General features: G+C 34.9%; 2 protein-coding genes across 2 annotated transcripts; one reads left to right on the top strand and one right to left on the bottom strand.

Annotated features, from left to right (window-relative positions):
• Positions 1-24,704: 24,704 nt before the first annotated feature.
• On the top strand, positions 24,705-27,317 carry LOC143631601 (uncharacterized). The gene is made up of 6 exons (XM_077100313.1): positions 24,705-25,274; positions 25,370-25,428; positions 25,509-25,578; positions 25,811-25,936; positions 26,651-26,779; positions 26,877-27,317. The coding sequence occupies exons 1-6, from the start codon at positions 24,705-24,707 to the stop codon at positions 27,315-27,317; spliced, it is 1,395 nt and encodes a 464-aa protein (XP_076956428.1).
• An 843-nt stretch (positions 27,318-28,160) lies between these two features.
• Positions 28,161-30,102, bottom strand: LOC143631578 (putative membrane protein At4g09580). Its single transcript, XM_077100299.1, has 4 exons — positions 29,840-30,102; positions 28,906-29,176; positions 28,653-28,823; positions 28,161-28,461 (listed from the first exon to the last, which is right to left on the bottom strand). Exons 1-4 carry the CDS (start codon positions 30,076-30,078, stop codon positions 28,336-28,338), a joined length of 807 nt encoding a protein of 268 aa, XP_076956414.1. The 5' UTR covers positions 30,079-30,102; the 3' UTR covers positions 28,161-28,335.
• Between the last annotated feature and the right edge of the window lie 41,987 nt (positions 30,103-72,089).

Consider the following 72,089-nt stretch of genomic DNA (forward strand, 5'->3'; position numbering starts at 1 on the left):
ATTAAGAACATAAGAAAGAAAGTAAGAATGTAGGTGCAAGTTATATGATATAATGGTATCTTATGATACGAATCAGAATGTTTATGCATGATTAACTTGTGATTTGTTAAACTAGAACTTACTCAGTGTAACAAATTTTTATTATGCGCGCAGCCACACAGGTAATTAGAGAAGATTGGCAAGCAGCTTGGGTGCACGTGAGGCTGTCTAAAGAATAAATAGGCATCCAAGAGTATAGTAGAATTTGCTATGTTTAATGACAAGTTACTTAATGTTTTGTTTATTAATACATTGAATGATTAAAGTTTTAAATTCCGCTGCATTCAAAAGAGTTCTCCTATTAAGACATGAGTAAATCCAATAGCTGTGAGGCTTCTTGGAAAGGGGGTCTTACAAATTGTGGAATGGGATGAGTGATAAACCAAAGATGGCCCCCTTTTTATAGGCCTAGGTCAAGCTTTTGGAGCAATCATGCCTAGGTAACAACGGCCATGCTTGTCCTTTTGTCCCTTCATCGGTACATGTCATGCCATTCTTTCTTCAGAATCTTGTCTCCTTATGGTTAGGCTGAGGGGTGTGGGGGGCTCTAACAGGGGCACGAGTGGGGGCTCCAGCCAATAATATTGTGACGTGTGGCAAAGAGAGAAACTGGATAAGATGGGTGTTGGAGCCCCCACTGGAGCCCCTGGCCCTGGTGTGGAGGGGCGCGAGCAGGGGCTCCAGCGGATTTTTTTTTTATTTTTTTATAAATATATTCAAAAAACGTATTATTAAAAAAACTCATAAATTATTAAAAAAAACACACATTTTTTTTAAAATTCAAATTACAAAAAAAACATACTAAAAATTAAACAAACAATAATACTTAATAATAACACTAATCTAATACAAGATCATCGGGTCGCCTCGTCCACAAATGTTCAACCAACTCATGTCGAAGCTCCCCGTGTATCTCACGGCTCTTGATATTTGCTATGTTATGAAGTTTTTGTTGATCACTGATTGTGGACGGTTGTGGCGGAATGTCACCTTGGTAGTTTTGGCAGATAGCTTTGCCCTCGTCTTCTAACGTCATGTTGTGTAGGATCAGACACGTGTAGACGACGTCCGTTATCCTCTCCCGAGTCCAATAACGTATCGGGTTCGCCAGAACATAATATTGTTTTTTTATAGCTCCAAAAGCTCTTTCAATATCTTTTCTAGCAGACTCTTGCTTCTTCGTAAAATACTTCCGTTTGTCGGCGATTGGATCTGTAAAAGCTTGAACTAACAAAGCCCATTCGTTGTAAATACCATCGACCAGATAGTACCCGTACTTGAAGAGTTCTCCATTTGCAACAAAAGATTGAGGTGGTTCAACCCCGTCGATAAGGTCGTTGATCAAATTTGACTGATCGATAACATTAAGATCGTTATTTGACCCAGCAATACCAAAAAAAGCATGCCAAAACCAAAGATCCTGTGACACCGCCGCCTCAAGTATAAGGGTCGGCCCTTCATGATCACCACGGTGGAACTGACCTCGCCAGGCCGTTGGACACATAGCCCATCCAACATACGTACAATCGATGCTACCTAGCATCCCAGGAAAACCATGTTTTTCTGCGTGCACCTCATATATGCGTTGGATGTCATACATTGTAGGTTTACGCAGATATCTCCGAGCGTAAGTCGATATGACTCCTACGTACAATATACATTACAAAATGTAATAAATATTTAATAAAAAGTAAAATTAATGTTTTTTACCTTGGCAGAAAAAATGAAGGGATTCACGTGCAACCCTTTTCGACATCTGTAAATACTCATCCAAAGCGTCCGACGAGATGCCGTACGCTAATTGACGGATAGCAGCCGTGCATTTTTGAAGAGGGGTAAAACCGGGGAGACCCCTAGCATCCTCCCTTTGTTGAAAAAAGGGATACCGTGCCTCTAAATCACTTGCTATACGCATGAACAATTGCCTGCTCATTCGGAAACGAGTTCGAAAATCCGACTCCGCATATACCGGTTGAGGGCTAAAATAATGCCTAATCAAAGTATCGTTAGCACCCGATCGATCACGATCACGAGGTGGTGCTCTAACCCTCGGGAGTCGAGGTTGATGGGCTTGATTTTGCAAGAGATTGACCACGGTTGCGGTCAAAACTCCCCCTACATGAAGAAGCAAATCATCCTCTTCGGAGGAGTCGGAATCAGACGAGTACGACGACATTATTTTTTAAAAAAAATTGGGAATATGGGTTGATTTTGGGTTTTTTTTTGAAGTTGTGGTAATTGATTTATATGAAATTGGTTACACATAGGAAGAAAAAACTTTTTTTTTTATTAAATTATGAGCCCAACGGCTCAATTAAATGGTCCAACGGCTCTTTCACGTCTCACAAAGACCCTTTACGCCATATGCCTCCCGCTAGCAGGCTTGCGCCCGCCTTGTTTTTCGCGCTCGCGCCCCTCTCGCGCCCCTCTCGCGCCTCGGTGGTGTAGTGCTCGCGCCTGGGGGCGCGAGCGGAGGGGCTCTCGCGCCCCGCTGAAGCCCCACACCCCTCAGCCTTAGAAGCATGCCCTTGATAGCCTCGACACACCCATGATTGTACTATTTTTTACACATATCGTAACACTAACGACCTCTCAGGTATTGTCGGTTTTGTCTTCTATTGGGTTTTGTCTTAACCTAAGCATGCCCTTGATATGGTAAGCACGCAAGTGCTTGACTTTGGGGAAAGTTCATGTTGACCTTGAGGCTTAGCACGACTATGCTTGGGTAGGCACACTCGGGCTGGACATCAGCTTTTCTTCAATAAACCCAATTATTCATCACTTATAATTTTTTTTCATTCACTTTCATTTTTGAGGGTTAGAAACCTATATTTATAAAATATGAATAACTTAAGAAGCATTCTCACACAATAGTGATCAAAAGTGTATGTAAGTTATGATCAATATACATGTAAAACATGTATAAATGGTAGCACATTAATGGCATGTGATAACTTAGTGGAACTACTATAACCAGTGGCGGATTTAGAAGAATATTTCAGGAGTAACCCAAAAAATAAATTTAGATGTAGAGGCGTCGATTTTTGTTTTTTTCTTTTTTGGTGGGAGGGGGGTTAAGTTGTCGATTTATCCCTAAATGTTAAAAAAAAATTCGGACTGGTTCAGATCACACAATGAAAAGATAAAATCCAATTAACTTTCAACTAAAACGCTAGTCTATGAGTTTTCATAGCAATACTTTTGCATTCACATGTGTACGCCAAAAACATTTTATCAAATATCTTATCTTATGCTTACTTTTTCGTATATTCATCGTTACTTGGTTTACGTTAATAACAAACATTTCTGATAATTAAACCTTTTTTACCTTTTGAGTAATGATTATTGGTATTCTAAAAATATGATAAATACTTACTATTATGTTTCTTTTCATAAAATAGTTGAAAATTTTGTAAATAAATAAAAATGTCATCAAAATTAGAAAAACAAATGAACTAAATAAAAATCAATAAAACGATACATTACTAAAATAGTAAACTCTTTATTCTTATGCGGAGCCACTTTTATTACTTATAAATAAAAATAATAATTAAATATAATAAATATTATATAAGTTTTGTTATCAAGTTTACTATTTTACTATATGCATTTTAAACGTTTAGATTTCCAATAAAAGTATTCTCTCTATTAAAATAATCTATTAAAGTAAAGACTTTTCTCTTGAGTTCTTCTCCATTGATATGCATTTCCATGAAGCTCTTACTTGCTCCTGCAACCTTCAATTCCACGACCAAAAAAGAAATCCTGTAATACGAACTTTACAATTCACTTTCTCTTCGTCTCAGGAGTAACCCATACGTAAAACATAGAAGAAAAAAATAAATTCACACTAATTTTGCACCTTACCGACAAGGTTGAGAGGTAACCCGAGCTACCCCTCAACCCTTCATAGATCCGTCCCTGACTATAACTCGTTATAACCCAAACTTACCCATCAATACCTACTACAAAGTTTTAAGTTCAAAACAAATTAATGTAACTTTTATGAAGAGTACTAGATATGACACATTGTAATTGTATTCACATATAAACTCAATATGATTATATCACCAATATACCGGAATTAGTAACACGTGGATACACCAAAATACATGTTAATCCCGCGGCTTGCCACTTTACCATCGCAAGCCTCACCAATCAATCAATATGTAATGTAATTTGTATATTCTTTTTCATATTGTAATATTATTATAATATAAAGTTAATATGATTATATCACCAATAAACCGGAACGACTAACACGCAGATACAACTAAGACACATGTCAATCCCATGGCTTGCCACTTTACCATCTCCTCCTTCACCATCAACCTTGATCCCTACAAATACAAGTATGATGTATTCCTTCCTTTATAGGTCGGTCCCCTAACTCATCTTCTTACACTGTTAGAGTATATTTTTCTATGCGTGCAAGAATAGAGTGGTGTATACGCTGGCTTTATCAGCCTTTACAAGGATCAAGATATTATGTGATGCTACACAAGGTATGTGATTGCTTATATGAAAACACATTTGTTTGTGTATATAATTAGTATAAAAAGATATTTTGATTGATGTTGTGCAAGTTCGCAATTTAGGTGCTGTTTGTTTTTCCTCAGAAGGACTTCTCCACCTCTTTTGTCTGCACTGAGAAGAGGGCGCGCAGACGTTGGGCTCTGCAGTGTGTTTGTTTTTTCGAAGACGTTTCATTAAAAAACGTCTGCGCGCCCTCTTCTCCCAGAAGTGTTGGTATTATTACTTCTTTAACCTCTTCTCCCAGAAGTAATGAGCCAAGTTGCTACTGATGACGCCACCAGCAATTCTTCACTCTTCATTTTATTCTTTTCATTTGTTGTCACCATAATCTTTGTTTATGGCTGTGTTTTTCTATCGATTGCCGCCATCATCGCCGATTGTTACCGGGTTTGATTTACGAACCCTAGGCAGCGATCGTGTGGTGGTGGCAGCTCTCCGATGTTGGGAAATTACGGTTGTTAAATCTAGGGTTTATGACCTCTGATTGTTACCGGATTCGGTGTGGTGGCTGTACTCCGGTGTGGGGAAGTGATGGCTTTTAAATCCACGGTTTCTGACGCCGGTTGCCGCCTCTGTCGATGTCGATTGACATTTGATTTGGGTTTTTTGGATGGTTGTTTGAAATATGAAATCAGGTTTGTGGCTGTGATGATCTAATGTTGTTCGAGTTAACATCAGCTCAGGATATGTGCCTGGCGTGGCAAAAATGCAGGATGGCAGGTACCCTTGCAGCAATGGCACTTTGAACCTTTTGCACCAATGTTTCGATAGGTCTGAGCCTCTTTATAGTGATTATTAAATCATTGATGAATTTCAAGTTTTAGTTTCTTTTGATATTTATAGATGATGGTATTTGAAGATTTTTGAGTCATATATTTCACCCGAACCATCATCGTTTATACTACTTATTTTTCTTTAATTATTTAAATTTCAGCTTATTTTAGCAGTCTGCAGATGTTAAAAAACAAACAGTCTTCTTGTTGCAGACTGCAGAGTTTTGGTCCACCTCTTCTGCTACAGATGTTGGCAGATGTGGTTTCGCAGTCTTCTGACATTTTACCTCTGAAAAACAAACAGCACCTTAGTTTCTATCCTAATGAAAACTTACTATTTTAGAAAATCGATATATTCGTTGATTTGGTTCAACTTATTATAGTTTTTATTTATTAATGCAAAATTTAATTGATAATCAAAGGCAAAACAAGGATTAATATATCTGTATATGTATATATATATGTATGGAGAGAGGGGGGAGAGAAAATTATCAAATATAAATATACCATGAATTCTTTATTCTCTTTTGTCTTCTTGAGTATTGAATTTCTCATGCTTGAGTTAGGAAAGAAGTAAAGACATGTCATTGCTATTATAAATGATTTATCATTTATTCTACATGTACGCATTTGATTATATATATGTTTAAGTTCTCCAGAACCGCTATTGTAAGTTGTGAAAACTTTCATAATCACATAAAAGCATGTAAAAACAATTTTTATTTTTTCATATATATTATGTGTAAGTTACATTTACTAGATTTTTTTACACAAGTTAGTCATTGAAATATATGTAACGAGCATTTATATTTTGCTATAGATGCGTAACGTAAATTCATGCAACATATGTAAAATGTGAAAACGGTACCTTTTGTATATATATAAATTTTAAATACTTTTTGTATATATACTTTTGTATATAAATAAAACCACTCATGTTTATATATACTTTTTAAAAGTTCTCTTGGCTTTTTAAAAGTATATACTTTTTGTATATATATATCTTTTGTTTATATATATATATATATATGGAGAGGATCAAGAGAAAACTAATCTAACTTAAAAACTCCTAAAGAATTATTTTTAATTAAAAATAAAAAAATATTTTCAAATTTCTGTTTTTGCCATTATTCTTATATTTTCTTACTCTTTGCTCGAAAAAAAAACCGCTGCAATACACATACTTATTACTGTGCGATACCGTTGTATGACACATGTGTATTACTATGTATTTTTTAGTTTAATAGTGTTTAATTGCATATATATTCAATATGTGTGTATTGTATATGTGTAGTAGTGTTGTATTATATAAAAACATAATAATAAAATAAAAGTCGATGTGGTGCACATGTGCGTTAATGTTGTATTACACATATGTACTAATGTGTATTCGATGTGTGTATTAGTCTTATATTGCATATATACAATAGTGTGTATCAACGCAATAGTGTTGTATTTTATGCAATACAAACACTTTTGCATATATGCAATGCACACTATTACACATGCGCACTATACCGACGAGGTTACCTACAAGGCCTTTTTTTTAAACCAATAACAACATAAAAGAATAATGGAAAAAAAAGAACTTCAAAAAAAATTTTAAAAAAAAGTTAAAAGTAGTTTTTTAGGAGTTTTTAAGTTTTCTCTTTAAAAGGAGTTTTCACTAGATTATATATATATATATATATATATATATATATATATGGGAGATTTCAAATGAGAACCCCTTTGAGTTTTAAGAACTCGAAAGAACTCAGTGTAACGATTTTTTTTCGAATTTTTTTTACACATGCGTAATATATGTAGGTTACATAGACGTAAAAAAATTACAGAATTTTTTACGCACCGAGTCGACTTTTTACACATGTATAACGGACGTAAAAGTTAGTGTAATCAGTTACATCTTTATTCTCTCTCCTACTTTGACTTTTTTGCCAGATTTAATCTCAACCACATATTCCAATCCATTTAATTAAATGTGTAGACTAGAATGGAGTTCTTAAGTTCTTAAAACTCAATATGGTTCTCAAAAAATTCATCCCCTATATATATATATATATATATAGGGTAAGGTTAAACTGAAAACCCACTTGAGTTGTGAAATCCCACGAAAACCCTATGTAACATCGTTTTTTTTTGTTACATGTAATATATGTTGTAACATTTAATACAAAACATAAAAAAAAATGTTTTGCTATTTTTTAACAGTTTTTTACTAATTTTTATATATGTTTTTAGGAGAGAGAAAAAGTTATATTTATATTTACATTTTTTATTCACTTTAATTGTGAACCACGAAATTTAAATATTAATTAAAAACATGTGGTTAAGAATGGGTTTCTAGAGTTTTCACAACTCAAGTGGGTTTTCATTTTATACTTAGCCTATATATGTGTGTGACGTAAAACCCACTCATATGAAAACAATTTAATCATTTAATCCAATTACAAATTGCTAAATATTCTTTTCTTCAAACCATTTGCCCTTGTTTTTGAACGTTAATAACGTTTCATGTATTATTATAAAATTTAAGCGTATTTTACTAAATATACGTAATACGTACATGTATCTAAAATTTTAAAATTTTCATATTGTGCATATAACACGAACAATTACATATGTTTTCATATTAAATATGTGAATACGAATAATTCAGGCGATTGTTCATATATTAAGTACATGTGAGATAAGAAATTGTTCTGTTATGGTATAATTTATTTAGAAAATAATATTGTTTTAAAAATTATTAATGTTAAAAAAAGGGCGAGAAGTAACAAGATATAATCTCATTATTAAAACAAATATTTAATTTAGCCACAAGAGATATGTGGTTTAATTAAATGTTTTTCAGCATTATATCTGTGTGGTGATTTGTCTCGATATGAGCAAGTATAATCGGATTAAATTCTGGCCATTGATAGAAAATAGAGATGGTATACATCACAGAGACTCATAAAGTGTGACATATGTTGACTATATTTTGTTGGATTTTAATTTGAACTCTGTTAAAACTATGAGTAAAATAAATATTTTTGCTAAAATAATATGTAAGCATTTGTAAAAAGAAAATATTTTTTAGAATTTATAAAAATGATTTTAGAAACTAGCACCTAAACATTTATATAGTTCTTTTAATGTTAGTATTATGGAATACTAATACATATTTGAAATAACATTTAGCTTTTACAAAAACATATTTGAAATAAATGTTACCAATATTTAGTAGTATCAAACTAATATTTTAGATATAAAACCTCATGTAAAATATGAGTGTAATGTCATATATAGTTTGCCAATGTGTAAGGAGGTCCGTGTAATATCTGAGTTTAAGATGAAATATTGAAGGTTGATATTGATTTGCACAAGTGATTCGATCACCAAAATCGTTCATCACTCTGAAAAGTTATATGCAAGATTAAGTTGAATTTTTTTTTTTTGCCTACTCTATGTTTGTTTTCTTCAAGTTTCCTAAGCTTTGGGTTCTTATTAAATAAATTTGGATAATTGTCATGGATCTTTTAATTATTATGTTTCTGATTAATATGGGACTTATTATTGCTATTAGAATTGGATTATTGTGGTTTGGGACTATCTTGGGACCTGATTGCTCTTTTTTATTGTTGTGGTCGTGTACACAGATCTTTCTCCTTATATTTGTCTCACACAAGAACCTTTTTTGGAATCTGTGATTTATTAATTTCGGGTTATTTTATACTTGTATTCTTAATGTAAACCCGACCCGTTTTGTATCCCGAACCTTTCAATATTATCAAAATGATGAATTGTATGTTAAATATTTGTTTTATAGTTGTTGGATAAAAAAACACCCTTTTCGGTTCTTAAAATTCCCCGAAAACGCTCAAAACGAACTCCAGGGACTAAAACTACCAAAATGGAAACTTGAAGGACCCATTTGTAGTTTGTGCTTTCTTGGGTCTATAACCAACCCATTTTCATGAAACACCCTTTATGAAAGACCCATTCAACTTACCCTAAATATACACACCCATCTTCTTCATTTGTGTTTGCTCATTTCTTCATTTCTTTCTCAAATTCTTGAATTCTAAGGTTGTTCTTCATAAGCTAATCTTTCATTTTAACTAACTTCTCAATACTTAAAGCTTGATGTTACAACATATATATAATATACACTCCTTGTTTACCTTCGGTCTTTCATTTCTCCGGTCTCGGCCGGTTGAAATGTCGGGCTAGTAAGGCAGGGTTACATGGAGGACTTTATAGTCCTTGTTTATATATTTAACAAATCTAACCATATAACTTGTTATACTTGCTTAACTTCTACATATTTTAGTTTATTGTTCATATTTCTCAAGTTCCATGGTATTGGGTATGTGGTGACTAGCCTCGGTTTCATCCCGAGTTGAGAACCGAACCAAAAACCGAACTTTTGTTTAAAAGCATTATTGTTAACTTTTTGAATGTAAAACTTGAGTATTATTATTTATAAGTTATTTTACAAGTTCCATGGTAATTGGGTATGTGGTAACCATCCTCGGTCTTATTCCGAGTCAAGGACCGAACCAAAAACCGAACTTTTGTTTAAAAGCTTTATTGTTAACTTTTTGAATGTAAAATTTGAGTATTATTATTTATAAGTTATTTTACAAGTTTCATGGTAATTGGGTATGTGGTAACCATCCTCGGTCTTATTCCGAGTCAAGGACCGAACCAAAAAAAAACCGAACTAAACCGAGTTCACTCGCTTAAGACACACAAGTGTGTTTTTAGCCACCGAAACTCATATTTTTCTTCAAGATTATATTTTAAATCAGTTTTAGTTAATTTCTAAACATACTTGGCATGTCGGTAACCAACTTGATCTTATAACAAGTTCGAACCGATAAGGTCGTATACTCGCTTAACGAACGTTAAGGTTCTTCACAATAGAACTACATACTTAGTTAAGTCTATTTTGATTTTATTGAGTTATCTCATAACATTTATTATTTTGGGAAGTTAACTGTGAGCTTGGTCAATTATCAAGTCTCGAACCGACAAACCCGAACACTCGTTTAAACCTCGTCTTGGTATTCTTATAACCAAGGGTTTTGCAATATCGCATTTTAACCCACATTATTACTTAACATAGGTTGAGTAAAAAACAAAACTAATGAATAGAATACCGAGACCCGATTTCGAGTAAACTTATTTTACAAACTCGTTTCTTTAATTTCTCAAATATTTACATTTTAAATCCTAAACTTTATTTATTTACTTTATTTGTCATGTATTTTATTTTAAACCCTTCCAAGACTACCTACTAACACGAGACCCGTTTAATATAGGTATTGCTCGTTAAACCGATCTCTCCGATTATTCACGACACTATCTTTCAAGTTACTTGTTAATGTGAGTACTTTTTCATCCCCCGTTTTCCATCTTTCGTTTTGGGGGTGGCATTGCATACTTATTCAAATTCAAATGATTTATACTTGAGTCTTAAACCACAACACGTATTGTATATGTTTACTTAAATAAATGCTCGATTTGGTGTTATATGCTTTACATGATTATGTGCAAATTCTTGAATGCTAAGGCGGGTAGCCTCATCAAAGGATGATCATACGTTAATTCCGAGTATATATGGTATCCCCATATAGAAAGGTGTCGTCAATGTATTCTTATTGACGATTTCATTATTGTCGTCAATGTATTATTATTGACGGTTTTATTATCTAAATTGTTGCTATTATTTATTGTTTTCATATACTAGTTGTGGATTTCATACTATATACTTATTGTCCAAAACTATGAAAATTGCTCACCAACCTTCGTGTTGACAAACTCTATTTTATGCAATGTTACAGGTTTGATGTTAGCTTGATTGGATTACTTGAAGAAACTTATTATCTTGGCTTTAGGATATTAGAAAATAATAGAACAAGTTATTTGTTTATCTATCTATTTGGCATTTTGTATGAACAATTGTTGTGTTATTTATGATGATATGGATTTAAATGAGTTGTTTAAATATTGTAACTTTATAGTGTCATTGTGTAATGAGCAATCATGTCGCGCCTCGACGTTTCCGCCTTCATTGGTTGGGGTGTGACAGAATCGGTGGACTCGGAATTAAAAAGTCTCCGTATATGGTACAATTTTATTTGTTTTTATTTACTTATCATAAGTTGGAGCTTTATATTATCGTATTATATTGGTTTAGTTTTTTACTCTTCGATATATATATATATATATATATATATATATATATATATATATATATATATATATATATATATATATGGGAGATTTCAAATGAGAACCCCTTTGAGTTTTAAGAACTCGAAAAAACTCAGTATAACGATTTTTTTTTAATTTTTTTTACACATGTGTAATATATATAGGTTACATACACGTAAAAAAATTACAGAATTTTTTACGCACCGAGTCGACATTTTACACATGTGTAACGGACGTAAAAGTTAGTGTAATCAGTTACATATTTATTCTCTCTCCTACTTTGATTTTTTGCCAGATTTAATATCAACCACATATTCTAATTCATTTAATTAAATGTATGGTTTAGAATGGGAGTTCTTAAGTTCTTACAACTTAACATGGTTCTCAAAATATCCTTCCCCTATATAGGGTTAGTTTCATTTAAGAACTCAAAAAAAGTTAAGAACTTTTAGAAACTCTTAAAAACCAAATATTTTTTTAACTTTTTTTATATATTAACATTATTTGAGACTTGCTTTATCATATTTTTGATTACATATATAAATCACAAGTTACACATGTGTAAAATTTATGTAATAAAAATTTACATATGTGTAAAAAAACATAGATATGCGTAAAAAAAACTAATTTTCATAATTGTAATCGTAAATATAGATGTCAAAACTGATAAAACTACACTTAAATAACATCAACATAAAAATTTTTTTATAAAAAACGTTAGTTATTAAGAGTTCCTTTAAGTTCTTAAATAATTTAAAAGTTTTCAAATGATATTAATCCTATATATATATATAATCTCATCTCCACATATTTTCCTTTACTATTTATGGATAAAGACGCTAATACCCATTTCTTGCCTCCTCCTCACCCTTCTAACACTTTTAGTTTAGCAATTTTCAAATATGAAATGAGTGTATCACGTAGGCTTATAAAGCGTATGCATTGCAAAGTGAAAGTTGAGTTGATATTCAAGCATTAACACTAGGTTTTGCTTGTTTCTCACTCACTACTACGTTATCATGTCTTTAATCCTTTCACACACACATACATTATATGTATGTGGGATGTGTAGGAAAAAAACTCATTTGGGTTTAGAAAAAGCATGTAAACATAATGTAACAATTAAGTTTTTCTTTTGATTTTATTAACGCGTGTAATATATTTTATTATATTTAAATGATAAAAACAATTTATAGTTAACAAAAACTATATCATATGACACATTTTAACATGTGGGTGTGCTAGCTTCTTTGCAACAAATATAAGCAAACCTCTTTGGGATACCACAAGCTGGTAGCCTGGTAGTCATCTTGAGATGGCACCATCATTTTTGCAAGGTATTAAAAAGCACTTGGTTTGTACTATGCCAAAGTATAGTCTTTGCATATCGAAGCCCACGACACCTAAAAAAAGTTGTTTTACATATATTTGTGTTTTGCTTTGCTTAAAGAGATAACCATGAACCAGGAGGTTATTATCATTTTCACAAGCATAATTAATATGGGATATAATAACATGCAGTTAACGTGTAATTGGTAGAAGTATGACTATAAGTGTTAAATTGTAATAAGGTTCAAACTATTGTTAACGAGCTCAGTTGTCAATAGTTAAATGGGGAATTAAGTATATTTGGGATATTGATTGAAGAATGAACTTCGTTCTCGAATTGTGACCTTATGTCTTTGTTTCAACACTTGAAAGTATTGATGCAAATGGTTTTTCATAGGTAACATTATTTCATGTACAAAATGATACATTGTAAAGCTTATTTTATTTCTTTGATAATAATAATAATAGTAATAGTGATGATAAAAAAAAACAATAGAGAAAGTTGATGTCATATATATTTTAGTCAATCCCTCAAAAAATATACATTTTCGTCTGCCTTTAGTACCATGATGAAACTAGAATAGTTGGTTAACAAAACTTATAATTACATCTAAAGTGAAGATCGTGGGTTCGGAACATCCCTAAGCAGTTCTCTTTTTTTTCTTAAGCTTTTGTTAATTTTCATTATTTTGTTTTTTTTGCAACCAACAAAATGAAAAAAATTATTAAAAAAAAAAAACAAAACAACCAGGGGCTAAGCCACCAGGATACAGACATGCCACCCGATACAAGGAGTGATGGCATGATGTGACTTCCTCTAAATGCTTTGAGTATCTAAGATTTGGGAAATCTAAGTTATAACTTTATATTTTACTTTTACAACTACATTATTTTTTTCTTGATGTTTTTTTTCTAATTAATTTACCACTACGTTATTGTTTATTTTTAATTTTAATTTTACAACTATATTATTATTTTCTTAATACTTTTTTGCGAATTTCAAGTATATTACTATTTCATCAAATCATCAAGGATTGCATTAGTTGGCAGGATGATTTTGCATTTGGCTATAACTGGCCGCCTTATAAATAATTGATTGCATCAGTTGGCAGGTAAGAACATAATGAAATTTGTAGTACACAGAGTAAACTTGGTTTGTACATTTAAATAGTTTCTTACTTTATTCTTGATTTTGTTGTTGAATTTGAAGTATTTAGATTGCCCATCAAGAATGAGCATTCACATAAACCGTCAAAATTCATATGTGTTTTGTTCATGTTTCTTAGATTCATAATTCATTTAAGTTTAAGTTTGATTCTAAGTCAGATGCACATATTCATATTCTTTCTTATATGATTGTTTTATGTTATATTCTTAAACTAGTAACAAATGGTCATGGATAAATTAAATTTTTTTTATTCAGGGAGGTAATGTTGACATACACTACTTAGTGTGGAGTCAAGTTCACAGGTATTACGTTTTGATTTTTGTGTTTCATTGAGTTTTGTATTTGGTTATTGGTTGTTTTTTTTTAACCTTTATATATTGCACTTTAGTACTTTCATTCATCACGTAACGTATTGATTGTTGCATGTTATTATTTTTTCCTTCGATACTCATATTATTTTATTGCTTTCATTTTTTTTACACTTTAGTACTTTTATAAAACTAACCTAAAGTTCAATTACTTTTTAGGTCTTGTATGTCGGTGATCATAGATACAAGGATAAGCAAAAAAGTTCTGGGTACCATTTTCTGTATTCATCGTATCATTGTGATCTTTTAGAAGTATCTATTTAATCTTGAGATCTGATTGTAATACAACATGAAACAGGGTGGAGGACAATGCTTATTGTTCCCGAAATTGAAAAAGAAGCTAAAATTCTATCATCCTCATGGGAAACTTGAAAGGTAATATTCGGGTTTGTCATATCAAAGATTGGTTAGTAAGGATTCAATGTATAATTTTAACATCTTTCTATAGAAACTTGTATTTGTGCAAAAACTGAAACTGATAAGGAGTGAGCGAGATAAGATTGAAGATCAAATCCATCATTAGAAGTGGTCCTTTATATATGTATTTTTGTAGATGTGGCAAAATGGGCGGTTGAAGAAACACTAATCGACCCCGGCAGATTACGGATAATCTGGGGGTTAAATAGATGTTTTCCACGAGGGTTAGGTCCGGCAAGATGGTTATTCTTCTGATGACCTGCAAAACGGACACCGTGAGCTCGTCACTGAGAAGGGGGGGTACCTCCTTGTGACCACCCTCCGGCGTGAGAATCAGACTAGATTGCTCTTGAATATAAGTGTATATTAAGAAAAATAGCTAGAGAGAGGATGATGATACCGTTTCAAGGTGTTGGAGTATTTATAGCCGAAGGTAGGTGTCCAAGAAGGTACAGCCGGCTGTATAATATTCCTTTTCTACCAACTGTGGGCTACGCACGTGCCGTGCTGGTGGTTGGTGGGTAGGCAGCGGCTGATAGTGACATGGCCGGCTGTGTACTATTCCTTTTCCACCAACTGCAGGCTATGTACATGCCACGACAAGGGTTGGTGAGTAGGCAGCGGCTGATAGTGACATTAAGTACCAGAGCGTGCTGCTCGTCGTACTGTTGTCAGTGAGCTGTCGCAGCTTTGGTCAGATCTTTTGTCCATACCTTGGCAGGTATAGTACAAAAGATCCTCCAGTAGCGTACGGACTGGCTCATTTGGGCGGGAGTTTTCCCGGCTTTGGGCGGGAGTATTCCCGGCTTGCTCATTCCCTCTTCAGGTGACATTATTGAATTATTTGAGAGTTAGTGCCTTGTGCGTGTAGCCTTGCTGTGTGGGTAGCCTTCCCTGATGGCTAGTATCCGTAGCTGCGGGAACAGGCGGAGTACGTTACCATTGGGAGGCTTTTCCTGCGGGAACAGCTTGCGTACTGCGCGTAAGGACGTCGCGTCTCTGAGCATGGTTGGTCCTGCGGATCCAGTTGGTCTTTGCGCAGACGTCCCTCTAAGGTGAGTCTTGCGAGTTCAACTGCGCAGACGTCCCTATTCGAGGTGAGTCTTGCGGGTCCAACCGCGCAGACGTCCCTGTTCGAGGTGAGTCTTGCGGGTCCAACCGCGAAGACGTCCCTGTTGAAGGTGAGTCTTGCGGGTCCAACTGGGCTCTGCTGGGACCTACCTCTTCAGCAGTGACGTTGTGCTAGGTGTGTATATAAATATTAGTTATGTTTCACATGAAATCGAGTTTTAAATTAGTTTTAACCTATACTAAATGGACATATAAAACACAAGTGTACCTATTGAGTGGTAGTAAAGTATTGACAAGAACCGAGTATCAACCCTTGGACACGGTAAATTTCAATACTAATCTTTGTAAATAAAATAACCGAGATTAAATATTTTTTAGAAGTTTGTTTGTTAATTAATTTTCAACTTAATCACTATATAAAGCAATTAAAATGTCTCAATGAGATATTCAATTAATGGAGGCTACCACCCAAAATTAGAATCCACTTTTTTAACACTTTTTCGATGACCAATTTCTAAACATGTGATAGACACACTTTTTAATTAAAGATAGAATAATCTCTTATCGAAGATAACTATTCCAATGACTTTTCAGAAAATTAACATGTATATTTACAAACTAATTGATCTGTTGTGTTTAGATATAGATTTTTATATGATATTTTTACACAAGTTATTAATGTCTGAAATTTATAAAAAAAATGATAATTGTGTTTGGCTAAACACGCACAATAGACAAGTGGACATGTCGTATATATTATGGCTTATATAAGAACCAAGTATCAAATCCAAAGGACACAACTTTTATTTTCTTAGTTTTTAGTTACTAATTAGTTGATTAATTGATTTGTTGGGTTTTATGACTTTTTTAAGATAATATGGAAAAAAATATATACTAATAGCAAAAATATGTAGAGAAATATCAAATCAAGATAAGATATTTCTTTGAAATGGAATCTATCTGGAATGACATAACGGTAAATAATTAGCTTAGTGATGTGAAAAATATATCACATGTTCAGCATGACTTTGTTAACGAATCATGTTGTTGAGGTTATTATGTACGTGCTCCGTTTCGAGCATATGATCACCTTCCAACCTTTTAGAAATCCTATTATATAAACCACAAAAAGGTTCTTTATGAACATTAATCTACTTTTTTTCTTTTATGATAAGCATTATATGAGCGTATGACAATACCAAGCTATCACAAATATGACACCAGTTATGGCCACTTAAGATGTCGCTCAACTTTTGTTTGCAATCTTGTTATATTAAAATGGTGGGTGATTAATCTTTATTAAATGTGCAAGATTATAATAATAGAAATTATTAGACCGTATGTTTCCTAACTAGAGTTCACCAACTTTTGGTTTGCGTTAAGTCCTTAATCATGCGGGCGATAGCCGCGTAATTAAGTGTTGACTTAGCACTGAGCGAGTGAAGTTTGGTAGACGAGGGCTAGTCACAAAGTATGTCTCTTTCCATCTCCACAAATGGACTAACCTCTATACATGGGGTCCCCATACTAGTGCATGGGTTTTTGCATGGGGGAAATTCCCAAAATAGCCTCTTTTAGTGAGAGAAAGCCTAAAATAGCCATTTTTCTCCAAAAATTTTTTAAAATTTGAACTTTTTAGACGCATTGAGAAAAAATAATAATATAGAGAGAGCAGGCCAAATAACTAAGGAAAGTTAGGGAGGAGAGCATATTTGGGAAAATAATAAAGGGAAAGTCCAAATAATTTTGATATCTTGCAGTAAAAGTTCAAATTTTTACTAAACTTTTTTTCTCAAAAAAACCGTCTTGAGAGACTGTTTTTTATATTTCCTACCTTTTCCGTCCATGTTTTCAAATTCTAGGAAAAAAAGATTTTCAAATCTCGTTTTGAGAGAGGAGATTCTACCACCACCACCACCACCCATCGTTCGCCTTCTACCTCCACCACTACCACCACCCACCGTTCGCCACCACCACCATCCACCCCCACCACCCACCCCACCGTCTGCCACTACCATCAATCACCACCCGCTACCATCGTCCGCCACCACCATCCATCACCACCATCCACCGTCCTCCACCACCACCGTCTACCACCCGACGGTAAAGATGAAATAAAGATGAAAATGAAGAAGAAGAAGAAGATGATGATGATGATTATGATGTGCTTGAAGTAGTTTAATAATTATTAAATAATTTAACTAAAAATAAACGCTAAGTAATGCTCTAGACTCTCTAAAACTCAACTAAACTATTAACCGGCAAGTGAACCGGTCGACTCTAGTAAAGCTAAGTAAGTTCGGATATCGAACCCACGAGATTCTCTAAATTACGTTTATTAGCTAATTAGACTCGATTATACACACGACTTATTAATTTATATTTGGTTGGGGGGAGTTATTTAAAATACTAATTTAATACTATAATTAAAAACCAATTAAGAAAACAGGTAATTTAAATGAAAGCAAAAGTTTGATTTAAATAAGATGATGATAAGAAAACTACCTAGGCTAGAATCCCCTAAATTTCAGTAATAAATTAAATCGGGAAAATATTTAGTTATGGACTGGGATCGTAACATAGACACTTAAAAGAAAACCCGAACAGGACTCCTGACCTTCTCAAGAGACACCTATGGATTTTTAACAAGTTTTAATGCACACCAGTATTGAAAATCAAGTTCCCTTACGGTCACCTAATTAATTATAATTTAGTCCCCTTTATACGAAATCCTACCTTACAGCGCGAAATCAAAGACAATTTACTATATTTAATTGATTTGATAAACAATAATAAATAATCAACCCTAGACGGACTCCTTACGAAGAACTAAATCTAGCAAGATTAAATAGTAAAAACTTATCAATAACCTAGCACTTTATATATTTTAGGTTAGCAGCACACTTAGGCTTCTTTGACAATATTATTCCTTTGACCTTATCATGACATCAATCATAAAATAATCAAAAACACGAAGTAATTGACCTAATAACAATCCTATCATATGACAAACAATAATCAAAGAAAGCTATGAAATAAAACTCATCAAACAATCCTAAGCATTCATACGCATCAATTTAATATAAATAAATCTTTTACTAAAACATAAAAACCATAACGATAAACAATCCCAAAGTCAAATCAAAACATCAAAGTAGGTTCATCATAAGCCCAGATATTTCATGCAATTTAGCCTAACATCTTAACTTTAATAAAAACAAGCAAATAAGAATTCATGGCGGTAAATAAACGAAAACAAAAGAAATAAAGGATAAAACCTGTGTTCTTCGTCTTCAACTAATGCGCGCACCACCGGATGATTCTTCAACTCCAAAATCGCCAAAAGCAGTAATCCTAAGCTCGGGAACTCTCCAAATTCGGCTGGCAACTTCTCGTCTAATTAAGGGTTAGATTAGGGGTGTTTATATAATGATTAAAGCCCAAAACCCGGAATATTCTAGAAATTAGTTTGCTCGCGCCACGCTACCAAAGTACCCCTACTTGGCCGCGCAGCGTGGGCAATTTGGCCGCGCTACGCTACCAAAACTCCTTATTTGGCCGCGCAGCGTGGCCAAATTAATCTTGGTCCCGGTCCGGTTCACTCCTGATCTGGTCCGGTTAGTTTCCTGATGGTCCGGTTCTCCGGTTTAGCTCCTTTTCGCTCATTTTTCGCCCTCTTTTCACCACAATTGAAACCCGGAACCTAAAATACAAAACCATGTTATTAGTATACAAATCTTGCAAGAAATTGAACAAAACTAATAAAATAATAAATAAAATGTACACTGGATTTATATATATTAAGCGTTATATCAATGATGATGATGAAGATGAAGAAGAAGATGATGAAGATGAAGATGATGGAGAAGATGGTGGTGGTGGAGGACGGTGGGTGGTGGTGATGGATGGTGGTGGCACAAAATGGTGGTGGGTGGTGATCGATGGTATTGGCGGACGGTTGGGTGGGTGGTGGGGGTGGATGGTGGTGGTGGCGAACGGTGGGCGGCGGTGGTGGTGGATGGTGGCGGTAGAAGGCGAACTGTGGGTGGTGGTAGAATCTCGTCTCTCAAGACGAGATTTGAAAATCTTTTTTTCCTAGAATTTGAAAACATGGACAGAAAAGGTAGGAAACATAAAAAACAGTCTCTCAAGACGGTTTTTTGAGAAAAAAAGTTTAGTAGAAATTTGAACTTTTACTCCAAGATATCAAAATTATTTGGACTTTTCCTTCATTATTTTCTCAAATCTGGTCTCCTCCCTAACTTTCCTTAGTTATTTGGCCTGCTCCCTCTATATTATTATATTTTCCCAATACGTCTGAAAAGTCCAAATTCTAAAAATTTTGAGAAAAAAGGACTATTTTAGGCTTTCACTCTGTAAAAGAGGCTATTTTAAGAGTTTTCCCTTTACACACCATGAGTCCACTATTATGTTTCACAGTTCACACCACTTTCTATCAAGACTAAATTATTAAAATAAAGGTTTCATCAACAAATAAAACGAATAGAAAAAAAATTAAAAAAAACATAACATAACATATCACTTTACTACGAATAAATTATTAATTCATACAAAGTTTCATCTTCATCCGTGCAACATCATAAATTTAGCTAAGAGTGATAATTTTAAGCGACTTAAGTAATTTCCTTATTTTTTGCTCCTTTTATTATAGCTATTGTGACCATCATGGAGCGATCGCCAAGCTCCAAAGGCTGTTCACAGTGCCTAAAGTGGGGGGAAATAAAGTAGTAGTGGTATGAATGGGAATGTGAGTGATCTGCTAGAGAAGGGCCTGTAAGGCCCTGAGTCTAGCAGCCCTACTTTGGTATTAAAAATTTACTCATAAACACAGTTTTAAATATTATAGTGAATTAAAATTTTTCATGAAATACATAACATTCAGTCATATCTTGCATAATCATTCGCTTCTTTTATTAATTAGCATTCAATTTATCTTACATAAATAAAAACATAACAAAAGAAACATCATCACATTCCTCCTAGAGATGCCAGCCTCTTCAGTCCAATGACATGTGTCTCCTCAAGCCAACTGCTTTAACCTATTTGTCTGCGTACATATTAAAGTCAGCTGCGCTGAGTGAGTTCTAGTTAATCAGGCAACCTACATTACATTCGCATACTTATATATACGTATTTGAAGATACACATTACATACTTAATCTGTTTACCATTCTTTCATACATACATGCGTACATACATTCTTACTCTCATACATTCATACATTTATTCTTTCATTTTTTCACACTTTCTTGTTTTAGCTTACTTAATATATACATAATTATCTCTATGTTTTAAAGAGCTCTAACCCTATAACCTCACAAATATTATTAGGGTACCGTCCCTACAATCGCAGATATAATTAGAGTCTGCTCCCTACATTTGCAGATATGTGTGTTCCCTACATTTGTAGATATTATTTGGGTTTGTTCCCTTTTTTTCATACAACCATACATACCTTTCCCTTACATGAATACACACACACACACACATACTCCTAAACTTTCCTTCATACATTCCACATTTCTATGTCATTCGTAAAACATACACAAAACATACACTTACCACTTAAGGTAAGTGTATTAACTAATCACATAGAAGTATGCATACAGCCTCGAAAAACATAACAGAGAAAGAGGCTAGAAACTCACCTGGATCCTGTTTTTCTCGGAGTTAACAGTAACACTTTTCTTCAGCTGGGCATGACTAACTGCCTAATAATTACAAGCATCACTTAACTTCTCCCTACTAGATCATATTTCTAGGTTAGTGAAGCCCCTGACGAACAGGGGTCCAGGGGTAGCGCCCTTGGTTGCAGGGTTCTAGGGGCGACAACCCTAGTAGGGTCCAGGGGGCAGAGACCTGGCTGGGGTTAATCGAATCAACTTTTTAAACAAATCAAACCAACTTTTTAAACGAATCGAACCGAATTTTTAAACGAATCGAATCAAGTTTAGGAGAACGAATTAAATCAAGTGTAAGCAAACGAATCGAGTCGAATATTACAAACGAATCGAGTCGAATATTACAAATGAATCGAGTCGAACATCCTAAACGAATCGAATCGAGTTTTTTTTCCAATCGAATCGAATTTTACGATTCCAATCGAATCGACTTTTTATGAATGCGATTCAAAACTGATTTTCATGCCCTTTTGTTATAATTGTTTTTCTTTCATCCCTCCAAGGTCTATTTTACTAGTATAGCGTGTTGTGAGCTGTAACAACTTCACCTAACAGTTCTTATACGGTCTGAACATCACCCGTTCGTCCCAAATCGCACCTAACAACCCGTTTATGGAAAAGTTTGGGTTTTTCTCACATGATATGGTCTGATTTGCCTTAGTATCAAATCTTATAGCAAACGAACCTCAAAAACTCAAACTTTTATTCAAAAACGTACCTCTTTGGTTCGGCTCGGTTCAGATCTGATTCTACCCGTGAATTAGGATACATTTTCTTATTGTTTGATGAAGATTGGAACGAAATCTAACCTTTCTTTTGCTTAGATATGGGTCCAAAATGATAAGAGTGTTTGTGTGTGTTTTTGAGAGTGTATGGAGGCAAGGATAATGGAAATGAGGGTTTTAGGGAGGTTTATTGGTGTTTAAATACCCCTAAGCTCATGAACCTTAAGGCTCATCTGCATCCCTTAATCCAACTTTTATTTTCCAAACCCATACTCAACTTATTATTATTCTACATAATTAAATACTAACACACATTTAATTAAATAACAGTAATTTATTATTTTTTCATAAAAATAGGATGTTACAGGACCCCTTTGATAGACCAAAATAGACCATTTGGCACGGCCATGCAAGGAGGGCACGGTTGTTCTTGTCCTTTTGTCTCCTCATTAGTACACGTCCAGGTGTCCTTTCTGCAGATTCTTGTCCCTGGCGGTTAAGAAGTAGGCCCTCATCAATACAATTTTTCAATGCATGGCTTTGTAGCTCACTTCTAACCCTAATAAGTGACTAAGTCTACCAAAAACTTTCCAACTGAATCTTACACCAAGTTCTTTTTCTATTTTTTGATTTATTCTTCATAGTATCTCGTCATTATCAAGTCCGTCTTCATAAACCATAAAGTCGTCTACATAAACCATAACCCTTGTGTATAGGTATGAAATCAGGCTGGAGAGAGAGAGATGAAAACGAGCAAGGCTAATATGTAGTTAAAGCTGAAAAAGTGAATTAACCATCAAGCAAGTCTAATGGGTGGTCTAATACTCTAATTGGTTTGTATAAAGAATAAACTACCATTATTTCCGAACTAGGGTTTCCAATTAATAATTCCCCAAACTTAATTCCTGAAAATCAATAAGGGAGAGGGGAGAGAGATGAGACAACTAGGTATTAAGGCTAGTAGTTGCGTTCATCAAAACTTGCGAAGAGATGGTGAAAACGAGCGATGGTGCTAGAAGTAGACATAGTGGTTGCAACTTGCAAGTAGTGGATGGGTCATGGGTTGGCAGTTTGTGTTGGTTAAGGTTATGTGGGTCCTACGCACATTTAAAAATTATTAATATTTTTTTAAAAAGACCATAGCCTTAACACTTAAAATAAACATGGTTTGTGAAATGGATGAAAACAAACCATTCGTGAAACCTTAAGGGCGTGTTTGTTTCACAGAATTCATGGGAATTTAAATGAATTGGAATTAAAATTCCATGACATAACGTGTTCGTTTCGTTGAAATTGGAATCTTAATTTCCTTTGATGTGTTCGGTTGTCAAGGAATGGAATTGGAATCCAATTCCTTCAAATTCCTTTAAATAAAGGTATTCTAAATTATTCCAATATGTGGAGAATTTCAAGTGAATTCGTTTCATTATTTTGTCGAGGTTTCTTTTTTTTAACGAGAACAACAAATAAAATATTTTGTTTTTTTTTGTTTTTTTACTTTTTTTGTTTTTGATTTATATTTTGAGTTATGAATTTTTTATTATTATTTTTGAATATTTTTGTTGAGGGTTTTTGATAAAACCTTTAAAAAAATTCAGAAAAAATAATAAAAAAATCATAACACAAAATATAAATAAAAAACAAAAAATCTAAAAAAACTAAAACGTTTTTGCCGTTATCCTCGTAAAAAAAAAACACTTGATTCCAATTCATTTGTCAAACGAACACACCAATAATGGAATTGGATTTTAATTTCTTCAAATTCCAATTCCTATTGGAATGTTTAGATTCCAAATCCAATTCCTTCAAATTCCAAATCTTATGCAAATTCCAATTCCAATTTCATTCTATTCTGTGAAACGAACGCACGGGTCCGATTTTGGGTAAACCTCAAGAACGAAGGTAACATTTCACTCTAAATGTATTTTATTACATTAAGGGTGTGCACGGTTCAGTTTTGGGTAAAACCAAAAACTAAAACTCTTTTTTTTTTTTAATTTTTTTTTCAATCCTTCGGTTTTGGTTTTTATCATTTTAGCTTGAAAATTTTACGCCGAAAAAAAATTGGTCGAAGATAGTGAATTTAGGTATAACTAATTTTCTAATTATTAACTAATTGATTATTATGCATTTGACAAAAATTATTTGTGTTATATATATTTATTAAATTCTTAAAAATAACTTAAAAAAAATAAAATCCAGGAATTCGGTTTGGTTTTAAGAAAACGTCGATTTTTGTTTCGATTTGATATTTTACGGCGTGAACTTGATGGTTTTTTCGATTTCGGCTCTTTTATTTCAAAAACACATTCTAAGAGCCAAACAAACCCCAAGACTTGGGGTTCAATCCTACATCCCAAATCAATTCACAAATGGGGAAGAACCCCAACGAATCCAACACCCAAATCCCTACCGATACTCTATTCGGCAGCGAACCATCCACCCCTTTCCGATCATCCAATCTCATCCAACAAGTCCTCCGATTAGACATCGACAGCCCCCAAAAACCCCACACCCAGATCCCCAATTCTTCAATCAAACAACCCACCAACCGTAAGCGTAATAATAATATCGAAAGACACCATTTTGAAGTCAAGAAACCAAAGATTGAAAGTGGTTCGGTTGAGCATCATGATAATATTAACAAGGGGAAGAGAAAGAGGGGTGAGATTGAAGCAGAGTATGAAGAAAGAAAACTTGGGGGACTGGAGTTGGATATGGTGAAAGATGAGGTGGTGAAAGTGAAAATTGGGCGGAAGAGGAAAGAAGTGGCAAAAGAAGAACTTGTTGCAAAAGAAGGATTTGATGATGAGGAAAAGCTATTAAGAACTGTGTTTGTTGGGAATTTGCCTTTGAAGGTTAAGAAGAAGGTGTTGTTGAGGGAGTTTCAACAGTTTGGGGAAGTCGACTCGGTTAGGATTCGGTCGGTTCCATTATTTGATGTGAGGCTTCTTAAATTTGTTTGTGTTTGATTTAATTGAAGGTTAAAATGGGTGTTTTTTATTTTTAATTTAATTTAATTTTATTTAATTTTTAGGATAAGACTCCAAGAAAGGGTGCTGTGATCAAGAAACAAACCAATGATGCTGTTGACAGGTTATATAGTTATATAATTATATAGATCATATTTCTTATTGTTGATTTGTGCATAAATGTTTTTATGTGGGTGAATGCAGGGTTAACGCGTACATAGTTTTTAAGACGGAGGATTCTGCTCAAGCGTCTTTGTCACATAACATGGCAGTTGTAAGTTGCTTTCTTGAAAGTTTAATGCTTTCGTTTCGGTTTAGGAAGTTATTATTGTTATAAGCTTTGGCAATACTCTGGAGTATGCAGTATTATCATGAAGATTAAATTTGTGACAAATTGTAACTATATTTGTGAATTTTGGTTGACTAATAAGCATATATAATATTAAAATGTAACAAGAATGTCGAGTAATTTAATAGTTTTTAAATCTTGGATTTTGTTTATGAAGGTTGGCGGAAATCATATACATGTAGACCGAGCCTGTCCACCTCGCAAGAAATTGAAGGGAGAAAATGCTCCTCTTTATGATACCAAAAGGACTGTTTTTATTGGAAATCTTCCATTTGATGTGAAGGTACATTCCTTTTTATTTTTTGCATATAGTTTCAATTTGTATTGAGGTCGCAAAATGAGTGGGTTGGGTAGCAAGTAAAAACGGGTCCATGTCTAAGCGAGTAGTTTGCATATTGGTTGAAGCGGGTCGGGTTGGGTCAAACCGATTTGTGTTAGTTTTTAGGTATCACTACAAATTTATATTATTACAGACTAATCTAATATGCTAGCTAAATCGGTTTAGGAGGTTTAATATGTATTAAAATTTATACTTTTGGGGATACTTATGGCTCTGTCCTTTAGTCATGGCCTAATGTTATTGGTTTTACCTATTTGGCCCGTTAAAGATAACCATAACCCAAATTAGGGTTGTGCATAGGTTGGTTTGGGCTGAAACCGAGCCAAAAAAAAACTGAAAATTCAGTTTTTGGGTTTTTGAAAATCGCTCGGTTTTGGTTATTTCGGTTCTGACAGTTGGGTCTAAAACTTCGGGCCTAAAATTTTTTTTTTAATTAATGAATAATGAATTTGGGTTTGAAACATTTGGACCTGAATTTTGGGCTTCACTGTTTATTGATTTCTAATAAGTTTTTTTAAATTGGTTTTTTGGTTTTTTTAAGCTCGATTCGATTCCATTCTGTTCAGGTTGTTTGTTTGTTTGGGTTTTTGATTGATAGCAAAATCGAAACATTTTCAGGACGAAACACCTGTTTACTAATTATGATGCGACTTTCAGGACGAAGAACTTTATGAGTTGTTTGCTGGTTTTAATAATCTGAAAGACTGCATCGAGGCAATTCGGGTTGTTAGAGATCCTGGTACAAGCATGGGAAAGGGCATTGCTTATCTCTTGTTTACAACAAGGGTATATGCTAACAACCCTTTATTTGAACTTGGAGTCTCATTGTTAAATTCCAGTTACAAATATTAAAAGTATAGAACTTTGTATATATTGATTGCAGGAAGCAGCAAACACGGTTGTTAGAAAACGTAAACTGAAGATTCGGGACCGGGAGTTAAGGTTATCTCATGCCATGAAAACAAGCTCAAACTCAACGCCTTCTAAAAGGAAGGAACCACCAACACCCGACAATTGTAGTTCTTTTAAGAAGGCGGCTGTGGGTGGCAGCGCCTCTTACCAGGGAATCCAGGCCACCAAATCTGGTGGCCAGAAAAAGTCTGCAACACGAGTTGCTAAGCTTGGAGGGACTGAATTGGGAAGTGAAAATGCAGTGGAGCGGAAAGTGCAGTCCGAAAAAAGGCCTGCGGTTGGTGCTAGAAAGGCAGCGGAAAACGCGTCTGGAACTGGTGGTGATGGTGACGGTGGAGGTGTGAAACGCAAGGCTGAGAGCCGCACACCGCAGAGTGATAGTCGAAACAAGAAACATAGGAGGTTTATATAGGTTTGTTTGTTGGTATATTCATAATATATTATAGCAAGTAATACTTTGTATAAACTTTTTTTATGATTGGTTTATTGCTTATTTCATAAGATTCAAATTGAATAATTGATATGATAATTGTTACAGAAAATATGCAGCATATTTAAAATTGTGTCTTGTCTTAGGCCAACCCCCTTTATATTCATTTATTAATTATTTAATACTTACTGACTTCGTAACAATTTAAATAAGTTATTATTATTCTGACTAAAATCAAAATTTTTAGTTGGTTTTGTACTTTTTTTTACTTTATTTTTGATTATCAATTAACAAACATTAGTTATTTAGTTTATATAGTCAGCTTGAGAATATAAGAAATAAAACTGTGGGAACTTAAAAGTAGTTAGAATTGGCCGAAATTAAGAGATGATAAAAGGTTTGAGTGAATCAGTTATACTTTTAAAAATTACCGGTTATAAGAAAAGTAAAAATAATATATATATTTAATTATAAATTTAACATTTTTTACATAAAATCTTAAACGAGTTTACAAGACAACCCATTTACTAAACGAGTCAAGTGCACCGTTGACCCATCTTTAAAATAGGTTGTATTCGGATTAACTTGTTTTCTAAACATGATGTGTTAGCTAACCAAAAACTTGTTTTCTTTTGTGTCTGGTCAGAATTTGTCACCCCTAATCATGCTTAAGAAACAACCATTATATCATGTACGCGAATGAAGTTCTGAACTGTGTTTCACGTCTACATTTAAGGCGTTTTTGACACCTGAAAATTTGTGCAGTCTTTCACATACAAATGAACCTTCAATTCTTCATAACATTTAAGGCGTTTTCGACACCTGAAAATTTGTGCAGTCTTTCACATACAAATGAACCTTCAATTCGTCATAACATTTAATTTTAACATCATTACAAAAGAAAACAAATTAAAAACATTAAACAGATTCCTTCACAGCCCCATGACTATCATAACCCGAGCTCGATCCAAATTTGATGCTAAATCTGTACAACTACACTCTATGGTCTGTTCTTGGTCATCAATGTAGGTGTAATCGACACAATCCCTATGAGAAACAACGTGCCTATTGACCGTATGTCATACAAGTCCCCAACCGACCGCAGTTCACCAAGAGCTATTCCAGCCTGCAAATAATGCGATTCGTAAACATATTTAAATAAACAAACAAATGTACTCACTAAAATCCCAGTAATAGAGGAAGCTATCGGTAGAGTCCGGAAGGCTTGTGACCCAGGCTCAAAAAATCATTTTTATTTTTTGACAAATATATTTACAATAAATCTTTTAAACTTATAAAAATGTAAAAAATAAATACCCTGACGGTTAAAAAGGCTGCTGGAATGAGCCCGATCGCAGTTGCTAAGAAGAAAATACGATATGGCACGTTAACGATTGGCGACGCAAAGTTAATAAATGTGTTTGGCAACGTAGGTGTCAACCTCAAGAACAGCATGTAATTCAGCAGCCCACCTTGCCTTTTCGCCACCTGAGTAAATTGACAAAAGAAATAAAACATCTACAAGCTTATCGGGTCGGGCTAACTGATCACAATTAACTGCGTCCGTCACCTGATTTTGGAAGAAAACAAGTTTACTGGGCCATAGAGAGGATATAAGGGGCCGACCGATTAACTTAGACAAAAAGTAGCAAGAAGATGCACCTGCGGTGGCTGCAAAGACCACCAACACTACACCTTTTAACACCCCGAAGAGGGATCCAGCTAGCAATGACAAAAACATGGTTCCTGGGATCATAAACGTTTGCATAAAGATGTAAACCGTGCAATAACCCACCAGAACCTGTATTGTGTAGTCACTAGCGTAGCTCTCCAGATGATCTCTGCAGATAAATCACAAAACTCAGATAAGATGCAATTACTGACATTTTATACGTTGCAAAAATTCTGACTAGGAGCCGATTAATCCCGTTTAATTCCCGATACTCGTTAGTCCCCACCGTACCGCCAGACTAGCGACTAGTGATTACTACAACACTGCTTTTATATCAATCAATATTGTGTGCTCTGCCACAAGAGGCTTATGACTTTGTGTCTGGTAAAGTCACACATCATGTCACACCAAAGAACACTTAAGTACGACTACAAACAAACAAACATACCTAATATAATCTCACTCATAACAAAGCTATTAGTAGGGTCAAGTGTGATGGGACAACCCTGACTCCAAAAATGTATATTTTTATTTTTTCTGTACATATCAATGGTCACAACGAAAGCGCCTACACGGACTAGGGATTTGCCTATGGTGTTACATAATCAGCTTTCATTTTATCGCCTATACGGACTAGGGATTTTATGTTATAACTTTACAAGAAGATTCAAATTAATTATATACATACATTTGTGTTATTCATGTAGCTACCAATTTCACAATAAAGAATAAAAATATATAAAATCCAAAAAAAAAAGATAAATTCTAAAACACAATTAGATCCAAGTTTCAAGATTAAGAAAACAAAGGGTATGTGGGAAAATTGACATGCCTGAGAATATGAAGATCTTCAAGTGTTTTAGGAAGCTTCAAGAAACTATAATCAGAATCCGGCAAGGTTAGGTAAACTCCGGCGAGACCAACGGCAAAGAACAGAACAACACCGGATGCACCGGCCATTTCAACAAACGTTAATGGAAACTTTGAATTTGATGATTGTTTCATGTCCACATCATCATTTGATTTCATTGAACTTGAAGTAGATGAAGTCCCAAGTTGTTCATGTTCCATTTTGTTAAATTCTTTTTCTTTTTCTTTTTTTTTGTTACAAGAAACCAAATATTTGAAGTGTGAAATTTGATAATATAAGGATTGCTACAAACTTGAAGGAAAGATTTATATTGGATGAGAAGGAAGAAAAGACCTTCTTCCTGGATCAGCTTTCAAGAACAACTCACCATATATACAAAGTTAAATTCAAGAATTGTGTTTCTTTTTCTTTTTTTTTAATTATAATATTTATTGTTTTCTTTTGGTGTGTTCATGTGGATATATTTAACATGTGCTGAAAACGTTAGTTTAAATAGTGGTGTAGAACTCAATTTATTAGTAGAAGGTAGAGGGTCCAAACATCACTATCATCAATTTATATGAAAGATATGAGGGATGATCCTGGCTTGTCAGGGTTCGAGTCCTGATCTCACCCGGTTTTACCGGCTCCTCGCTGTCGTAGCGCTTGGCGGGCGTGGGGGTCGGGTTTTATCCGAAGAATCCCTCAATAAGTGGACCACTAGGGGCTCTGTTCGTCCGAACTCGTGGCCGGCTTGGGCTACCTTTAGCCAATGGGGGTCGCGTACGAAGTACCCGGCGTTATTTAGTTGGTCGTTCCAAAAAAAAAAATAATGGAAGAGCATTCTCAACTCATCCCTTAAATATGGGTAAATTCTTAACATGGACCTATTTTAAAAAGATATTTCATTTTTGTTCTCTAAATTTTAGTATTCCAGAAATATCCCCCCTTAACTCATCTTTGACTATGTGTTAAAGTCTAACACATAGTCAAAGATGAGTTAGGTATCCAAATACATGATCAACGACGTGTTAACATGTAAAACACATAGTCAAAGACGTGTTAGTCTCTTGTTTTTTTTAATATTATATAATATAGCTAATTCTACTTATATTTGCTTTTTTTTTTATAACTTCTAATATTAAGTTTTATATTATTTCGAATCTACCGTTGAGACATGTTTATTTTTATCTACGAACCGACATAAACTTACTTAAACCCGAGCCATGCCAAATCAATATCGAAATGTTCAATAAAATTTGACCCGACACGGTTTTAAATAAAATTTATGTCAAAAAAATAAACATGTCTCAACGGTATATTCGAAATAATATAATACTTTATATATAAAAAACAAATATAAGTAGAATTAATTATATTAATATAGCATTAAAAAACAAACAAGAGGCTAGCACGTCTTTGACTATGTGTTTTAAACGCTAACCCGTCGTTGACCATGTGTTTGGATACTTTACTCATCTTTAACCATGTGTTAGGAAGTCTAACACATCTTTGGCGGCGTGTTTTATAAACCATGTTAACTCAAAACTTAAATTTGTCCCTTCAAAATGTCCTTTTGTTTCAGAGAAGATTCTAAATATGTTCCATCAAAATTTAAATTTCATATTTTTTCCTTTACTAGCATACCGTCGCCTGTACGTTAGGAGTTTGAGACAACATGTTTCTTAACTCGTCGTCTCCCCGCTATGTTAGCTCAAAACTCGTTATCTCACCGTTATGATAGCTCAAAACTCGTTGCCATGTTAGATCAAAACTCGTCGTCTCCCCGCCATGTTAGCTTAAAATTTTAAATTTAATAAATCTTGTTATTTAAACAATTATATCTAAAAAAGGTACACATAAAATTATTTTGATGGTATGCATGAGTTTTCTTAATCGTATTATTATTCAAAATTCAATCTAAAAGAATTTAAAAACCAATAAAACTTAAAATATTTAAATATTTTTTAAATCAGTTTAGGATCCATGTTTCTAGTAAAGATAAGGCGGATTTTTTTAGCTAACATGATGGGGAGACGACGAGTTTTGAGCTAACATGGCGGGGAGGCAACGAGTTTTGAGTTAACATGACGGTGAGACGACGAGTTTTGAGCTAGCATGTAAGGCCCCGGTCCCAGTGCCTTACATTGGGTGTTCGATTTACCCATAAACACAGTTCTAAATATCAGTTAAATAAAACTTTCACGGAATAATTAAAACTTCAAACATTAAGTTACAAGACATTAATTTCTTATCTTAAACATTCAAATTGTCTTAGCATAAACATTAACATAAAACATCATGACACTTCTTCGTAGATGCCAACTTCTTCAATCCAATGCCATGTGTCTCCTCAAGCTAGCTGCCTCATCCTATTTGCCAGCATGCATATTAAAAGTCAGCTATGCTGAGTGAGTTCTAGTTAATCAGACAACATACGTTACATACACATACTTACACGTACGCATCTGAAGATGCATATTTCCTACTTAACCTGTTTATATTTCGCCCATACATACCTTCATTCATTCGTACTTTCATACATTCATACTTGCATTCTTCCATACTATATAGTTTTTAACTTTCATATTACATATATAACCATCTCTATATTTTTAAGAGCCTTTCGCCCTATTCCTCACATATGTTGTAAGGGACTGTCTTTACCATCATAGATATTATGAGGGTCTGGTCCCTATCATCACAGATATTATAAGGGTCTGGTTCCAATCATCACAGATATTATAAGGGTCTTGTCCCTACCATTACAGATACTATAAGGGTCTGGTCCCTTTTTTCCATCCTATTATTAAACCTTACGTCCATCCCATACTTTTAGTTATATTCTTTCACAAACCTTCATTTACATACTCTTAATTTTTTCATGCAACATTATTGATAACACATACACGTGACACACGCTAACCACTTAAGATAAGCATGTTAACTAATCATATAGGAGTATGTACACAGCCCCAAAAAACATAACAAGGAAAGGGGCTAGGAACTCACCTGAAGTCAGTTCCTCTCGGAGTCAATGGTGATACCTTTCTTCAATTGAGCATGACTAATTGTTTAATAAGTTATAAGTATCAATTATCTAGTTCTAAGTATTTCATACTTATAGGTTCATGAAACTCTTAACGAACGGGGGTCTGGGGGGCAACGCCCCTGGTAGCGGGGTCTAGGGGCGGCAGCCCCTAGCAGGGTCTAAGGGGCAGATCCCTTGGCTGTGGTCGAGCTGCCAGGTCAGCTTGGAAAAACTTTATTTTCGTTAATAAGCCTTTATTAAAAATTCATCAGAATTGCATATGAAACCAATCGCATGGATGAAATCCAATCGCATCGCATGAAGGCAATCCAATTGCATCTCATGGACGCAATCCAATCACATCACATACCAAATGAATTGCATCGCATGCATGTGCGATGCGATCCGATTCATCGCTTTCTTTATTTTACCATTTTTCAGCAATTTTCCTCCGTGCCCCTTCCTTTTGACCCGATTTTTCCCTTTTAATGAGTTCTGGGTCGTAACAATTTTGTCTACTCGCTTTTTACATAGCCCGAACGTCACTTGTTCATCCAATATCTCACTCGTTAAGTCAATTACTATAAAATTTATGTTTTCCTACCACTACAAGGTCCGATTTGGTTTCGTAACAAATCTTAAGACTAACCGATGTCTAAAACTTTCCGTTTTCGTCAAAACATACCTCGCTGGTTTCGGGTTTGGTTCGGATCTGGACCAATCTGTAGATCTAGACGCATTTCTTGTTGTTTGATGATACTTGAACATGAAACCTTTTTTCCTTTATCTCGGAATTTGGATCTGGGTTTGAAAGATAGTATCTGTGTGTGTTCTTGAGAGTGTTTGTGAAAATCAAGCGACGTAAATGAGGTTTTAGGTGGCTAAAGGGCGTAACCCATGGGCCTTATGGCCCATAATCATTTCTTAACACATTTCCAAGTCTATACCCAACATAATCAAACACTAACACATCATTAAATTAACAAAATTCCTTTATTTATTATTAACAAAAGTAGGATGTTACATAACATACGGTGGGAGGTGACGAGTTAAGAAACATGTCGTCTTGAACTTCTATCGTAGAGGCGTCAGCATGCTAGTAAAGGGATAAATATGGATTTTTTTTATTTTTATGAGACATATTTAAAATCTCTCTCTAAAAAAATGACATTGTGCGAATCTTCCCTTTAGTAAATTATAGGACTTAGTTAAGAATGGTTGTGAGTGGAGCAAGAAGAAAAGTTAGTGATTTTTTTAATAAATGTAGGGAAAATGTGTTTGTCCCTTTATTTTTTAATATTTGTTGAAATTGGTTGTGAGTAAAGAAGAGGGAAACTGCAATGATAAATATATAAAAATATTATTTAATTAATTATGATAGAGAAATGTAGTGCTTTTAGTGCAATTATAGAGGCGAGGATAAGAGACGGGCTGGGTATGCTCTTAGGGTGACTGGTGGACAAGTTTCAAGTTAGCATGTTGATTAAACGGGTTAATGCGTTAATCGAGTTGATGGGTTTTAAAATTTTAAAATTAACTCGATAAACGTGTTAATTCTTTTTTTTTAAAATTTTAATCGTTTTAAAATTTTAAAATTAAACGTGTTAATTATTATTTTTTTTTTAAAATTAACGTTTTAAAATTAACGTTTTAAAATTAACTCGATAAAATTAACGTTTTAAAATTAACTCGATAAACGTTTTAAAATTAAACGTTTTAAAATTAACGTTTTAATTAACTCTTTTTTTTAAAATTAAAATTAAAAAAAAAATTAACTCTTTTTTTTTAAAATTAACGTTTAATTAAAATTAACTATTTTTTTTTTAAATTAACGTTTTAAAATTAACTCGATAAACGTTTTAAAATTAAACGTTTTAAAATTAAACGTGTTAATTCTTTTTTTTTAAAATTAACTCGATAAACTCGATAAACGTTTTAAAATTTTAAAATTTTAAAATTAACTCGATAAACGTGTTAATCGAGTTGATGGGTTTTAAAATTTTGATTAAACGGGTTAATGCGTCAACTTGGAAGTTGGAAAAGGCTAAATATCTCAATCTAAGGCAACCATTTTAATTGCCTATTTTAGATTTAAACTTTCGGATCTAGAAAAAGTAATGTATATTAATAATTATCTATAGAGTAAAGGTGACTTGTCGGTGCTACAAGATTCATTTTTAATTCTTTTTTTTTTTGCCTTTTCAAAATATGTGTATGTTTTTTTTGTTTGTTTTTTTTTAATTATGTTTATACCCCGTCACCAACGAACGTAGCAGATACTAACCATATTTACGTCTGCTTGTCGTCTAACGCTCGAGTTTTACCAACGCCCATGTGTCAAAGCTCGAGTTTTACCAACGCCCAGGCTTCACCGACAACACTCAGATTAACACTAGGGTTTTACCGTCTTACCGACCGAATAAACGCTGCTTTATATATTTTAATTTCTTCTATATTCTAATAGTCATTTTATATGTTAGTTTGACAAATTTCTCTTTTGTTTTTAGCTATGGTACCGTAAAACGTAACCGATACCGACTGAATACAAATCGAGTCGCTGTCGCAACCCTCAGGTTTTACCAACTGAAGAAAAAACGTTGTTTTAAATTTATTAAATTTTTATATAACAAGCTATATGAGTGCAGCTACATTTTTTTGGTTTTTTTTAAATACATTAATTTGAAGAATCTGTGTTTTTGTTTAGTTCCGTTAACGTAACAAACGTAGCTGATACCGACAAAGTTCGCATTAGTTTGCCGCTGCAACGCTCATGTTTTACCGACAGAATTTGACGCAACGCGCACGAGAAATCACTAGTTGTTTTGTAAAAGAAAAGGTATTGTAACCTAGAGAAGTGATGTGTGCCTAATAAACCTATAATAATGACCCTCACAACTAAGCTTTAATATTAAAACGAAAATCCTAAAACCACACACAACCGGCAAGTGTACCGATCGCAAGTAGTATAGACCTAGGAAGTCCGAGTATTGAACACGTGGACACGTAAGACGCTAACGATTACTGACCCTAGACAAGACCTACCTTAGAATAATATTATATTGATTTTTGATTTCTTTTAACTTAACTGAACTAACTGGACTAACTAACAAAACCTACCAAAAATAGAAAACTTAACGACAAACTAACTGTGTTAACTTAGGATGGAGAAAAAACGTCTACCTAGGTCTGAATCAAATTGTAGGCCTAACAAGCTAATGGATTGAATGACTTCAAGACACCGGTCCCTAAAGATGACACGACTAAGGATCACTCGGGCTCACTGGATTACCTCTCGGTCTCACTCAACAAGCCTAAACTACTCAAAATCGGCTAAAACGATCAAACCGGGAAACAATTGCTAACGTGTTCTAATGCTAGATCACCTCTCGGTCTCACCAACACTCGACCCTAATGGTAATGAATACTACACAACCAAGGATAGAGGAACAATTCAACTTAAACCAAAATAGATCAACTAGTCGCTCAAAACACCTAAACCTGACAAGAAACGAACTCGCTCTCGCGCAATCCTTATTCTAGCATGCAAAGGCAATGAGACAACCCTAACTTCCTATCACCTCTCGGTCTCAAAGAGGGTGTCTAACCGCTGTACTTAATCCAATAAATCATGCAACAAAACCCTACGATGGTACCTACCGCAAACAAACCCTAAACACCAAGTCTAGAATCAAACAATGCACCGATCAATCAATACAAAACTAATCAATCAACACACGGGGTTTATGCAATAAATTGATATAATTTCCAGCCACTAAACACAACCTATTTCATGTCTAAATCAAACTTTACAATAGCAATTAATGTCTATTAATCAAACAATCCATAAAACCTATCAAAACCTAACAATTAACATCCTCCCTAGGTAGAACTAACAAGTTTAGCCGAGAATCATAATTGGACAGCCATGAACCTTTAATAAAACCATTAATAAACTCATCTTAAACATCAATTCAAACATCCAATGATCAACAATAATCAATAACAAATCAATCTTTCAAGTAATTGCAAAACTAGTTAACAATTAAACAAGAAAATCAAAGTTAATGAACAATGAAAAGATGTAAGGATATAGGCTGTTCCGAGGCTGTAAAAACTGATGGTTAATGATCCCGAGGCTTGGTTCTTGTGTCTTCTTCCTTCCCTAGCCGCCACAACCTTCAAACCCTAGCCGAAAAAAGATTTCTCCTTTACTTCCTTCTTGCTGCCTGCTGCGATCGGTTGCTGTCCAGCCCTTAGGGTTTTTAATTTTTTATATATTATATTATAATGTAAGATTTGGGCCTCCGTGATGCATACGGGCCGGGCCTTGAGTTGTTTACTTGAAAACGTATGCGTAAAATGCTCGTAAACTGCTCCAAAAGCTCGGTTTCTTTCTTTCTTGTAACCCATAACCTACAATATGAATAAACTTACGTAAAACCTATATAAAACGAGTTAAAACAAATAAAATATAATATATTACGTAGATAAAAGGTGCGAAAAATACGTGTGTTTTACAACACATCAATAAAGTATTATGTTTTTCCATTTTTTAAACTTTTATAGATGTCTACTAAAGGGGTGTTTGGGATTCCTTATTTTACCTCCTTATAACTTATCAATAAGTTAATAAGTTGCAAAAGTGTAACTTATGGAACCTTTCCCCTCACAATATAAGCAATCCCAAACACCTTATTACTTTTCAAAAAGTTAATAAGTTATAAGTTGGTGAAAATAAGCAATCCCAAACACCGCAATCCCAAACACCCACTAACTTTGTTTTGTTGTCTTGCTACTAACCTTGGTTTGTTTTCTTGCATATTTAAATAACTTATATAAAAGCAATTAAATATGTTGTGGAGTGATATTTCCGGCACCCCCTTTTTGAAAAGCAAGTGTGAACATAAATAGGTAGCTTTTAAGTTTTAATTATATTCGTGTCCTCGTTTTTTAATAATATAAACTAAACTTCGATCATATGAGAAATTAACATTTTGAACTCTCGAACAGTCAAACCTAAATAAAATTTGCCGTTTTAACTTTTGTAATGTCCTCATATTTTTATATTAACAAGTTAAATTTGCACTTAATATTATTTACTTATAATTATAAAATAAAATCATTTTATTATTAATGTTATTGCTAGTTTAAAAATTGAACCAAGTCCATTTGGATGAATGGCCTTTAGTTTTGAAAATACAAAATTATATCGAACTTTAACATTTCAACTAACTGATATTAAATCAAGTGTACGGAGTATTAGTTGTTCGTTAAAAAAAAAACTAACTGATATTAAATGAACTAAAAGGCAATTTGTATTTACAATTTACATATACAATTGAATTAAGCCTCAAGCCCTCAAAGGCTCAAGCTACACAAAAACCATTGGTAATAAATAATATTCGATAAAAACGAGGTCGGAATGGACAAGTGAGCCATGATGTTCCACGTGATGCTGGAAATGCTTCTAATACGGACAATATTAGCTATTTGTAACTTTTTTTATTTTTTACTTTATTTTTTATTTTATGATAAATTCGAGATATGGTTGGTTTCAGCTTTTAAATTAGTTATCATATAATACAGCCAGTGAGGTTTACTCTCCGATTTTGAAAGAGAAGTGAAGATTTTGGTTGAAATCATATGTTCTCTGATATGATATTAAGTTTGTTAATAGGGTTGGCTTAACGTTTGTAAAGACTTAAAGCAAACTAAAATGTTGAGGTTTTTTTAAAAAAAATCCATTTGATGTAAGCCCTCCTCCTTTTTCTGGGCTTGGGTTTGGCAATAATAAACTAATAAGTTTATAGTTGGCGGAGTTAAAATTTTTTTTGTTTCTTTAACCTTTTAGATTGACCCGATTTAAACTTTCGAAATGTATTTGACATTATAAAAAAATCTAACCATAAATAATTTAAAATTCTAGTCATCGGCCACCTTTAGCTTCTGTCTTTATTTTTATTTTATTTTTTTCTACTATTAGTACCATAATATAAGAATTAGTCATTAATTACATAGGCCTCACTCTTAACAGTTTTAATGGCATGACCCATCAACAAGTTCTTAATAAAAAAAACCTAGTTTTAAAAGATGTAGTAGGTAACTCACCCATATAAAATTGGAGTTCTAGAAATACTGGAGGCCCAAAACCATTGTCTTATTTGGTTGGCCCATGGGTCGGGCCTGATTATTAATTCGACATTTATAACCTGACTTATAATGATGGTCTATTAAAGAGCCTTCAATCTAATCAAAATAGTATTGAATGACAAGAACAAACCAAGCCAAGAATGCATAATTTAAAGGTTCAACATTTCACTCCATAAATGTTTCCTATAATATTAGTCTGTCTTTAATGCTCGTATTTTCTACTACTATTTTTTTTTGGTATTAAGGTTTTGTCATAGGAACTAGAAAAAACATGGTTGAATAAAAATGTCTTAGTCTCTTCTTTAATCTATTATGTTCTTGGAGAGTGGTTATCTCAAATCAATCATATCAATTGGTGCTTTCATTCCCGAACCCATATCCTCCGGCTACTATCATGTCTTCCGGTCATGTGAAACCAACAGTTGCGGAATCGATCGCTTTAGTAGCGGAAACCCTCATCAACAACTGCAAAGAGTAATCTTTGAAGTTAGACCTGCTCACTATCCTCGCCGCTATTCAGTTTGAGTAAACCCAAAGCCATAATTGATGCATTAGGCAAAACTGCAACCAAAATATTCCTCCCAATCACCACCACTAAGACACATGAACCTGATATACAAGCCAATTTGGTTACTTCCATCAGTCCCAAACCATTAGCCATATGTTCTAATTTAACAAATGATACCACTGTTAGTTCCAATCCACCACCCTTCGAAAATGTCATGGCTAACAAAAGTGTAGTGCCCTAACTTCTAGAAAGATTACGATCAACATTAAGATTTCCCTTCACCCACACTATCATCTATGTCACCTAAACCAACCCGCAATTTGGCATGTGCACCTACCAAAATCTCATCCATAACAACCCACACAACACCCAAGTTATTTCATTGACCAATGAGTAACCAAAGATAACCAAAACACGTGAATGGCAACCACTATGGCACTACATTGAGATAACCCCTACCGCGGTTGTACGCCAAGAATGGCGACCACCATGGGGAAATGATCCCGTCCTTGAAGACAATGACGCTTATCAGTCTCAAGTTCGAATATGATCTCAACCAGGTTTATCATAGTGGCCATTTGAGCGAATAACTTTTTAGGGGACAGAAGATAGTGGACTTGGGCTAGCCAACATTGTCTGCAATCATGAACCTATAGAGTCATCTTTTGTCATTGTGTTACTCTAGGTAGCCGGGTTTTATTCGTTGGTGGTTCATAAAAGTTTTACTTAACATGTTATAAGATACTAATGCCCACATATGACATTAACGCTTGATGGGGGTAATTAACATAAATAGTTAACCAACATATTTAAGTTAGTTTAAGATTTTCCGTTCTTTAGTTATTCAGAGACCTACACTTTTTCGTCATTTAATTTTGATAATCACATCAAAAATCATCTTCGTTTACCGTATTTTTCATCCTTCTATTAGATAGATGCCAAATTTATCCTTTTAGCCTAGTAATTTGTGATGCACATTAGAGTATTTTGGTTCAATTATACATAATTTGCACCCGCGTTTAATTGTTTCTTTGAGATTCAAGTTGATTTAGTACTTATTGGGTTAACTTGAATTTTCATAAACAAATAGCCTATGAAGGATCAAACGAATGAATTCACAAAGAAGATTGAAGAGAATGTTTGTGGTAGATGTCTGGCACGGGCCGTGCATGATAGAATGACTTGTCTCCACACATCCTTGTGCTCAAATCAGCACAACCACGTGCCAAGGTCCAGCATGCCCCGTGCCTCAATTACCACGTCCCTGTGGGACACAAATATTGTTAGAAATGGTCACTACCAAGTTAGTGGAACTAGCCTTGTTTTACCAAAGATCCATGCTTCACTAGGTAAGGGTCGTGCCCCACCTTCCATACAACCTATATATAAGCAATGCAAGACTCATTCCAAGACACCACCTTCCGTACTTGTTATCAGTTGGTTATTACGTATTTTAGCAGTAGTTTTGCATAATGTAGTAGGTCTCTTGCCACCATCGATCCAAGGTTCAAAAACTATCCAACCTTGTTAATTTCCTATAATTTCCATCAAGAATGAATGTTGTTGATCATGTTTCTATGTTAGGCTAAGTTCTTTGATTCACTTCTTTTTTTTTTTTTGGGGGGGGGGGGGGGGGGGGGGAGGGGATAAACCTGATTTGATCTTTTGATTTCATTTATGGGTGTGATTTTGGTTTGTGTTAGTAACTTCAAGTGGCCATTTTTCTACTTTGAAGTGATTTAAAACCTTTATACTAAGTCACTAACTATCACACCCCAACCTAAGGCGGAAATGCCAGGGCGTGATCCGATTGCTCACAGCTTGAAGTTACTATCATAATATAAATGTGACAATATCTATTTAATTATTTTATTTCAAATGTGCACACAATATTCAAATACAACAAACAATTCAAATAAATATATAAATAACAAGTTAAATTCATGTTTGTCTTCAATAAACCCTAAGGTCTTTCTAAGTGTCCAAACTTCAACTCAAGCAACCTACGTATGCGTAGAAAATAGAGTTTGTCAAAAACACATGTTGAGTGAGTTTACCACCGGTTTTGCAATAAAATAATGTTAATATAATAATAAGAGAAATAAGCAAAACGTAATAAATGCGGTAATGAAATCAAACCATGAGCAAATAAGTTGTCGATTAAACCATTGCCAAACGAATCGGGCGTTGGTAATCAACAATGAGCAAATAATGATAAGACCGTTGCCAAACGAATCGGGCGTTGGTCAATGAGAACCCTCCACAAGGGGATATATCAAACGAATGCACATAAACAAGTAAGCACATAACAAGTGTATTTGATTAATCACACACAATTACACGTTTGCTATTTGTGATATATATATATAGTATGATATACGCATATGTCCCCAAAACATTGTGAAAATTGAGTAAAATAGGGGAATGATAAAACTCACATTAGATTAAAGGCAAGTGATTAATAATTAAGATAAACGAACTAAAGATTGAGCGAGTCGTCCAATACGCGTCGAATGAGATTAATGATTAGAACCTGAAACTTTGAGATATGATAACATAAGTAAAAACGAACTTAATTATGCTGAAATCGATCCAAACGGACGTCTAGAACTCCAGTTATGTTAAATTAAAGATTTAAGTGAGCTGGTACTGACCAGAATCCGAACAGCGAGTCGGAAGTCGGGTTTTGGTTAGTAGTCTTAAAATTTCGTTACGAGAATAAAAGTCATCTGGACCGAACCTTGAATACGATCAGAAGTATGAGAAAACGTTAAGTCAAACTTGTTGACTGTTTTGCCTTTTAACAAGTTTTAAACGAATTGACCAGTCAACACCCTTCAACCACCGAAATTGATTGAAGGTTATTGAGTAGGGAATATATATGAGCGACAACTTACCCGGAAAGTGAAAGAATCAAGAGAAACGAAGAGTCAACGATCCTAAAGCAAGCAAAGTCAACCGTCTTAACTTGTATATTCAACAATAACCCGAAAACCGAAGAATATTATGAAGGTTGGAGGTAGGTGACGGCTGGAGGGTCTCTCTAGGGTTAGGATACAGGTTTTTGGCAGAGAATTATGATGTGTTTATATAGAGATTACAAATATGAACTATATTTAGTAAATTCACTCGTTTAGGAAACCGAATATGCATTTAATGATTAAATCAATGAAATAAGTTGTAGATTTCGTTCATGATCAGTATTTTAGAGTATGGACTTGTATTTTGGTTAATATCTCTTTCTTGGAGCTTAATTTACTCGATTTATGCCTAAAATAAGCGATTTACATGCTAAAAACGAACTAGGAAATGAAATAACTTAAAAAATCTGATCAGAGCCTCCATAGCACCGCGTGGTGGGGGAGAGACTTCCCACCACGTGGTGCTCCAGCCTCCTAAGGTGGAGTTTCATGTTTTGACAGTTTTGGTCCTTGTGGTTTGAGAATTGGATAATTAATGAATCTTTTATGCATAAATTACGATTTGAACATCTTTTAAAGTATGAAGGGCCTAAAGTGAACATATGAAAACTTAATTACTCATAAACATTTTATTTTTATTAATAACAAAGATCTAAAATGTTTCTGGTCGGGTTACACGTCAACGAATACGGGTTTTGAAAATCCGAAATGTTACAGTCTCCCATACTTTAGGGAATTTCGTCCCGAAATTAAGGAAAACCAAAACATCATTGTTTTGAAAACAATTTAAACTTTTAAGGAAAATATCATAACATAGAACTTCCAATAACTGAAGCAACGCTTCAAATGAAAATCCGATAAGGGCACTTATATATAGGACGTACCAGCGGCATATCCACCATGTCCTTATCATCTCGTCATTTGTACCGCTACCCAAGCTACCTTAGGTTTTAAATCATGACACACAATTGTACGTATTATGATTTCCATGCGAGGACTTGAATAATTATGTTCCGGACCATAATTACTCTTATCGTCGGATGGTCCGCATAACTCGTTCCATCATGTGGGTTATAACACATTTAAAACCATTATTTTGAAAGAAACAAACATTTTGATAACTTTAAATATAAATTCTAGAGATACTTATTAACTGTTCGGGTTTGATTAATAAAACAGGTGATTTCTATTATATCCTTTGATTAGGAAAGTTATAAATTTTGGAGATTGAACTGGATTTCTTGAAGCAGACTTTTGAAATGAATTATGATGATCGAGAATAAGCTAAGAATAGAATATGAAGTTAACCGTGATAGATAAAGGAACTTGATTCATGAGATGATATGCGCAAAAGTTTACTTCATAACAATTCTTAAGATCGAGAGTATAAATTTAAACGAAGACTTTGGTGAGTCGAGTTAGTTAGTTGAGAACTTAGTGAGATTTAAAGAGAATTTAATATAAAGTTATAGCTTTTCAAGTTTGTGATTTTGAGATGAGATTAATTCGATTAAGATATTTTAAAATATTATAATAGTTAATAATTTAAATATTAATGATAATGCGAAAATGTACGTAATCAAATAAATCGTTAATAGATTAAATTGGGAAACGGATATTCCCGAACCACCGAAATAGTCCTATCCCAATTAAATCTTTAAAATTAGATAAAATATAAAGCGGGTAACTGAAGATATTAAATTAGATTAAATTGAGAATTCGTTGATTTTTTTTTTCACAAAATTGTTATAAATATTAGGAAATATGTAAATTGAGTTATCGATGATTTATAATGGAAATTCAAGTAAATAACAAATTTTAAATTAATTGCGATACCGAAAATAAGATGTGAAATAATATAATAGAATAAGATAAATGCGAAGCTAGAAATGCATGAACAACATGACTATTCTAACACTACGAATTTATCATTTAAAACGTTCAAAATTTTTCAAGGTTTATCAAAATTCAAAGTAGGGAGTTGAAATATTTAAGAACCAACGTTTAGTTTCAAATAGCGACTTAATCAGTAAATAAAGTCAGTGGTGGGTTTTAATGTGGATTTATCAAAAAGTCAATTTTAATGGTAAAAATTTAATTAATGGAAGATTTAATTTAATAATAAAAATTAAATTTAGAGGATGAAAAATTTAGTATAATAATAATAAAATTGATAATAATTGAATTTTAATAATAAAGATTTATAAAATAGAAAGTAAGTTGTGAAAAGTAATATGGGATTAAGGAAAAACAAGAGGTAATAAAATATTTATAGTTTAAAATTGAGGGTACAGATTTAAATGCACTTGGTAATTTTATAATTTAAGGAAGTAAATGAGAGTAGATAATTTATTATAATAGATATAGTTAATATAAGATTTCTTGTTCGATGTATTTTATTTTTGTCGAGGTTGGCAGTTGGTCGGTTAATGGCATACAGCAGCAACTCCTTGACGATTCTAGTAGTCATACGGTGATCGCGAGAAGTAGATGAACGACATTGATTAGGATGATGGATTCTTAGGGAAAACATTCTACGATGACCAAAGATGAAACTTTACGAGTTGATGGGTAAGTTATGTGAATAAGTCGATGCGAGATAATAGAGAAGTGTGCCTAAATATAATTGTGCAAGTGATGACTCGAGGACGAGTCGGGATTTTAAAATAATGTGAATAATTTTCTTGAGATATTTAATTTAATAAATAATGTTTATAAAAATTTCGAAAGTAAAATATTATTGGGTTGGGCTTTCCATGGGCTTCCCATGGTAGCTCGAGATCCCAAATAAAATAACGAAACATGTTCAACGAGTTTGTTAGGGCTCGGATTTTCAGTATCCTCAGCAAACAATATTCAGACTGATCTAGGATACGATATCCTCCAAAGGCAACAGGAATCTTAATTACAGTATATAACTAACACATTGTCAGCTACTTTCCTTGTTTACCAGGTCAAAGACCGTTGCAATGATCTCCTAAAAGCTCGCACTTGCTGTTATTGGAGCGTGGCCGATAAGGAAAACGTGTGGGATTGAATAATCAACGGCTAATTGGATTTGGTCTCACATTTCCTAAATTATAGGCAATAGTTGTTAGACTTTGTTTATTATAAATAAAGCTCTAAACATTGATCATAACACACACTCTATCACTCGAGAACTTACTAGTACTCGCATTCTCTGTAATCACGATCAAGTTTGAGCTCCACACTTGTAATCACCTTTATTATTAATAAACTGGTGGTGATAGTTTTCACCACCCGGGGTTTTTTTCTTGTTATCCTAAGGATAGCAGGTTTTTTCCTCGCAACAAATCTCTGTGTTCATACTATCTTTACAAGCACCTAGTCCCGATTTACTAAATTGGTTACGAAATCACTGTTGTTAATTTTTGACCAAAACAGAGTTGGCCTCCCATGAGCTTTCCATGGCAATTTGAATGGCCCAACTAAATAAAGCGACATAAATATTGCAAATTGGGCCTCCCATGAGCGTTCCATGGCAATTTATTGGCCAATTAAAATAACGAGTAACAAACAATTGAGTTGTTCAGCCCATGAGTGTGCACATGACATTTAACTGACCCAACTAATTAACGAATTATCGAATCAATGGAGTTGTTCGGACCATGAGCGTTACATGGCATTTAACCGACCCGACATTGAGTATGAGACTCTTTGTATCCTTGGACGAGCAATATCTTACCTAAGGTATACAACGTATACGACAAATGCACTTGCCCTTTGTGTATTGTAGTGAGTGGAAGTAGAATATCGTTTTTATAAATTTAAAGCTTAATTGTGTTTGGAAATTATCAATTTCTATATACCACTTATAACACATAAAACTTCATAACCATCTAGCCCACTAATATTTGAATTCTCTCGATATATGGGATAAACATGAGTATATGACATTCTGCATTCTTTAATGTTCAGTTAGTATCAAGGATAGTTTTGAGGGCAGTATCCTCAATATATACTATGTCGAGTTTCTTATCACCTACTATCTGAACTTTACCATGCATATTTTGATGTGATATTCCGCGTCACATCCTTACAAGTTGAAGCATTGAATGATTCACCGAATTCATGGTCAATGATTTAATTAGATGTTCAACACTCAATTTAGGGTATCTTCTAACTGTTATGTCCTTTAACGGCTGTGGTTCTAAAATGCTATTTGTGTTTGTAATCCAACATGTCACATCCATTGGTGTAAACGAGCTAAGTCATTCGTGAGCTACTTAAGATTGAGTCGCTAAAATCTTGAATTGATCCACTCTTGAACAAGTACGAGCATATGTGTAAATTTAAGATCCTTTTTACAATCGAGCTTAAGCCCAAACTAGACTAGGCTTTTGAGCTAACAAACCTATTATTTTTACAAATATAATAGTTCTTTAATATATTTACTATTATGATAAAGAACTAAATAACTTATACATAGAAATATAACGTCATTTGGATTTAAAATATTCAAACTATTACTTATATTAGACAAAAACATCCTTAACTTTCACTTAAGAACAACCCCATTAACACAATCGCTATTGAGTATGCTTGATTTAGACCCGATTTCACTCACAGTAATGATTATGAATGAAATGACGGGACTTGAAATCAAAATAAAGTATAAATTAAATGTGAATCGAGTGTAATCTATGATGAGCATGCTACTTGTTGTCTTGACAACTAAAGTGAAAGTTACGAGTGTCATTAGTTAAATTATGAATATGAATTATTATTGTCAAATGAATAACAATTTGGATTATTACAATATAATGTTCCACAAACCACAAGAGCTCCAAACGAATGAGCTCAAGACTCCTTTTTACTTGCACCTAGTAGATGAGAAAATAAGGAGAAAGAAAACACAAATTGCTTATCCTTGGAATATCCGTCAAAATCCACCAATATTCTTTTCTTTCATATTTCTAGTGAAGACACATTTTTATGATTTTAGATGATAATGATTGGGGAAAATGTCCCGGATATTCCTCATGTGCCCACGGGTATACATCAAACTATTATAATCCATTTTTTTCATTTTTTCCAAATCTTTTTCATAACATATATTAGATGGAATCGAGATAATCGAATGGGCCCGTGATATAAATGACCGTTAAAAAAATTAATTAAGTTATTTTTTTTGTCACTTTAGCAACCCGAACAAAATTAAGATCATTCGTCTTAATCTTAACAATATCTCGCAATTGATACTCAAGTCTAATAATGGCAAATTTTCATTTCCTTTTGCTCCCGAAGGAAAATATCTGTTGTGGACCTTTTTATTTGCTTATACTGATTAAATTTTGAGATTTAACGTAAAACCGTAAGCTATATTTCACACACAAAATAAATAAATAAATAAATAAACACACACATAAATTAGTCTAGAAGTTGTCATATAAATTATATAATAGGAGTTACTACAACAAATAATGTACCAATGATGGTTTAGAAAACTCTAAGATCTTGATAGCTTAAGCAATTCCTGCTAAGATAAAACAAGCTTTAGCTCATAGTAGGAGGGGGCCTGCAATCAAATTTCAGCGTGAGCAGTGGTGAATCTTGGGCATGTACGTCGAGGGGGCGACTCAATGTGCATAAAAAATTTCATAAACGAAAGAAGGGCGGGCTCAAAATGTCAGTAAAAAACGGATAAGTTGTTAGTACATGAAATGTGACAAGTGCTGGGTGTTAAACCGACGTGTCGCTAGTCTTCGTAATTTGGTCTTGGTGTGAAGTTCATTCGTATATCATGCAAAAGGAGATTCAACAAATGAGCACGAATGTGAGAGGATCTAGCATAACGAATGTGAAAGTCAAGTTCTAACGAATGTAGCATGCATATGACTATGAGACGAATGAGCAAACTTAAAAGTTAACGAATGGGAGCTAATCAACTTCAACATGTCTGGCGAATGATTGTCAGCATGTAACGAATGAGTCATGTTAGTATTAACAAATGTGAGTTGTATATATAAATAGGATTCGGTTAGCTAGACAGTAAGGAAAAACAAGTTACACACATAGAGAGTTACAACAGTTATTCTTACGAGACACATATTGTACCGAATCGCTGCTGAAATTTATATACGAGCTACAACGAGTTAATATTTACATATCGTCTTCGTACTCGGTCGTTTTCGTTCACCGATTAGTACCGAAACACACCGAAACATTCACCGTGCGTTTTCGGTTTCGTAGATCAATATCGAGTTCATCGATCATCATCGGGAAAAACATAAGTATATACTATATATAAACATTTTCTGCCGAAAAAGGATAAACTTACACTACCTAGCTAATAGAAGGAGGGTCGAGGCCACCCCTGACCCCAACTAATAAACATAACCAAAATAATGATGATGATGTGTAATAATCACATTTAATCCTAACTTTAATTTTCCTTATATTTTTTAATCACTACTCTATTTAATTCATGGGTCATGGGTCCAATTAGTATGATCCATTAGTTGTAACTCATATGAAAAAACGGTTTTAATGTAATTTAAATCACACTAACTTTTACTATTCTATTACATCTAACTAGGTAGAGCCCGTGTTCCACACAGGTGAAAGTTATAATAAAAATAAAATATTATTACATGTAATACGCAAATTCAATTGTTTCATATAATAATTTTTATTTTTGACTTTTTCAATTAAGTTTTTGATATATTATGCACTATAATTTTAAGTTTAAAATGAAATCTTAATGTTTGATATATTTAAAATAAAACATTCATATCTGTATTGTTATATTAAATATTGTGTGTATAAAAATGATATTTATAACAAAATGCTGTCACAGATTTAAAAACTAAATTTACAAAGATTAAGGTTTTGTTGTAAAAGAAAATAGATAAAAACATATTATATTTTAAAATAAAGAGAGAACGATGAGCAAGCTTAAATGGTTGTGTTAAAGAGATGTGAGAAGATAACGTGAATTATGAAAATGTTAACAATTAAATATAATTTTGGTGATATATACTTAAAGAGAAATCACATTTATATATGTTAAGTCAAAAATTCAAACACAATTACCATTTTAGTAGAGTTGGTAAGCCTATTATGTTCGAAACATAAGGTCTTGGGTTCGAAACTCGTATCACACTAAAAATTATTTTTCATACTTTTATAAAGCCTTACGGGTCATAAGTTATAATGGAAAACGGGTCATGCGTCATAATATAATAGGAAATAGACGTGGCATCTACTTGCATTCTATTTGAAGTGCTTAGTTAAATGATATATGGACAACTTGTTGCTTTAATAGTATAGTTAGATTTTTACTATTAAATATAGAAAGTTTGACATGATTTAAAAAAAAAACATATCTAAACCATTAAATATCTATAATAAGTTTAAAATCAAATAGTGAATTATTAAATTAGTTAAGTAATGATTTACGAACTATTATCGTATAATAATTAGTGACCTATGTTTATAATAGATATTTAATTATGTGTGTACTTCAAATTACATTGAATAAATACAATATTTATAATCTCACAATTTGTAAAACACTATTTACTTGCATTCGTATTGATTATATAAAACATCTTTAATATGTTTAGATAATCACCAACATTTGATTCTATGCCACCTTAAAACACTATTTCAATCTTAGGAAAATGTAAAATTTAAATATGTAGCATTTGAAGTTTGTGTGATAATATTAAAATTAATCTATAAATTCAAAAGAAAATCCCTAAATTACGTATGATTAAATACCTAAATTTCAGTCACTTAACAAACACAGATTCAAAAGCTAGTAAGTTAATATATTCTTTGAGAGTGATGAGAGATAAGAGAGTGTAAGTGAAAGTATGAATGTGAGAGTGGAAATGCGAATGAATACTGAGATGCTAAGATATATATTTATAACAGTGGTGTTTCTGTTTAAGTTGAGCTGTGAAGCTGACTTGATCGCTTGAATAGGTAAAGCTAATCTCTTTTTTCAAAGTTGTAGGATTTAACCCTTACCTTTTTAGTGAAAGAGACTATCACTCTTCGAGACATGTATTACAACTATCAACGCAAGCAGGTTGCCTCCTTTTTTAGATAAAGGGAGTTGACATTTAAATAACAAACATAAAAACACATGCGCAGTTTGAACTTTGGGCTTTACTTTACTCATTTTGTTGATGTTTTTGCTATGTATATTTGGTGGTTTCGATGGTCGATTTGTGGCATAGGCCATGAATCTGTTGGGTTTCGTAGGCCTTTTGGTGTAGGGCCGGTGTATTATTTGAAGTCCAAAGGGCAGAAGGGTGTAGGGTGGCCAGACCAAAGCCCGGCCCGGTTTTAGATTTCTTGCTTAATAAGTTATAAACCCTAGATCAATCTCTATATATTTGATGCTATGTACTTGTAATCTCTTATCACTCAATAAAGAAATACCTAGTTGCCATCCGTGGACGTAGGTCAGTTTAGACCGAACCACGTTAAATCCTCGTGTTCGTTATTGCTTTCGCGTGTGTGTTCAGTTCGTGTGTGCGTTTAATCCTAACAAGTGGTATCAAGAGCTTAGGTTTTTTTTTTAAAACACGAAGAACACCTTGAGCCGTCTCTTACGCTGTCGCGTCGCCGCTAGCATTCGCTAGGGTTCCGTCGTCGTCGTCCGATTCTCGCCACCGCAGTAGCGCCGCGAGGACCAACCGCGCCCGTCGCAGGTAAGAAAAATTGATCGTTGACTATGGTTTTGCTACTGAGCCGTCGACGTTTCGAGTATTGGGTTCTGTTTTATTTTCGAAAGCAACTTCACCGCCGTGCATCGTTGTTTAGTTGTGGGTCAGGCGCCGAAGTTATAGAGAGGCGGTGACCAGGGTTAAGTATTTTTTGTTCAAGTTGCGGTATGCCATTTGACCAGTAGCAAGACTTGACCGAATTTTTTATTCCTTTTGTTTTTTTCTGGGACCACGTAATACCAAGGGCAGAGGGTCATTTGGTTTGATTTATGGACTTGAAAGAGAAAAAAGAAAAGATCAACTTTTTTGTGGGTCAAGCTTTCTCTACTTTGGGTTCGAAAGCTTTGTGGGCAGTTTAGCCGAGGCGCAAGGACAAGAAATTTTTACCAGTTTCAATTAAGCAAAGTGCGACTAAATCAAGATCATATTTTTGAAGAACAGTTGTCAAGTCAGAAGAAACATCAAAGAAACAACGAACCAGTGCCAACTGCGTTTGTCAGGTTTTATCGTTTCAGTTTCTGATTTTCAGGTCGTTATTCCGCTGCGTATAAATAGGTTGATTTTTAACAGAGTTCAGTAGAACAGCCGTTAAATTCAGGCCCGTGCCATTGCTATGTCTGTCTCTGTTTTTATCAAGATTTTCGTTTTAGTCATTGTAATGGCAGAAGACGGAAAGGTTTCGATACAGAAGTTTGATGGACAGAAATTTAGTTGGTGGAAGATGCAAATAGAAGCGCTACTTTGTCAAAAAGATTTAGATGTGGTGCTTGAGGATGAAAAACCAGAAAAGATGTAAGAAGCAGATAGGAAGAAGTTAGACAAGAAAGCTAGGGCTTGTATTACATTGTCGTTGTCGGAAGATGTGGCGTTTAACATCATGAAAGAAACCACAGCGCGTGGTATGATGGAGGCACTATCCAACATGTATGAGAAGCCTTCTGCAACAAATAAGGTCTATCTTATCCGAGAGCTAGTGACAACAAGAATGAAAGAGGGTGGTTCAGTTACAACGCATATCAATAATCTTAATTCAATCCTGTTCCGCTTAGTGTAAGTTGACATTAAGTTTGATGATGAAGTTCAAGGCCTATTGTTATTATCCTCTTTACCAGACAGTTGGTCGCAAACAGTGACTGCGGGTTGTAGTTCGTTTACAAAAATTACCTTTGATGGGATTCGGGACCTGATTCTGGGAGAAGATTCAAGACGCAGAAGTTCAGGTGAATCATCAGGCAATATGTTAGTCACAGAAGGCAGAGGTAGGGGAAAACAGCGAGGCAGTGGGAGTAGGAAGAGGAGTCAGTCTAAGACTCGTAAAGATATTGAATGTTGGGGTTGTAAAGAGAAGGGACACTTCAGGAATCAGTGTTCGAATGGTAAGAAAGAGGTGAACGTTACAGAAGACGACATAGATGACGGGGTGTAAGTCCCGAATCTGGTCACTACAATTATGATATCAACAATCTAGATGTTGGTGCGGAATTCCAACACTAGATGATTCAAGAACACAAGTAAACACAAACACGTAGAACACAAGAATGGCTTCAAAACACACGTATTATTATACGTCGGGTGCTTAAGCACTATCAATACAAACTTGTCTAGAACAACTCTTAGACGGCCAAAAACACAAGTGAATGAACCACCTTAACCCTATACAATGCATTCTATATATATAGGGAACTAACCACTCATGCCCAATACTAACCAAAAGCCCACCGAGATCCAAATGGATCTCGATTTACATAAGCAACCCAAGTTAAACAAACAGACTAAGTATAAACCACATAAATGGGCCCAACAATCTTCCCCTTGGTTTGTAGCTTGGTTCTCAATCATGTTCCATATAATCAATGTCAGCGTCTTTCAAAGCACCTGCCCAAAGTTTGCACCTGATAGTATAGGCCATCATGCTTGTATATTCTTTTGAGGCCGATTTAAAAATCGGGACGACAATTATCTGAAATGTACTGAGTGTCTTGATGTCTTTCTCTCCAAGCTTCAGCAGATCTCGTGGGTCAACAAATCTATACTGCCCTTTGCCCTTCTGTAGACGTACAACCACGGTAGCAGTTTCACTGTCATACATCCAAAATCTCATATTATCCAGAGTACCATCTGGAATAGCTTTAGGCACAGGAATACGAGTGACTTTCTTTGTAGCAGGCCACATGACATTGACCATTGTCTTTCCTGTCTTTGGATCTATGACCCCCTTTGCTTTCTTCAAGAACAATTCTGCAGTTGGCATCTTTGGAAAGCCTTGATCAACTTGATTTCTCAGAAAGTTCCAGAAATCCCTACCACGTTTATCATTTGTTGGATTGTGGAATGGGGAGTTTATCAAATCACTGAGATCCACCTTAGTCTAAGAACCAAAGTCTTTCATCTTATTATAGTACTCAGTGGTACCGGACTTCCGTTTAACCCACCATATGTTCTTTTCAGCATCAAAACCCCATGACACAACTCCAGAACGATCTCCATATTTATCCGAAAAACCCTTTTGAAGAGTAACAACGAATCTGTCTGGGTGATCGGATGATTCAACATTCTGATTGGAGTTTTTCATCACCAGCAGCTTCTTTTGAATTCTATCCGACTTTTCTTTGTTGAGTGGAGGTTCAGATAGATGTTGTTTCAGTGTCTCAGATTCATCGATAATTTCAGCCGGACGAACAGTAGAGCTACCACTTTGATCAACGTTGGGCATCTTTGAGGTTTTATCATCACTGCTCTTGAATTCATCTCCAAACTTTTGAACAAGCTTTTGTTGGAGGTCTAGATAAACGGCAGTTAACTCTCCCATGTTAGACTGAAGCTCTTTGATCTTGGAGTCTTTATCAGAATTGCTAGCTTCCAGCTCTTGAATACGCACATCTTTCATGACAGAATCTTGTTCAAGTTCAAAGACTCTACGTTGAAGAGCTTGCACATCAACGGAGCATCCTCAAGCACCAATCCCTTGCCTTTATCTTGAAAATATCTTTCTTGCATAGCCAGAATCTGAGCAACCTTTTCGGAAACATTTGAGCTTGACTGACCCAGATTGGACGGGCCAGAAGATCCAAAAGCAACATCAGTGTATGGCATAGTAGCCTCATCAATGGATGGAATATCTGACTCAAAATCAAAATCACGAGCAATGTCATCAAGCATCTGATCTTGAGTCAGTGGCTCTTCATAGGATGAACATGGTTCAACTTGAGTCTCTGGAGCTTGTGACTCAGGTTGTGATTGTTGCTGTAGGCTAGTGGTTGTGATTATTGCTGGTGTTGTGGTTGTTGTTTCAGTTTCACGAACCAGCACGCCCGATCTCGGATCTTTCTTTCTGCGCTTTCATGGAATGAGATCAGTGGCTGGTTCCTCAGGGATATCAACTTCTTCATTTACAACAACTGCCTGAGGAGGCTTCAGAGCGTTTGACGGTAATAATTCTTTGAAGGCTTCAAAATCTCGTAATTGCTCATCAGTCAGAGCAGTATCCTTTTCACGGTGTTCTGTCTCTTCTTCTTCATCTAACTGATCTCAAAGACAGCAGACCACCTTTGAACAGGTGTCACATGTTCTTCGGCAACTTGAGCTGTAACTGGTACAGCTTCAGTCTCAGCAAATTTACCAAACTTTTCCAGAGCATTGAGGCCCTGATAGACAATCTTGGAGCCTTTCCTGGACTGCTTCATTAACCCAAAGGTGTTGGGTCCCACTGACTTCATATCTAAAGTATCAGCAGATTTGACAAGGTCGGTGTACTATGAGTCAAAAATCATTTGCAGAAATCTGGGATACATGAGGAACATCTCTTTCTTCTTCCCTTTCAGATTGCTCATCATTTCATTAAAAACGAACTTGGAATAGTTGTAATTCCAATCCATGATCAGAGCAACAATAGCAGATATCTAAGTATGACTGATCTTGTCAGATCCCCCCCTTTCTTCCTGACACGCATGTGAAGAACGTGTGTATCAAAAACCTCCAGTATGGGTGAAATAGTTTCTTGATTGCTGGAGGATAAGCACCCTCATAACCCATCCTGGTAAGAATCTCAGAGACGGTAGTAGCAGAGTATTCTGTCGGGTGATCAGGTTGATCACCAAACAAAAGCACATCCCTTATAATAGTCTCTGTGATGACGACCGGCTTATTCTGCACTTTTGAGTCTATCGACACAACTCCATCTGCTCCTCGTGGATTGATTGAGGCATTATTCCAAAAATCAGTGATCATCTTTCTACAAATGACAGGGTTTTCTCGTAATGCTTGAGAAATCCTGCAACGAAACCCCTTTAACTTCCAACAATTAACCCTAAAACAACTCTCCAAGTCAATGACGGCTTAAATCCTTGCATCTCACAAGAGTAAGCAGTTTAGAGATCACTCATTACCTGTAACACGATCAAAAGAACACCAAATACAATAGAGTATGATTAGCTTATGTTTGTGGGATTTTTGGCTGAGTGGTTTGAGAGATTTGAAAGTGTTATTGAATGAACCAGAACAAAATCTAGGATAAATATTATTTATACCCAAAAGAGATGGGCCGAGAACCCACAAACAAGCCCAACCCTTTGTTTCAGCCCAAAGACATGTAATCTCATACCTGACAATCCAGTCTAAAGCCCAAAGTAATATAAACACATTGAAAACGACCCAGTTAAATCACATGTTTCGAGGAGAGTGATTTCGAGATAAAGCAAATAAAAAAACATAAAACATAAAGAAAACAAGAATAGTAAAAACAAATGATGGCCAAAAAATAAAATACAAGAATAATCTTTTTGAGATTTTTGCAGATTGGGATCAAATTTCAGTTTTGTAAAATTGCCGTCTTTTATGAAAAGATCCGAAAATGAAATCATATTGTTTAAGATGCTGTCACAAGGATTCATGTTCAGCGTTATTATGACATAAAGAGACAGGTTGATAGCAGGTAAAACAAAACTTAGCATGACTTTCATTGCATCAGTGATATGAATTAGGTTCAGTTCGGCATAAATCTTAGATGGACATCACTTATAGACCTGTGATGCCTCCTATCTCTTCTCAAAACGTATTTGACTTTCCCCAGATCACCCCAATTTGACTTCAACCCCCTAGTACTTGATCAAAAGGTTTTTTTTTTGAAAATTAAACAAAAATTTGAGCTTTAAGGTTGAACGTTGGACTTACAAGCCATCCGGACTTACAGGCCTTTCATTCGAGACATGACGGGGCTTACTTTTATGCCCCCATCTCTGTAGTTCTAGTTTGACCCTTTAAGCCTTTTGAAAAACGAAATTTTAAGTACCACAATAATAAAATTTTACTTTTTTTTTGTTTTTTTTGTGATCAACACACTAATGGGCTCGTGTATGTCTGGGTAATTGCTTTTCTGTCTATGATTCGGAGAGATGTATATGGAGACATGCATATTTCTTCAAAATGACTCTCCACACTAAATTTAGCAAATTTAGTTTATATCACTTCAACTTTTACGCATCATGGAAAGCTACCATACAAATCAATGACTTTTCTAGAGCCTTTTGAGCTTAATAACTTCACCCGTTATGCACACAGAAACAATATATCTATCATTTTCCAAAGGTTGGATCAATTTTCGTTTGAAAATATTTGAAGCTTCCCAAGAGCTGTTAACTGAATAGTAGTATCATTTCCCAAAATACAGTTTAAAACTCAGTCATCCTAGTCACTCTTAGGTTTCAGGTAAATGTCTATCCCGTATGTCCACAAGTGGTTAACAGGACCAAACACATATGAAATTACATGTCCTTCCAACTTAGAGTTACCGACATAATTTTAAGTGAAAGAGTTCAAAACACAAAAAAACATATCACAATCGCCCCAGATTCTTCCAGTCTTTAGATAAATGGCTATCCTGTGATTCTACAAGTAGATCACCGGACCAAACATATACAGGTACATGTTCTTCAAACTTGAACAACCGACATAATTTTAAACGAGAGTGATTTTTACACAGACATACTATTTTTGGCTTTTTGAATTTTTACGCACACACACTAATTTTTTTTTTTGGTGTTTTGAATTCTCTCCCCCTAAAATTGTACAAATTAAGAAAATATGTACGAGTTTACACTCAAAAAGACTCAATCCTCTAAACGAAGCATTTTAAGAAGGCTCACAAGCACATTAAATTTGGCTGTTCCGACCGGTTTTGTAAATAAGTCCGCCACATTATTATCAGTGTGAACTTGTTCAAGGTGAATCAATTTTCGGTCATAATAGTCACGAATAAAATGAATTTTAATATCGATGTGCTTGGTTTTAGAATGTTGAACTGGATTCTTAACAATTGCAATGGCAGCATCATTATCACAAAAAATGGGAGTATCAAGAAATTCCAAACCATAATCCAGCAGCTGGTTTTGCATCCAGATAACCTGAGAACAGCAAGCTGATGCAGCAACATACACCGCCTCGGCGGTCGAAGTGGACACCGTTTGTTGTTTCTTACACTGCCATGAAATGAGACGATCTCCTAGGAACTGGCATCCGGCAGATGTGGATTTCCTATCAATATCATCTCCATCATAATTGCTATCAGCAAAAGCATAAAGATCAAATTCTGATTGTTTGGGATACCAAAGACCTAACTTTGGTTGTCCCTTCAGATATCTAAAAATACGTTTAACAACAATTAATTGAGAGAGTTTAGGATTAACCTGGAAACGAGCACACTGACAGACTGCAAACATGATATCGGGTCGGCTGGCGGTGAGGTACATTAGAGACCCGATCATTGATCGATAGTATGTTTGATCTACGGGACTCCCTTCCGGATCAGATGACAGTAAAGGCCTTTCCGCCATGGGAGTGTTAGCACTCTTGGAGTCTTGAAACTCAAACTTTGCGAGCATATCCTTAACATACTTCCCTTGATGCAGTAAAATTCCTGCCGAGCTTTGGCGAACCGGTAATCCCAGAAATGTTATCATTTCACCCAGTGAACTCATCTCAAATCGTTTCTTCATTACTTCTTCAAACTCCGCGCACAACTCAGCACTGGTGGATCCGAAGATAATGTCATCTACATAGATCTGGACTAAGATCAAATCTTTTCCGACAGTTTTGCGGAACAGGGTTTGATCAATGGTTCCTCGCTTGTAGCCATGATCTAGAAGATGTGTTGTCAATGTAGCATACCATGCTCGAGGAGCCTGATGAAGCCCATACAATGCCTTGTCTAACTTGTAAACATGATTTGGCTTCTTGGAATCAATAAAACCCGGTGGCTGTTTCACATATATCTCTTCCTTGACCTCGCCATACAGAAATGCAGTCTTAACGTCTATTTGATACACCGTGAACCCCATAAATGAAGCGTAGGATAGAAAAATTCTGATGGCTTCAAGTCTAGCCACTGGAGCATAAACCTCAGTGTAATCCAACCCCTCAACTTGACGAAACCCACGAACTACCAATCGAGCTTTGTTTTGAACAATAACCCCGGTGTTATCTTGCTTGTTTCGGAACACCCATCTCGTATCAAGTGCTTTCTTTCCCTTCGGTAACTCAACCAATCTCCAAACTTTCAACTTGTCAAACTGATTTAACTCTTCATGCATAGCGTCTACCCAACTGGGTTCCTGGAGGGCCATGTCTACTGTCTTTGGCTCTATCTGAGATATGAAACAGGAAAACAAACAACTGTTTATATTTCTAGTCTGACTTCTGGTGGACAGACCCGTTTCAAGAGGACCTATGACGTTCTCAATTGGATGATCTTTCTGAATTCTTAAAGGAAGTTATTGATCGAAAACATCACTGGTAGAATTCAAGTTTGACAAATTCACATCAATGTCATTAAGGGGGTTCTTCATCCGGAGGTCACTGTACTATGTGAGTACGAAGTGCTGGCGACATATTCATTTGGAATGACATCGAGAAATAGTGTGCTCCCGAAAATCTGACGAATAGGACTCTCCCCTTCAACTGTCGCGGTATCTTCAGATGGACTTTGCGAATATTCATTTTCTGGAATTGCTTTCGGCTGAGAAACAGATGCGGGTCTGTCGTCATTAACTGGTTCTGGGACATCATCATCCAGGAGTGGAGAGATGTGGGATACTGCATGTGAGTCATCTTTCTCAGCATCCATTGTAGTGCTGCCTGAAGGTTCTGTGTTGATGACCGGAAACACATTGAACGGTTTGAAGAGTTCATTATAATCGAATAACCAGTCCGGACCAATATGAGCATCAGTCTCGTTTTCTTCCAACCAACGAACATCATAATATTCTATAATCTGTTTGGTAGACTTGTTGTAGACCCTGTAAGCAGTATGGCCCGTATAACCAACAAAGTAGCAATCATCAGCTTTTGCCCCAAATTTCGGAGTAGACTCGAGGTTCAGTAGAGTGCATGGGCAACCAAAAGCCTTGAAGTGCGCGACAGTAGGCTTATGTCCATAGACAATCTCATAAGGAGTCTTTATTTGTGATTTGTTGATTATCACCCGATTCTGAACATAACAGGCCGTATTAATAGCTTCTATCCAGAAAAATAATGGCAACTTAGAATCACACAACATCGTCCTTTCCGCTTCAATAAGAGTTCGGTTTCTTCTTTCAGCCACACCATTTTGTTGTGGTGTCCGTGCTGAACTATATTGACAAAGCACTCCCCTCTCTGAACAGAAACAATTTAATGATGCATTCTTGAATTCTGTACCATTATCACAACGAATTCCTTTAAGCTTCAAGTTCAGTTGGTTCTCCATGAGCACTATAAACCTTTTGATTAAATCTGCAGTTTCAATCTTATTCGACAAGAAAAACACCCAAGTAAAACGTGAGTAGTCATCAGTAATAACAAGACAATAAGAGCTGCGTGAAAGACTTAAAACTTGCACTGGACCAAAGAGATCCATATGTAGCAATTGAAAAACTGATGAGATGGTGTTGATCAATTTTGGTTTATGATTTTTTCGATGATGTTTACCCAAGGCACAAGCCACACATTTTTCAATAGTAACAAAATCTTTAATGGGTAAGCCACGGACCAAATCATTTTTAGCAAGACGATTTAAATTTTTCGTATTAGCATGACCAAGACGACGATGCCAAGTATAGCATTGTGTTCCGACACTTTTGAAAACAAGCATGTTATTTCATCAGGAACATTTTTGTTCATGTCGATCACATAAGCATTATCTTTTCGTTGTGATCGAACAAGAATCCAGTCTTCTGGTATAATGATATCAGGTTTTAAAATCAAACATTCTTTCTTAGTAAAGTGAGTTGAAAACCCTTTGTCACAGATTTGTGACACGCTCAGCAAACTATGCTTCAATTCAGGAACGAAATTAACATTTTCAAATTTTAGAACACCGTTACTTATAGTACCCTTCTGTGTGATCTTTCCCTTTTCTCCTCCCGCGAAGGACACATACCCACCGTTAAAGGTTTGAATGTCGTGTAGTTGGGAAATGTCTCCTGTCATGTGCCTGGAACAACCACTATCAACATACCAAGGCCTGATGATATTCCTCCATAGTTGTCCATGCACAAAGCGCGGAATTAGTTAGATTTTGGTACCCAGTCCATAGTTACATTGGGTGACCCTGATACATTTAAAGTTTTCACGGGTTGCCATGACATGTCCCTTTTATCATCAAACGTGGATTTTTCAGATTTCTTTGCCGGAGATTTAGGCAACCATTTGTGTCTACCATTCTATGATTTGACATTATATGTACGAATGGTTATCGTAGCCTCCGGTGTTTTGGGGTTGGAATAAGACGAGGTTGTCTTTTCCACCCGTTTTGGCTTAGAATTTGTGTTCGCTTTTGAAGCCGAAGCACCTTTTCTAATAAATTTTTTAAACATTTTAGGCTTGGTTTGATGAGAACTAAACCTGCCAGATTTGTTTCGGTTCCAATCATCGTTAGAGGGATTAGCCGGATAATGCCTAAATCTTTGCCTGTATGAATTGTGAGGCATATAGGGCATATTCCTCTAATAAAATCCATAATATGGAACATATGGACGATGTGGACAATTTCTGGCAATATGACCAGGAGTGCCACAATTAAAACAAGTTTGACGTTTTATGTAGAAATCATTTTGGGCAACTCCTCGTCTGGACAAATTTAGCTTATTACCTTGTTTGTCATTAGAGCATTGTTTAGCTTATCACCTTTTTTGTCATTAGAGCATCCCTCTTTAACAAATTTAGGTGGTAAGTATTTGTTGGATTTTGAATTTTGAATTTTATTTGAAACCACATTGTCAGAATTCAAACTATTAACCGAATCAACCACACAAAAATCCTTGCTCTTTAAAACAAAGCCCACACAAACAGTTGCTATAACAGAATTTAAAACAGGCAGTTTTAAAGGAACGTCAGAAACAATGTCATTATTAAATTCAAAACAAGGGTCGTCGTCCTCATCAGTCCATTCCCTGACATTTACTTTTTCTGCACATGAAGCAAACACGTTAGAATCGTTCACTCTTGAAGTGGATGCATTTACATGTTCAGATTTGTCATTCTTATCATGTATACCGTACTTCATGCCATGAACCTTTTCTTCCTGTTCTTTGGTGACAGGAAGTTGAACAAAGTTGTCATTGTAAGGTGGGGGTACCTGGCTGTACCCTAATCCCTCACCTTCCACCATAATTGATAATCAATCATTGAATTTACTACTTTACTGGAACCCTCGAATTTTTTAAAATCAAGTTCAGCTCTTTCAAATTTTGCATTTAAGTTCAAAATTTCCAATTTGGAGGCTGCAGTTTAGCAGTTAATTCCGCAATTTCCTGCTTGGCATCTAGGTGGTGACAACACTTTATGCTGAATTCAGATTTAAGCTTAGAAAGATCCTTTTGATTTGCTTCTATTTTAGCTAAGAAGGATTTTTCATTTTTCTTAAGTTTAAAGTTCTTTGATTTTACTGTTTCCATGTCTCTAAGCAAGTTATCACTGTGGAGTTTGTATAAATTAGTTTTATCAACACAATCTAGAGAACATGGTTGAAAGCTTACCTCAGATGAGCTGGGGGAAGTGAAATCCATGAATGCAAATTGGAGTTCCTTGATTTGCTCCTCAGCAGCATTTTCTTCTTCAGCATCCTCAACGTGAACATAATTGGCTGTCTGATTGCCAATGTTGAGAGCAGCCATCTGATTATCCCAAAAAATTGTTGGGCAACCAACCCTCTTTCACCATTTCCCGAGCTCTCCCCAACTTCTCCTTTAACATTTCCCACTGGAACCAGCGCCCTTTCGGTGTTTCCTTCTTTTGCTAGGTTGGTACATTCATGAGCAAAATGACCTGGCTCGTGACAGTTGTAGCATCTCAGAGTATTCTTGTTAAAACCCACCTTCTAGTTGTTTGGCGTATTCCAATTGTTCCTTCCCGTTCTCTTAGTGAAATTCTTGGCCGGAAACACTGCTATGGAGATTTGCCAAGCGATATCCATTTCTTCAACATCATCTGGATGGATTTGATCAAGCTCAGCAGCAACAACAGGTTGAACCAAATCTCCAGCCAGGAATGCATTGTAGCAGTTCATGAATCCCGCCATTAAATCTATGTTCTCTTGAGTTTCCTTTGAGATGGAGGGAGTCTGATTGGAAATCTGATTTGAAGCAGCACCGAACGATTGAGGTTGACCACTTTGAGCAGGTTTAGTGAAGAAAACTGGAGTTGGTTGAGATGGGATGGAAGACGGTTGGCTCTGAGTGGACTTAAACATCTGAAAGTTTCCTTGAGGCGAAAGCTGCTGAGTGGCATTAAACATTGAAAAGATGTCTTATGAGATGAGAGCATTGTTGGGAGCGACATTGTAACCAGCAGCACTGTAGGATTTTGCATGGTTTATTGCACGTTGCTTGTCATCCATGTCACAAGCCTTAATGGTGGCCATCATCTCCGAGATAGAAATTCTGTTGAGATCTTTTGTCTTCTTGATAATCGCAACATTCATATCCTAGCTCTTGGGCAATAAGTTTACCAACTTGTTGTTTATTTCAGATGTTGCCAAACAGATGCTTGCGGATCTCATCTCAGTCACAAGAGCTATGAATCTTTGAAGTTGTGTTTCCAACGATTCTCCCAACACATGATTGAACATATTAAATTTCTGTCGCAACAGATCTTGGCGACTTCTCTTCATGTCTTCATTTCCTTCATACACCTCAATTAACGCCTCCCACAATTCCTTAGCAGATTGAAGTTCTCTAAAACTTAAAGCAATCTCAGGTGAGAGAGCCATAGTTAAGGTTGACAGGGCCCTTTCATCTTTTTCAACTTTAGCAAAATCATCATCATCATCATACCGTGCAACAGGCTTTACAACAACTTTAGTTGAATCTCACGTTGATACGTGATGATTTGGGGTCCTCTAACGATGCTTCTCCAGATCTTAGCATCTTTCATCTTAACATACTTCTCAAAACGAAATTTCCATTCACTAAACCCCTCATGAGACAAGAGACGGGGTATACGAGTGGTGGTCCCCATTATAGAGTTGAGTTCTTGATGGAGTGAAGTGTTGGTTGAGACATTGTTGTTCGTTAACTGATCCATTTTAAATTAGTTTAAGATTAATTTCAGTCCAGGAAAGTTTTATAGTCCAAGTATCAGGCCCAAATCAAACTAATCAGGCCCAAACAGATCCTACAGTTTACTGAGCCGAGAACCAAAAGTTGACTGAGAACTACTGGCAGCCGAGAAAAGATGCCGAGAACTACAAGAGTTGACCGAAAACCCAAAGTCAACCGAGAACTGATTTAGCCAAAAACTAGATGTAGCCGAGAACTGACAGACTTGGTCGAGAACTGGTAGATTTGGCCGAGAACCAACAGATTTCACCGAGAACGACCAAATGATGGCCGAAAACAATGAAAATTGTCTGAAAACTTCCAGGAAACACAAAGATTCTTTGACCAGATAATTTGGTAACAAATTAAATCCCGAAATCTCTGGGATTTAAATTTTAACCAAGTTTGGGTCAATCTTCAACAAAAAAAAAACTCTTTCCTTCTCCGACGAGAGTATCACCAGAAAATCAAACACAACCACCAAAGATCAAAATCTTGAATCCTTGATATCACAATAACGAGCCTGAATAGGTCTAAGGCTCTAATACCAATTGTAAGTCCTGAATCTGGATCACTACAATTATGATATCAACAATCTAGATGTTGGTGCAGAATTCCAACACTAGATGATTCAAGAACACAAGTAAACACAAACACATAGAACACAAGAATGGCTTCAAAACACACATATTATTATACGTCGGGTGCTTAAGCACTATCAATACAAACTCATCTAGAACAGCTCTTAGACGGCCAAAAACACAAGTGAATGAACCACCTTAACCCTATACAATGCATTCTATATATATAGGGAACTAACCACTCAAGCCCAATACTAACCAAAAGCCCACCGAGATCCAAATGGATCTCGGTTTACATAAGCAACCCAAGTTAAACAATCAAACTAAGTACAAACCACATAAATGGGCCCAACACGGGGTCAGTAGTGATGAGGCTTTAGTTTGCAGTGTTGAGAGTAACGTTGATTCTTGGGTGATGGATTCTGGTGCATCGTTTCATGCCACTCACTGTAATGAAACGATGAAGAATCTAAAGTTTGGGGATTTTGGAAAGGTTCGACTTGCGAATGATAATATTTTAGACGTTACGGGTATGGGAGATATTGATTTGATAACTTCAGCCGATACTTCTTGGACTTTGAAAGACGTGAGGGTTATTCCAATTTTGAAGAAACGCTTGATTTCAGTTGGGCAGCTGGATGACCAGGGGCACGATGTTAAGTTCGGGAATGGGCAGTGGAAGGTAGTCAAAGGAAATCTCGTGGCAAGAAAATGGGTTCATTGTATATGGTCGGCATGTCACCGAAAGGAGTGGATCCAGTTTTGGTGAAAGACAAAATCCGGTTCACAGAATCTCGTGGGCAGAAGAAGGTTCGTTTTGCAAGTAACAAACCCAGAGCCAAAGTGAAGATTCAGGATGAACGAGCTAGGAAAAGGTTAAATCAGTTGGAGGACATCGTGACAGTGGGAGCACAGGTCGTGTTTCAGCTACAGTTCTAGTGCATCGTTTCATGCCACTCACTGTAATGAAACGATGAAGAATCTAAAGTTTGGGGATTTTGGAAAGGTTCGACTTGCGAACGATGATATTTTAGACGTTACGGGTATGGGAGATATTGATTTGATAACTTCAGCCGATACTTCTTGGACTTTGAAAGACGTGAGGGTTATTCCAATTTTGAAGAAACGCTTGATTTCAGTTGGGCAGCTGGATGACCAGGGGCACAATGTTAAGTTTGGGAATGGGCAGTGGAAGGTAGTCAAAGGAAATCTCGTGGCAAGAAAATGGGTTCATTGTATATGGTCGGCATGTCACCGAAAGGAGTGGATTCAGTTTTGGTGAAAGACAAAATCCGGTTCACAGAATCACGTGAGCAGAAGAAGGTTTGTTTTGCAAGTAACAAACCCAGAGCCAAAGTGAAGATTCAGGACGAACGAGCTAGGAAGGTTAAATAAGTTGGAGGACATCGTGACAGTGGGAGCACAGGTCGTGTTTCAGCTATAGTTCTCAATAGTGGATTAAGAAAACCAGTATTCCAGCTGTAAAAGTCTCTCCAGTGAATTACTTGCTGAATATGGAGAGTGTTTGTTCTCAGGTTATCTCAGGATCCGGTAGTTCGTTACAGTGGGAGCCGGTAGGGACAGAGAACGGGTCAAAGGTAGTTTTAGCCTTGACCGACGTGTTGGAGCTCCGGGGAGCTTCAACGGGCCTTCAGGTTAATTGATGAGAAGGCGATGGCAACTAGAAGAAGTTTAATGTTCAGATTACAGAAGTACAATCAGGAGTGCAGATGAGAGTATTCAAGGCCTCCAAGTGGGAGATTGTTGGGTTTCGTAGGCCTTTAGGTGTAGGCCCGGTTTATTATTTGAAGTCCAAAGGGCAGAAGGGTGTAGGGCGGCCAGACCGAAGTCCTAACAGAATCCTCTATGTGTTTTGCGGTCTCTTTGTGAGTATTTGTGCTTCGTGTATCTTTGCGGTATTTCCCATGGTATTCCTACTGTCGATACCATAAACATGTACTTTTGCATTCTATATGTGAGGACTTCAGTTGGATACATATGAGCATTAGTATATCATATTCAACTTACAAGTAACAAAATTTGTAGATGTATCATTCTTTACTCAACATGCTGTTTAAGTATGCTCTAGAGACTTAACTGAATTGATTGTTGGAAAAATATAAATTGGTGAATGGAAATTAATATATTAAATTATTAATATTAAACTCTTCATATGTTGAAATTATTGAGTAGAGTTTCTTTATGACACTTGATGAGTTTTATTAGAGTATTAAGTCTCTAATTAAGCGAGACTCATCACTTACCTACAACTCTTGTATGTTTACTAGACTTGGTGTCTTATTTGAAAAAAAGGGAAAAGTAGTATACAAATAGATATATACAAGAGAGGTATTAGGAGCGTGGAGTGCACTTGAAAACCCATTTGTTGGGACCCCATAGAGAGGATACTTTCTACTCTATTACATCAACATATTATTCTTCCCATTCTTTTTCTTTTCAAGAACACCAATATACCTAGTGCAATCTCGGGTGCAAGTGCCATCTCTGGCAGTACACACACTGTTCCAGTTGTTGTATCCTGGGAGACAGACGGCTCTTTAGTAGAGACCCAAAATCTGTTTTAAGGGAAGCGTATTAAATACGCGCCTCAACCACGCTCTATATATATTGTTTCGTTCATTTTTTGTTGCAGTCAATGGAGTTAGCCACATCAAGGAAAAACTAAGACGAATGTGAAGATACTCAACGAGTGAAAGACTCGTGTCAAGAAGTTTTTGTTGAAGATCTTGCCGAAGACATCAACATAAATCTTTATATTAATATAAATTGCACTTTACATTTATTTCTTGTTGGTTTTGTACACGGTATTGTACCATGATATTTCTATTGTATAATGAGAGTATCGTTATACTTATTTTATTTTATTATATTTTTACTATTTTGGTGACCCAATTTCTACAATCTTAAAACAGATTTCGTGAGATTGTTGCGATAATCTTAAAACCTTATTTATAAGGATTTTGGGTTCACGAAATGGTTTAAAATAAAAATATTTTAGAGATTCTAATCTTATGAATATTTTTTTGGGAAATTACGTGCGTAGTACAACTTGTTGTGTTTGGATTTTTAGAGATCATTGTGCAATCTTAAATACTATACCGTGTTACAAAACGTAATGTTTGATTCATCCGTTTGGTCTTAGAAACGATTTTTGTAATCGTTTATATTCTAACTATGGTGTTAGAAACGGTCTTGGAAAACCATTGAGATTTTATTGTTTTTATTTTAACGATTTTTGCAATCGTTTATGACTAAAAATTGTGTTAGAAATGGTGTTTAGTATACCAGTCGTTTTTTGTAAACATTAATAATCTAACATGCGCGTTAGATCGGGTTTATCGGTTTTTGTAAACATGTGTGTTAAAAATGATTATTTTTATAAAATAATATGTTTAAGAAGCTTGTCTAAACACCCCGTTTCCGTATGTTTATAAGTATCTAACATGCGTGTAAGATACGATTCATTATATATATAAACATATGTGTTTAAAACGTTTTGTGTAAACGTTAATTTTCTGGCGGACGTGTTAGAAAATACTGTAGTGAGACGTACATGCGCATTTTTGCACAAAAGATTCTATGTGTGTCTGTTCATATTTCTCCCATTAAGTTACTAATAATTCAAGTATTAACTCGATGTTAATAACGCGACTTTTTGGTTGTACACTAGACAAACCAACAATTTAAAAGGTTTTGCCTTAACGTTTAATGTTTCGTGTATGTATTGTCTTTCGTCTACCGTGTGCGTTAAAATCGTTTAAGTTATAACATGTTTGTTAGAAATTGTTTATTTTATAAACCATACTGACTGGAAATGTTTTTGTTGACATTGAATTTTCTAGCGTGTGCGTTAGAAACAATTAGAAACGGTTTATTTTATAAACTCTATCCTTGGAAAACATTATATGAAAACGTTAAGTTTATAATGTACGCGTTATAACATGTTTTTTTAGCATGTGTGCTAGAAACTATTTTAGTACATGAATATTTTATAAAGCCTTATTGATATGAATAATATAATATATTGCAAAACTAAGGAAATGATTTAGTATGATTTTAAATAAAGTTTTGAATTTTTTAAATGTTACAAAATATTTTGCTACTCTTGCTAAAAGTGGTGTATGTTAAACGAAGATAGCGTTCTCAAGGATATATGATAGAAAACAACTTCGTGTTGTTTGAACAAGTTTGATTGTTCAAGCTTTGCTACTTAAACTTGGTGTTGTCTTGAACATAATTTTTCAAGAGTATAGTTTCAAAATTGAAACGAGGATATGAGGATATTTGTGCATGGATTTTTATTTGAGGGAGTACCTCAATACAAAGTATAAAATGATATCATTGAAATGATTTCGGTTGGATGATGAAAATGTTGAAGATAATAAATACACTTTGAGATTTGATATCTAGACGTCGTCTATTTATCTATTTGAATATTTATTATTAAAAAGTGTTTTACATTTTATGTTGTAGTTTCAGTTGTATTACTATTTTGTGTTCAATATCTTCGGATAACACTTGCAGTTTTACAACCAAATACAACAATATTATTGTGACACAAAATTATTTTGCAGATTTTTTAACGAAAAATTAATGTAAATAAAAAAGGAATAATTTTAAATGGATAGTGCAAAAGGGATTTTGCATAAGAAATAACTTGTGAGTTATTGCATTGACTAAAAGCTAAGACGATAAATCAAATGTATAAAAACATCATGAGAGTTTCATGAGAAAATGTGATGAGTGTATTGAGATAAAATACACAAGCACAAGATATGTCATCTAATGTTGAGACATCAACATAGAAATGCACAATTGTGTGTTTTCGATAATTATAACATTTGAAAGAAATATATGTTATTCTTGTAAATGAGTTTATAAATCTTGTGAGATCTATTATATAAGACTTACAATAGTTAGTGATGGACTAGTAGATGTTATATTGCCATAATGTTGTTGGAACTATTTGGAGGATTTATCTTCAATTTTGAAAAGGCGGTCCAATAAATAGTTGCATTGAAACAACAATAGAAACATTTACATCACCTTAGGCAATTAAGAATGCTACGTTGTTGAAAGTCAATCTAATTGACTAAATCTCCAAATGTTAGTGATTTATATTGTTATTATTCATCATGTTTGTGATGAATGTGTTCATCAAAGAGACTTGGATTAAAGACTTACATTGAAGCCTTGGAGATTAAAGGCAACCGAGTTATGACCTTAACGAATGAATTAAGTATTGTTTAAAGACATTCCAAAAGACGAGGCTTAGAAATAGTAAAATGAAATGTGATTATTTTGTCTAAACCGATAAATGAATGTTTGGAAGAGATATGTGTTATCTCTTAAAGCTGTGAAGGATCAAAATGATGCATCTTCTGTTTACATGCTAGAGTATTGTAGTCTAAAGCATGCTAGACTAGTACTTGTTAACTATGGTGCTTTACGAAGACTAATTAACTTGAAACATTCAAAAAGTACACAAGAAAGAATTTGTGTATAGACAAATGTAAAGAAGGTTTTCATCCAATCTAAGGAAATGACATAAATTATGAGGATCTAAGAAGATCTTAATTTTCTAGGTCTGTCCAAGATAATGGATTTATGATGGTTTGTTAACAAGCTTTTATGACCAATTTAGCTTAAAGGCTAATAAATGGTGGAAGCTTACACTAAGGCATGTATCGCTCTATTAGCAAGCATTGATGAACTCGCTGATGCAATGACATGATCTTTTTCAAATCGTGAGTGTAAGTTTGTCCTTAGTAAAGTTAAACAAACAAAATCCAAATGCAAGAAACGTGGGGGAAGCCATTTAAGAAGAAACCCCTTAGGGTTATGTACAAATGGTAATTAAAGTGACTTCTCAAACGTGTGAAGAAAGAGAGAATCTTTGCTTACCCCATCTACAAGTTGGATAATGTTTTCCAATAACACTTAAATGTGGGGTGTCTTGCATTTGAACTTGGATGGTTTAGCAATGAGGATTATTGTAAAAGAATCTAACATTGCAAACACATGACTAAGTGAAGGACAAAAAGGTCGTAGTACATAATGAAGATGTGTTTGCCTTAATGATAAGTGTATCTTACAAAGACAAATATTATAACCAGATTCAAGTGGCCACTAAGGTTATAGTCTTAGAAAGTTGACAATAGGCAAAATTAACTTATAAGTGAAGAACACATCATGACAACTGATCTCAACTACGCAAGTTATCTGTAGTAACTAGACAAAGTCAACGATAATGTTATGGATCCAACAACCTAAGGGTTTTATAGAGATCATGTTGTGGAATGAGACTAAAGCCCATGAAAAAGGGTATATAAAGAAAAACCTAACTTAGTTGACTGGAGATCCCAAGATCTAAGTTCAATTGGACAACCTAATTATATATCCAAGGGTGGTCACTGTGGGGGCATAACTTATGTATAAGTTGACACATAAGATAATATATATATATCCTCCTAAATTATAAAGGGAGTCTAATTACTTTCCAGTCCATTCTTATAACAACAGTGACATGCTGTGAGGCTAAACATAATATATGGTTAATGATTTGTGTAAATCATTATAACCTTAATGCTTTTAATGATTTATGGATAATCACCTATGTGAAAGAGAAGTGGGGTTGCTTCGAATGAAATTGTGGGGTGCGCAATTCCTAGAGCTTTCACAGAACCAGGCTAGTGTTCCAAGACCATAATGGACACGACAATGATGAGATGTGCCCGGCTAGGGAGAGTATTGTGTGAAGTGTATTGTCGTCTACACCAATGGGGGTTTGTTCAAGGATATCGCGTCTACTAACCGCTAGGAGACTAAGTATACTACACAAAGGAAGGTTTAAAGCTAACGCCTACTTATCCTGCAATACTCAACTATCGAGGTTACATTGGATATTTTGTGTGTTTTGATTAATCTCCATTCATGTGGGGGATTGTTGGAAAAATATAAATTGGTGAATGGAAATTAATATATTAAATTATTAATATTAAACTCTTCATATGTTGAGACTATTGAGTAGAGTTTTTTTTATGACACTTGATGAGTTTTATTAGAGTATTAAATCTCTAATTAAGTGAGACTCATCACTTACCTACAACTCTTGTATGTTTACTAGACTTGGTGTTTTATTTGAAAAAAAGGGAAAAGTAGTATACAAATAGATATATACAAGAGAGGTATTTGGAGCATGGAGTGCACTTGAAAACCCATTTGTTGGGACCCCATAGAGAGGATACTTTCTACTCCATTACATCAACATATTATTCTTCCCATACCTAGTGTAATCTCGGGTGCGAGTGTCATCTCCGGCAGTACACACACTGTTCCGGTTGTTGTACCCTGGGAGACAGACGGCTCTTTAGTAGAGACCCGAAATCTGTTTTATGGGAAGCGTATTGAATACGTGCCTCAACCACGCTCTATATATATTGTTTTGTTCATTTTTTATTGCAGTAAATGGAGTTAGCCACATCAAGGAAAAACTAAGACGAATGTGAAGATACTCAATGAGTGAAAGACTCGTGTCAAGAAGTTTCTGTTGAAGATCTTGACGAAGACATCAACATAAATCTTTATATTAATATAAATTGCAGTTTACATTTATTTCTTGTTGGTTTTGTACACAGTATTGTACCATGATATTTCTATTGTATAACGAGAGTATCGTTATACTTAATTTATTTTTTTTTAAATAATATTATGACCCTTGTCCTACATTGATAATGTTAAATCAAATTAGAA

The sequence above is a fragment of the Bidens hawaiensis genome, unplaced genomic scaffold (assembly GCF_021521415.1).
Source record: "Bidens hawaiensis isolate Kalapana, Puna unplaced genomic scaffold, B.hawaiensis_p1.1 tig00006109_1, whole genome shotgun sequence".
NCBI classification, from domain to species: domain Eukaryota; kingdom Viridiplantae; phylum Streptophyta; class Magnoliopsida; order Asterales; family Asteraceae; genus Bidens; species Bidens hawaiensis.

Bases quoted from the DNA above. Each gene is read 5' to 3' on its own strand.
- LOC143631578 (XM_077100299.1), bottom strand. From the start codon at position 30,078: ATGGAACATGAACAACTTGGGACTTCATCTACTTCAAGTTCAATGAAA. The intron at 28,824-28,905 runs GTGACGGACGCA...CAATTTACTCAG, and splicing joins TTGTTTTCTTCCAAAATCAG to GTGGCGAAAAGGCAAGGTGG. The intron at 28,462-28,652 runs GTATTTATTTTT...CATTATTTGCAG, and splicing joins CAGCCTTTTTAACCGTCAGG to GCTGGAATAGCTCTTGGTGA.
- LOC143631601 (XM_077100313.1), top strand. From the start codon at position 24,705: ATGGGGAAGAACCCCAACGAATCCAACACCCAAATCCCTACCGATACT. The intron at 25,429-25,508 runs GTTATATAGTTA...GGGTGAATGCAG, and splicing joins ACCAATGATGCTGTTGACAG to GGTTAACGCGTACATAGTTT. The intron at 26,780-26,876 runs GTATATGCTAAC...TATTGATTGCAG, and splicing joins ATCTCTTGTTTACAACAAGG to GAAGCAGCAAACACGGTTGT.